Here is a 57,976-nt window from a genome sequence, read left to right as displayed (position 1 = left end):
GCAATTTTGATCTAACAGCTGATCAATTGAATGAAGTAAAATCTCTGGAGAAGTGGATTCATTCATTTGAGTTCATCGTAATGACAACCTTTTGGTATAAAACTCTTCAATCAATCAACTACGTGAGCCTTGCACTCCAATCAGAAAATATCTCCTTGGACGACGAGATGAAACTCATTAAGACTCTTATTGAAGATCTAAATCGACTGAGATCATCTTGGACCAGCATCCTTAATGAGGCACGTTTGATAGCATCTGGTCTTGCTTCTTTTGGTTTTCAATCAGAATTTGTGAAGAAGAGGACGAAAAAAAGGAAGACCTTTCACGAAGAGGTGAGGAACACCGCTCATTTCCATGAAGACGAAGCAAAAGAGTTTGAGGTGAGCGTATTCAATACCGCTCTTGATACTCTTATTCAGCAGGTCAGCGATAGATTCCAAGCTGCTGAGAAGACGACGAATATGTTTTCGTTCTTGTGGTCATTGAAATCTCTTGTTATGTCAAATGAAGAAGAATCAGAAGAAAGTGTTGAAGCACCTATCCAATTGGAGGAGAAATGCAAGGTCTTGGCACAAATCTAGGCGACCGATGTTGAGGAAGAGAAACTTATTGAAGAGGTCCGCCACCTCGATGCTCTGAAGCGATCCAATCTTTTTGGTCCAAAAGAATCTCTCACTTCCATGACGTTATTGAATGGAATATACCAGAAAGGTCTTCAGCCGCTCTTCGAATCAGTCTGAATTTTGCTGCGCATCTTCAACACCACCCCTGTTTCTGTTGCGGAAGGCGTGAGATCTTTTAGTAAGCTTGCTCTAGTTAAGACAGCTTTAAGGTCTACAATGAGCCAAGAACGACTCACGAATCTTCTGGTTATTTCCATTGAGCATGATCTTGCCAAAAAGTTGTGCTACAGTGAAGTGATTTCCGAATTCGCCATGAATAAAGCTCGAAAGATCAATTTCCTCTGAAGTTGAAACAATAATAGCTGTTGTATTCTAGACAAATTTTTGCTCTTAACACCCAATGGTGTTTAATGATTGTCTTTGGTCTGTTTCTACCATGTTCTAGTGTCGACTTTATCATTTTATGTATGAGTGTATAACCAAGTCAAAAGACCATTGCAATTATCTAGAAATAAACTGTTCAAATGTTCATTAATTAAAATTAAAAAATTCTATATTCTTTTATCCTCTTTGATTTGTTATCAAATGGCTTATTATATGTATTGAATTATGGATCATTAGATCAGCTTTCACTTTCAGTAGGGCGCTTGGGAAATTTTGACCCTGGGCGCCGCAAAGGCTCACGGCGGGCCTGTGTTCTTTATATGGTTCACTGGAAACTACCTCAGAGTAAGATGAAGAATCTCCATCTCCTAAATACTCATTATAAATTAGACCATTCTTTTTATTGATCTTGAAAAGATTTCTACAGCCCCAGCAGCATCCATAGCACTTGATGATTTTAAGTGATTAATTTCGCATTAATTGCTTTTAAAATGTTCAGCTTTCCATTGATCATAATCGTAGTCAGGATTATTTTTCCTTTTTTCCTAAACAGAACACTTTTTGCAACTTTTTGACATAACATGAACGTCAATGCATCTACCACAGTTTATTGCTGTTACAACTCCATTCAATGATGAAAACTCTTATTTTTGCCAGGTGCCATCAACAGAAACTCGACAATTAGTTGGTTTAGTTTTATCATTAGAGGTGGCTTTTATATCAGATACTGCTTTCTGCATACTAGTACTAGCAGCTTCATAATAGGCTTTACACAATGAGTTATTGAGAGCATGATAAGTTGTTTCTGTGATCAAAAACATATTCAGACATCTACTAACTTTTGTCATTGATTCTTGGCCTTTTCCAACTTCACAAAATGCAACTACTGCTAAAACATAGATTTCGAATTTATGGCGACCCTGTATATTTTCAGATTGTGCACATTCTGGTGAAGTAAAAGACCAAATGCAATAAGGGCAGTCGTGACGATTTAAATTCAGTTTGTGTGCATAGCCCATATGAAAAGAAAGTTCATCTATAAGTTCAACGTTTTTTGAATTACATTCAGGACAACATAAAAAGGAGTTCAAAGAATCTTTTAGTAAAGTAAAATTTATAATCAAGTTATAATTATCTGAATCTAAATTCCTTTCTTTATCTAGAGATTCATCTACTAACTTTCTTTTTTTGATTTTTCAACTATAGTTATCAGCAACATCTTCTAACTGTTTATTGTTAACAAAAAAAATTTTTAAATTTGTATTTAATTCTAGTATCCATATTTTTAGGTTTGGTTGCTTTAATTCTATTTTTTTGATTGCCCATTATATCGATGCCCTTAAAATACACTCAGTTAAAGTTATTATTGAAATTGTTATTATTTAGAAACAATATCTGTTGAAAACAAAAATACATTGATAAAGCATAACAAACAGGCAAAATATATCTCTGCAAACCGCACTAACTTCATTTTCATTAACTTTCTCCTGTTTCATTAATTAATACCGTGCACATTTGAGTAATTTACAGAACATATAGTGGTTTAGAATCATAGCAAAAAAAAACAAAAGAGAGACCACTTATTTTGGTCAATTTGTCAAATATATATAAAGACAAAATGTGTTGCTAAGGTGTTGTTAGGGACATTTTTGAAGTACCCATATTCTAAAACCCAAATTTTTCATATATATACTTCAAATGACCCATCAAACAATATATCATTGGAAAGAGTATAGAATGGCATTTAAAAAGTATATATATATATATACAAATTTGATTTTTTTTTTTAAATCGTGTTTTTTTTTCTAGGGGAACCACCTTAACAAACTATTTTATTCAATGTAATTTTTTATATAGACTTGAAAATTCTCAAATACACTTTTTTTTCTCAATACAATGCCAATTTTTCAAAACCATTGGAGGCAATGGAACATAAGATGATTTAGAGAACAATGAAATATACCTAAATTCATCAACTACAATTTTCTCTGTAACTTTTAAAATACCTAGTTGATTATTTTTAATTTAAAAAAATATGAATTTTTCATTACATATTTTGAGCAGATAACTCTCAAGGTTAACATTATTAACTATTTAAACAGTGAACTTTATCTTTTTCTATATATATACTGGATTCATCCTGATTATTTGATTGATGACGGATAGACATTGGCTTTCTACTTTTCGATGTAGTTATGTATACTGGTGATGGTATTTTTTCAGTTAAGCAGTAAATAGTTGGATTTAAATCCCAAATTAGTGTTACTCTTTTGCCAATTTTTAAATACTTTTTTTTCAAAATGCTTTACAATTTTAAAAGATTTTTAAGAAAGTCCAAAAGGCTCTAATTTTCTAGCTCTTCTAATTTTTGTTCCGAAAAACAAGATATCAGGCAGCGTAAACATGATAGGCCATGTTTCAACAATTATCAAAGATCTTCAAGCTGACGATCTTTTAGTCAAATATTTGCGTGGTACTAAACGAAATGCCAATGAAGTATTAGACTCATTAAATGGTCTTATGTGCCTTAGCACATTTGTTAATAAGTTTACAATTGAAATGGGAACAATTTAGCTGTGCTAAATTACAATTATTATGCAAATTAAAAGTTTTGAAGAATTTTGGTTTAAATGGAAATGTTACATTAGCTAAAGTAAAATTGACAAAACCAGAATTTGAAATATGAAAAGTCAAATGTTAGAGCTAGAATGCAGAAAAAACAATAACAAAAACAAAAACAAACAATAGAATTTCGAAATATTCGTGGACGGTAATGAGTGCATCGCCCATGGCTAATATACTCTTGCATATTGTCATGTCTATGTTGAAACCAACTATAAAGCTAGGGAACTAACGTACTGTTTAATAATTAACAAGCAGTCAAGTAAACAAAAATAGTATATTGGTATAACTTTAATAAATAACAAGTAGTCAAGTAAAAAAAAATTTACGGGTATAATTTGTTATAAATCTTGCTAATATGTTAATAAAGTTTTATTTAAAAAAATATCGACAAATACAGGTATTGATTTCAAATTTAAAAAAAATAATTATAAAAATGACAAAAAGGAGTAAAAACTTGATCAGATGTAAGTTTTTGACATTAAACACAGGATTTAAATGAAAAAAAATGTTTTATTCAGAAAATTACAAAAATAAAATAAAAATACGTTCTTTAAAAATTTAATTACAATCCTAATTTGAAGGCTGATCCAATCTTTGCACTACTGCTGCAACCAGAGCGGCTCCTTTACCACTCCCATCTTCAGCCAATACCAGTTTTACGGTTACAGTAGGTAGCAACATGCGCAACGCGTCATACATAAACATCTTATATGTAGGATGATTTTTAAACAGACTCCCGTCAATTGCCACGGATACTCTTTTTTTCCCCATTCGCTAAGGAATAATTAGTGAAAAAAAGAAAATAATATAAAGGTGATAAGATCAAAAAAATTATAAATCTACATAAAAAGAAAATAATTGATTTGCCTGAATATTATTTTTAATATATATATATATATATATATATATATATATATATATATATATATATATATATATATATATATATATATATATATATAAAAATTCAAAAAGGCGGAGAGAAAAATTATAATAACCAGGGCTCGTGATCAAAAACAAATTAGTTTTTCACCTTTAAAACCTTAAAAATATTTAAAACTAATAAAATAAAAACAATACCCGAATAAGAGCCGCAAGACCTGCCGATGTTAACGTTGCCGATCTTCTTGATATCGCAAAGCATAAATCTTGAATAATTAAGATTTCTTCTACTAAAGCATCTTTATAACCAAGATTGCAAAGAATAGCAATTGCTTCACTTGCGACACCTCTTAAAATTTAAACTAACATGTAAATTATACGGCACTTGATGGTAAGTACTGAAGTATCCGTGTTTTCTTTGAAGGGAGAGATCTCTCTCTTTAAAAAAGCATAGATAAATCGCGTACATGTGAAAGAGGTTGAAGATATATGAAAAGAATGAGAATGTATAAAATTTCGGAAAAAGGAAGTCTGTAAAAATATTTAAAATAAAAAAATAAAAATAACTATAAAGTAGTTTTTATTAAATTAATTGATTATTTTCTTTGAATAACAAATAAATGAGGATTAACAAATAAAAAGAGAAAATAAATTATACTTAAGACTTCATCTCAACAAAAAAAAAAAAAAACTCTTAAAAGTAAAGTATACTTAAGACTCCATAATTGCTACAACACAGTCGGTAAAATAACTATAAACCAGTAAAATGCAAACATTTTTGCAAACCATTTATATATTTTTGGCAAACCACAAATATGTTAATACTTTAAAAATATATAGGTTTATTTAATAATACTATTAGACATAAATTATTATAAATTATTAATATTTTTAGACATAAATTAGGATATAAATACTATAGAGGTGAAGTAAATTAAAAATACATACAGCAACTGAGGGATTCGGCCATTACTTATTTATGTACATTACTTATTTATGTTCATTACTCAGTTATATATCTTAATAAATAAATATTTATTTTTGCACTATAATTTGCAATTATGAATCCAAAATGATAATATTTAAAATTGCGTAGACTATTTTTTCATATTAAAAAGAATAATTTTTCATATTAAAAGCAAAAATATTACTGTTATTATAACATCGTATCATCGTAACATCGTATAAAGCAAGAAGGATCTTCTAGCTTTATACATGACACAGTGACTTTTTCTATAAGGATCATCTTTATAGAAGACGTCTCTGTAGCAGCTACCAAATAGTTACCAAGTTTGATTTTGAAAATATTTACTGATTTAGAATTGACAGTTTTATATGGTAAAGTTTTCGATCATTGACTATTCTGTTATTGAAAAATTTGGTTCTTTTTCTGTTTTGTATTGAGTATATTTTGCATAAAACATTAGTTTTTTAACCAATGATTCATCTGATGTATAGTTTGTGCTAGAATAATTTTTATACATTAAAAGTTGTCTGAATGATGCACCATGCCTTGCATGGTGCATCATTCAGACACTTGCATGGTGCATCATTCAGACACTTGCATGGTGCATCATTCAGACGTGTTTGCACAAATGACTTTTAAAACAAGAAATTGTATGTAAATATTTGACTTGTAAACTTTAAATAATTGACTATGTAAACTTCACATTATGTAATATTAAAAATTATATAAAGTTTTACAGTTTTACTTTTACTTAAAAAATACATTGCGGCAATATCTCCTTAATTTTGATTTATAGCATTTATTTGTTATTTTATAAAGATTTATAAAGTCTTTCGTTTATTAAATAGTGTTAAAATTTATAACTATGCCTTAGTGGCCAAAGTGGTTAGCTCTCTTCGCTTCTGTAGTGAATCGCGGGGGTTCAAATTTTTTCGTTTGCACATTTAATTCAAAAAAAAAAAAAATTTCAATTTTGTAAAATACAAAATGATACATTTTAAAGTTTTTATAGATAATATATATATATAACATATATAAAGATGTTATATACTATAACAAACAAAAGGGAGATAATTTTAAAAAAAGCTTAAAATTTCAAAAAACTTAAAAAATCAAAGCACTTGAAAGAAATTTGTTGCGCATATGTCATAGAGATACTAATATTATTAAGGTGCATAGGTAAAAAGTTGTCTGCGCATTTAACACACATAAAAAGATAAAACTTTCTTATTGGAAAAAAGAATTTAGATTCAAACATTAATTTTTTTCAAAAATAATTAACGGGGTGATGGTAATTATTAATATTTTGACTCCGTGATTTTAATTAGATTTTTAATTAGATTTTTTAATTAGATTTTAAATATTTTTAATTAGATTTTAAATACAAAAACTTTTTGTATAAAATGGTGCACTTTTGACTTAATTTCATTAGTTTACCAGTGGAATTCAACTTGACACATATTGTTCATATTGAAAAGAAATATTCTTGCCTCATTTCAACGATCAAAAATGTCACCAAGAAAAAACAAAATCTAGAGATATTTTCAAAAAACAAGTGACGGTGCTGAATGCAAGGCGTGCAAAAAGACTTTGAAAACAAAAGATGGAAACACAAGCGGACTTCATCGTCACCTCGAAAAAAAACACAGCCAAGATAATTTTGAGTATTCTGAAAAAACTGACGACTCTCTTCTTCCTCCTCCTAAGAAGAAACAACGAACCATGGTCGAAATGCTTGAAAAAAAATCCAAACATGACAAAGACAATTCCATTCAAAAACAATTTGACTCTGCAATGCTGGATTACTTTTGCACTGATCTGGCATCCTTTTTAGCAGTCGAAGGAAGAGGTTACAAGAAATTGTTTGACATTGCAAACCCTAAACTGAGCCTTCATCACAGAACAACATATTCAAGAAAGCTTTCAATTTGGTCAAGAGAAGTTCAAGATGGAATGAAGAGCATAATAACGGAGATTTCGCCAAATCTAAAAAGTGCTGCATTTACTTCGTCAGACTTGAAACACAAGAGCCAACATCTGAACTGAATCCTATTTTGAGCGAAATGTGCCAGGATGAATATTTCCCTGATGCCAAAAAAGACTTTCCGATTCTTGACTGGTGGAAATTGCATTCAAATACATTGCCAGAACTCTCTTCATTAGCTAGACAAATTTTTGCTATTCCAGCAAGTTCAACTAAATCAGAGAGAGTTTTTAGCTCAGGTGGAAATGTCGTCCGATCATCCAGACACAACTTACACCCAGAAAAAGTAGAACAAATCATCTTAATCAGAGAAAGCATAGTCTTGTTGGAAAAGTTTGGCAAAAAAATTCTGAAATAATATTTGAAAAAGTTGTTTACATTTGACAAATGTCATTTGTGTCTATTTGTCAAAACCATGTTTACATTTTTTTTTTACTTGGATTTTAATAAATTTGTTATCAAAAATTGTTAAATTTCTTGTCTCGTTCTCGGTCTCACGAGAAGTACTAACTTCTCGTCTCGGTTTGAAAAAACCTAGTCTCGCTCATGGTTATTATTTAGATAGGTAATAATATCTGAACCGCTGATAAATTGCAGTTCGAACAACGGCTACCGAAGCGTTTAAAAACTTTTAAAGTTAATAATAAAAATTTTTTTAAATACCTTTAAAAGGTAGACAATAGTTTATATATATATATATATATATATATATATATATATATATATATATATATATATATATATATATATATATATATATATATAAATGTATATTAGGGATATGACTTTTTGGTACCTCCAGTTTCCAATATAAAAAACAGATGAACTTTGATTTGAAAGTAACTGAAAAGAAATTGGTTTGATTTAATTTTTGAAAAAGGTCACCCACCATGACCCTTGATTACACACTGGCTCCCATATATCAGTGAATTTTTTTTTCTTTAAAGTATATCAACCTGGGTCTCAAAAGAACCAGAATTTCATAGAGATTTCAGAAATAATAATGGTTTCAAATAAAAATTAATTGCTTTAATTTTTTATATAAAAAGCAACAATTTTTAATTAAAAATAGAAAAGGTTGCTTTTTATGACATTTTGTTTGCAATACTTTTTTTTTTTTAAATGTTTCAGTAAAAAAGATTATGAATTTTGGAATCACTATAAAATTCTGGTTCCTTTGAGACCCAGGTTGACATACTTTTGAAAAAAAATTCACTGATATATGGGAGCCAGTGTGTAATCGGGTCATGGTGGGTGACCTTTTTCAAAAATTAAATAAAACCAATAACTTTTTAGTTACTTTCAAACCAAAGTTCATTTGCTTTTTATATTGGAAACTGGATATACCAAAAATTTGCCAAAAAGCGACATCCCTAGTATATATATATATATATATATATATATATATATATATATATATATATATATATATATATATATATATATATATATATATATATATATATATATAACTCTTACATGTTGTCCGAAAGTTTTTCCCATATTTTGTTGACAAAAAGTAAAAATTAAAATGCAAGACCGGAATTTTTTTTTTTTCTTAATGGATAGACTGCCTGCCCCAACCAAACCCTCAGTCGATGTAGTAGCATTCCCTTGCGAGTCAGGCTATTTGTCAGTCGAAGTAGCAGCACTCCCTTGCGAGTCAGGCTATAAGATAGTCGATGTAGCAACACTCCACGCATGATTTACAGTACAAATGTTGGACAAAAGTCAAAAGTAATTAAAAGTGATGTATGTGTTGGCGTAAGAATTTTCCTTCCGTGCTTCCCAAATGCAACAAACTATAGAACTATATATATATATATATATATATATATATATATATATATATACAATTTTTATTTTATCAAAAATATCACGAAAGAAAAAAATGATAAAGCATTATCAACATGTAATATTGAAACTTTATAAGATAGTTTCTTGTTTAATTTGAAGCGTAAAAAACTCGCTGTGATTACATTCATAAAAAAATTACCCAAAGTTCATTTCTGCATTTTTGGCTTCCTAATGTGGAGTACTTAACAAGTTCATTTCTGCAATTTTGCCCTCTTAATGTGGAGTACTTGAATTACTTAATGTGGAGTAGACAGTTTTGCTATTAAATTAATCTATAATATTCAGCTCCACAGAAGAAATGCTGAAACGCATGTGAACTTATTTCAATCACAAAGATAAATATTGACTATAGTGAGTCTATGTAGAATACTTCACATTAGCTTCCTTCCTGGTATTCTACATTAGAGCACTGGCTAGTTATAATCACATGCCTTTAAGTTAATAAAACACAATTTTTAACAGATAAACTAAGAATACAGCATAATAAGGTAACATTTCTGCTTACCTACCTCAAATAATAAACTTCACAAATGCACTAAGAAAAATCACAATAAAGTTGGTTTGCATAAATGTAAAAAAATTTGTAAACACCAAGTAATACATTATGCAATACTTTAAGGTTATGTTTACACATGAGATTAGGGCAAAGTGATTGAATAACTTAAAATGCCACCACACATGATACTCAGCTATTAGAATGTAGATGTCTCTAACAATTTCTAAAATGCACCAGTATTCCACATTAAAATACTATTCCACTATCAACACTTCAACTCTATAAATATTTTTCTGCCGCTTACTAAAAAATATTGAAGTAAGGAATAAGTATAGAAATGGTAGGTGTGGAATAGACTTACCAAGACCCATATTTTCCGGGTCCGGAAATACCCAGGCCATACATTAAAAATTAGCAGTTAGTATTTAGCCAAGTTCTTTCTTAAGACAACCATATACATCATACATATTATGTTATTTTGTCTATGAGTTGGCAACAATTTATTGTATGACTTCTTTTAAATTTTAGCTATTTTTGGCACAAGAGAATGTTCTCATATAATAAGGGTGTAATACTATGACACTACGCAAATGAGTCCTGCTTATTTAAAAAATTATTTGGATGTAGTACATACAGGTACATGTTGAGGGTTATTGCATATCATTTATAGATTCTTCTTAGCTTATTTACTAAGCAATGAATAATGACCTAATTTACAAATAAGTCATTATTGTTAGATTGCTTAGTTAATCAGCTTTGTAACTATCTTAACTGCTAATACTTTCTTAATAAATAAATTAATAATTATTTAATAAATATTTACCCACAAAAAACAGAAACATCCTCTGAAGATATTGCATCCATATTCTGAATCTCTTTTGATATAACTCCATGAAACAAAATGCATTTTTGAATTAGCTCTACAATGCATAACCTCACAAGTTCTCCAAGATACATGCCAGATATCATCTTTTCAAAACTAAAAGCAAAAAAAATTGAAATGCTCGCTTGCAGTTATTGCAGTGAACTTATGAAATTATTTCAACAATTTTTTGAATTGTTGTCATGATTTCTTGCAGAAAAAAGGTAAAACACAAATAAACAAACAATTATTTTAAGAAAAATAATAATAAATTTAAAATAGAAAAAAACCAAGAATAAAAAAGTATAACTAATGACAAAAAAAAATAAAAAAATAATAACATCTGTTGTCCAGGATGAATAGATTTCTCATCCACCATTAAATCAAACTTAGTTGCAACAAATGCTAGTTGATCTCTTTCACCAAATGCCCCCCATTCCATATTAACAATAAACTAAAAAGAAAGTCAAAATAAATAAAACAAAATAAATATTAGTTTTAATTGCAAATTGTAACAAATTGTAACCCTATTATTGTTACATTAATTTATATGGCGTTTTCAGGAAAAAAAGAAAAAAACGAAGAATAATAAAAAAAAAGATTGCTGTCACTCCCTTGCAGCAGCAGGCTATATAGATAGTCAATGCATGTACTGACAGAGTGTTTATCTAAACACACATTCATATATATATATATATATATATATATATATATATATATATATATATATATATATATATATATATATATATATATAAAGATATATATAAACACACTAAACACACATTCATATATATACATATATCTGTATATATATATATACACACACACACACACACACACACACACACACACACACACACACACACACACACACACACACACACACATATTAACAAAAAACAAAACAACTTTTTCTATGGTACTTTAAGTTTCATGCCTATACAGCAATCATCAGCCATTGAATGCAAAATCAAAAACAAAAAAACCTGCTAAAAATTACAAAATACTTGATGGCAACCAAAGAAAAAACAAAATATTAGCTAATCACTGGTGTCAAAAAAAGAGAAGAGGAATTTATTCTTGTGCCTGCATTTTGAAATCAACTCATTTCGTTTATTTAACAAGTTTTATATTATAAAATAAGGAGTTTTTCGTATATGCAAAGATTACAAATTTTTGACGAGAAGTTATAAGGATTGCAATGTTTCACAATTTTCCACTTAATTAAGGGTGTAAACATTTTGTCTTTTATGTCCCAATTTCTTTAGACAATTCTGTATCATTTTTATATTTATTAATGTTAAAATTTTTTAGGTGATTAGCATACCGAAATACACTTTTTCTTTGTAGTCAGGTTTATTAGACAACACGGTGGTTTGATAAACGATGTTCTTCGTCAAGCACTGATTGTTCATGGGGCAGATAGATTTGTTGACACAGTTGCATGTTTTCTCCTCATCTTTACCTTGGCTATATAATATCCTGTGATTGTAAGAATTAATGATGGACTTGATGTTTGGCATACATGAGTAGCTTATTTTAATGGTATTTCGATTAAATATCTTACGAAGTTTGTGACCAACCGGAAAGTGCAGGTCTACCATGCTCAAAAAATGACTGCCTATTTTTGTTGCAACATTGGTACTGAAAGGTGGGTTGTACCAGATTATGTTTCGCTTGTAATTTTTGAATGGGATCGGTTTTTTATTTGAATGGTAAGCAATTTGCAGATAAAAACTGATTTACATAATGCATCTTGATAAGAAGGAATGGATTGTTTAAAAATATTTTTGTTAGAAGAATTGATTGACAATCTTAGTTCGATAGTTTGAGGAAGGCTTTTTAGTATACTAGGAGGGTGGTTAGAGTCAGGATTTATATAACTGATGGAATTACCAGGTTTGCAATAAGGTTGGAAAGAATTGTCATTAAGATTAAACGTTAAGTCCAGATAATTAACAATTTTAAAATTACAGCTGATGGATATAAGAAAATCATCATTTTAAAAAATTTTCACAAAGTGCTTTTTAATTTTTTCTATTTGTTTGCCACTCTGGTTCTTAAACACTGCTAGACCATCATCTTTATACAATCCGAATTCATCTTTATTTTAAGACTGCGATAACTGAAATAAAATAAATATTCCAACTAATTTACAAACTTCTGTGCCATCAAAGGCTCCCATGGTGACATCAAATAAACCTCCACTTTTTTTAATCCAGACTTCACCATTGTTAAATAATAATGATTTCCTGGCAAGATGTATTAACTTTTTTTAATCTTGTTTTATAATTAAGTACTTTTCAGCAAAGGTTATAGTGTTGTTCAATAAATTTTCATTAATTGAAGGATAAAAATCAGTTATATCAAAAATCAAGAATTTGTATAGAAGTTTTTCTTTAATACTTTGAAACCAATCTATAACGTTCTGTGAGTTTAGCCATTGATGCAAACTTTTTTTCTAAGATCACTATTTATTTTTGATAGCAGAACTTTAGAAATTCTTCCTACTTCACTTTTTGCAGGATTTAATAGCCGAACCGTAAGGTTGTTTAAAAAATTATCCATGTGGTCTTTATATATATATATATATATATATATATATATATATATATATATATATATATATATATATATATATATATATATATATATATATATATATATTAGTGATGTACCGATTAATCGGCATCGGCTTAATCGGCCACTTTTTGTACAATCGGAATCGGTATCGGCCTTTTTTTATTAATTTACCGATATGCATTACCGATGGCATTTTAATACTTTTATCCTGCATTTTGATAATTATTAAATAATAAATAATCTAAACTTTATGCATCGCTTAGAATTTTTAGAAAAATTGTTTATTTTGACTTTGTTTACAGGCAAGTTTATTTATTTGGGTGCAAGTATTTGTTTACCAGTATGGATTACATGAAAAAATTTACCCAATTTAAAGCTCTATGGCTTTATATCTTCAAAACTTTAATAATTAGTTAATTCATCGGTATCGGCATCGGTATCGGCCTTTTCCTATCCATCAGCATCGGTATCGGCATCGGCCAAAAAAGTGTTATCAGTACATCACTAATATATATATATGTATATATATATATATATATATATATATATATATATATATATATATATATATATATATATAAATACTAGGGCGATTCATATTTGGCGAATTTTTGAAAATCAAGTTGGTCCTACCTGGAATGGTTGACCACCAATATAAAAATAATTTTAAGCCCAAAAATTTTAATGTCACATGACTTTAGAGGTCCTCGCCAGTCAAATTTGTGTATAAAAACATAGCAAACTTCAGGGGTCTGGCGGGGACCTTTAAAATCAAAAACACGGAAAGCCAACTTTTCTTCTATATGGTATATTTTGGACTACTTATTTATAATAGGGTAGGACCAAAAAGAAATACGGTGATATTATTAAAAAAAACAGTTTTTTTACATAAAATGACGCATTACTATGTATAACTGACGCTGGTTTATTCTTCATATTTAGGCCAAATTTTGAAAATTAATATTAGAACTAACCATTAATAATGTTTATATAGAAGGGGCATGTCAATAGCTACCCACCCCCTCACCCTATTATTGGAGATTTATACCCCCTCTATCTCTTATTTGTTGGAGAGGGGGGGGGGGGAAGATTTTATAATACAATTTTTAAAATAATATGATTTTATATATCATTTTATTTAAAATTTTCTTTAGAAAAAAAGACAATATAAACATTAAATTATGATAACATTTTTATTCCTGAATATTTTGGAGCATTTATTAGTTTCCGCGGTTTTATAAACTAACATATTGTCGTATTTGTGGAAGACATATTGTTGTAATTTTACATTATGTGTGTGTATGTGGTGTATCCATAACAACCTATAAAAGGTATACTAACTGCAGTTATATACAAATTAATTATTGTAAAATACATGTGACTTAAACAAAGAATGAATATCAATTGTTTTCTTTAATCAAATTACTGTTTAAAAACCAAGATGCCAAGATCGACAAGACTTAAACAAGGGCATATCTTTTTGAAGAAGAGGATCTTAAAGAAAATCTTTCAGAAATAATGTTTTCAACAAATACAGACATTATTCTCTACTTTCAGTTTAGACAATCTGGAGACAAAATAACTCCAACAAAAAAGGTGATTGCTTGTACCATTGGTCGTCAAACAGCAAAGTGTTCTGGTCTTGGTAGCTGTCCTGAAAACTGCATTATGTTCGCAGTTAAGAAACCATGGATAGACGGATGATACAAGGATGGGATACTACCGACCCATTTATGAGGTAGGCCAAACAAAATTTAATTCATATTAAAGGGACAGGTTACCATAAACACACCACAAAATTTGGATAATATAATATTTTCTAAACCTGTTATATATATTGTTAAAGGAAGCATATCACTGATCTGATCAACAGCTGGGAGAATTTAAAGAAAAGTAAGGGTAAGAACTCAAAAGAAGCAGGAAAAGCTAGACAAGATTTCAAAAAAAAAGGAAAGAAGGTTTTCTGGATTGCTAAACCAAATATCCAAGATATTCTAAAAAAGACTTGTTTTAATAAGGAATCATATTGTACCGATATGAAATTTTTGAGAGATCAAAAGACCAGTCGTAAAATGACTCTGGGTAAAAAAGACAAACTTTTTAACCGGAGAATTAAGAAGAGAGAACAGAGAAAATTGAAACATCCACAGTTAGTACACAGTGTTGAACAGTTTTCTCAGAGAGATGATTTTACTACAGAGCTTCAGTTTTCCTCAGAAACCAGTGATATAAATACCAGCATAGACTCAGAGTGTTCGTTTGATTTCGATCAGCCAGGTCCAAGTAAAGGCACTCTACAGTTAGCGAAGGATTTTGTAAAAGATATTGCCATGATTTCAGTTTCCAAAAATATTTCCTCCAGAGATTTGCTGCATGTGTGTACAGATTTGGTTGTTAGTTCAGGTGGAAATGTTGAAGACTTTTTACTGTCTCAATCTACTATTTGGCGGGCACAAAAGAAAACCATCCAGCAAAATGCCGCAAAGCTCAAAACAAGGGTTAAAAAAGCTGCTGAGGAAGCACTTTTCCCCATAATAGCTCACTTTGATGGAAAAATTATGGAAGATATTACTAATGGGAAAAAAGAAAAAAGAGACAGGTTTGCTGTTTCAGCTAATATTGATGGAGAAATCAAGCTTCTTGGAATTCCAGCAATGGAGCATGGGACTGGAGCTGCTCAGTATGAAGCTTTGTATAATGTACTGGAAGATTATGGAATGCGTGACGATGTGAAGGAACTATGTTTTGACACAACTGCCTCAAATACTCAAAGACATTCAGGAACCAATATTAGGTTCAGTCAAAGACAGGAATCTATTTTATTAGAGCTTGTCTGCAGGAGGCATATATATGAACTTCATCTCAAACATTTCTGGGAGCAAATTACCTCAGGCAAAAGAGCAACTCCAGAAAATTTAATGTTCAAACGGTTTCAGACAAACTGAAATGACATCAAGGAAACTGTTGGTTCTTCCAATTTAATAAGGTTTGATACCAATTCCATCAGCAATACTTTCTTGGCAACCCAGATTGAGGAAACTATCCAGTTATGCAAAGATGTATTAAACACTGACATATTTCCAAGAGGGGATTATAGGGAGTTATTGGAAGTTACCCTGATGTATCTGTATCATAAAATATTTTTTTAAAGTTCGAGTTCCAGGCTGTGTTTCTCATGCTAGGTTCATGTCAAAAGCCATTTACTAGTTGAAGATTCAGATATTGAGTACACATCTGCCCTATGATTTGACTGCTACCCAAAATAAAGAGTTGAAGACAATGGCAGAATTTATCTCGATTTTATATTTTACTTGGTTTCTGAGAACCTCATTGCCCTCAGCGGCACCATTTCAGGATGCAAAAGCCTATTGGCAAATGGTGCAGTACAAAGAATATGTAGTGAAACGCTGATTCCAAGAGAGTTCTAAACAGAATTGAAAGTACAATGATGTCAATGAAGAGACACACCTTGTACTTAGATGAAACTTTAATTCCACTTGCTCTCCTAGACCCTACCCTTCCTGATGTGGAGAAAGAAAACATCACAAAAACATTACTCTCGAAACCAGTTCCTGATCATTTTCAGCATTCAGAGAAGTCAAACTTGATAAACGTGTTAAAATTTAAACAAGAAGTGTCACCAGGACTTGCTCCATTAATTGGAGAGAACTCTTGGCTCATCTTCAGTTTATTAAACCGACAAGAATGGAGGACAAACTTTGGTTAAACTGTCCTGCTCCTATGTGGTGCTATGTTGACCAGTTCAAAACATTTTCCAATTTTGTAAGTAAACTTGAAGTAGTGAACGATTGTTCTGAAAGGGCTGTAAAACTTGTATTAGAGTTTGTGAACAATGTTCACAATGAGGATGATCGTCAAGAACTTATACTAGCTGTGCAGCAAAGACGAGATCACCTCCGTGGGTCAGATACCAAGGAACAGTTGCAGCTAGCGTATGAAGCAACAGGAAAGCAGAGAAAAAAATAACATGATTTATATACTATATTAATGCATTGCAATATATTATATTATATTTACATATCATAACTTTAATATTTATATTGCCAAATGATGTTTTTTTTTGCTAAAGAAAATAAAGTAATTTTAAATAATATGATTTATAATAAAATTTAAATAACTTCGCCCCCTTTCCAACAAAAAAGCGATAGAGGGGGGTATATATTTCCAATAATAGGGTGAGAGGGCCGGGTAGCTATTGACATGCCCCTTCTATATAAACATTATTAATGTTTAGTTCTAATATTAATTTTCAAAATTTGGCCTAAATATGAAGAATAAACCAGCGTCAGTTATACATAGTAATGCGCCATTTTATGTAAAAAAAACTGTTTTTTTTGCCACTTTCTCCACATCATGTGGAATAAATACCACCGTATTTCTTTTTGGTCCTACCCTATTATAAATAAGTAGTCCAAAATATACCATATAGAAGAAAAGTTGGTTTTCTGTGTTGATTTTAAAGGTCCCTGTTAGACCCCTGAAGTTTGCTATGTTTTTATACACAAATTTGACTGGCGCACAGTGGCTCAAAATCCTTAAAAAGTGGCAAAAAAGGTAAAAAAATAAAGTCTTTAGTTTCTGAATACAAATAACTTTTAATGATGGTAAGGCCAGATGCATAACAATTTAAAACTTTGCAAGAGATAAGACTCGACAGAAAAAAAGTTACTTTGAAGACCACAAATATTAGTGAGTGATAGGTAATAGTGAGTGATAGGTTTAGAGAACTTGGTGATTTATAGTTATTGGTATTTTAGTCATTTTTAAACTTGTTAAAGAACTTGAAACGCCAAAAGTACAAACAGGGTCACCATCTATGGGCAACATGGTACTGTTAGTACTCTGATATTTTACAGCTGTTGATGAAATCAGCCTCTCTAAGAGATACCACAGAGTTTGGGAAAGCTGACAACCAACCTGCCTCAGAACCATAAAACTGAGTTTTAGAGCTGTGCCCTAATTAGGAGATAATAGAATAAGTTGCCTAGTCATAAAAACAGAGACACAAGCAAAACCCACGCATTGAGTCAAGAAGATCCAGCATTCAACATCATAAACTGGAAACAATATATTATAAATACATCTGCACCAGCCTAATAGATGAAGAAGGGATGCAGAGCTGGTCAACAAATAGAACCTGTTTACTCCTTTTTTCCGTTTAAGTCTTTGGTTAGGAGGTCTTCTACAAGGCAGTAGCTGGTTGCGCTTAATATCTGCCAAAGAAGTGTATTTTTATCGAGACACCATCGACGCCTTTACTCAACGAAGAGCTCCAAGGCAGGGGGTGTTTTAAGTTGAGTTGGCTTCTCCTAGACTTTGCCTAAAATAGCGTATCCTACAAGGCAGCAGGACATGAAGCAGGTTGTACTGGGTTACATGTTACCAGTAGCAGGACTTAAAATGATAAAACTGCCATTATTGCCCAAATAAACAATTTATGAGTTTCTTATGCTAAAAATTTTTTTTCTTTCTTCAAGCAAAATTTTAGACTTTTTGTTTTGTAAAAGAGATCCCAAAGTGCCGAGACAAGTTGTGTTCATATTAAAAAGAATGATTTAAAAAAATGTTTGGGTAGAATTTTTTCAAGTAAAACAAAATAATAAAGGTATGCGAAGAAAAACAAACTTTGTTGTTTTACTCAAAGCTCACTATCTCCATGTTAGCCAGTTCCTCAAAGTCTTTAAAAAATACGCTGCAATCTACAGACTTTATAATTTATTCAAGCGCATTTAATTCAAAGAATTTTAGTAAATCTATATTTAATGTCATTGTAGAATTTCGATAAGAAATCTAAAAATTCTTATATTTTTTTTTTATCAAATTATAGAACTTTTTTTTTATTATAGATTACTAAAGAATTTGTTTAGTTACTTATTATTATATAACAATTTTTTTTTTCATCATAAATTACTGTAGAGTTTCTTTTTTAATTTTGTAGAGTTATTTTATTTTCTAAATTTCGTGAAGTTCGCATTAAAAATATGAATTAAATATTTCAGATATTTTAAGCTGGTCTATTACTATGAATTATCTTTGTGTTATATTTATTGTTATTAAATAACTATTGTCCTTATTAAGATTCTGTTAAAAAAATTATTTTGTATTATTTAACAATTTTGACAGCAAGACGCTGGTAGCAGCTTTCGAGTAGGCTTCACAATTTATCTTGTTTTGTACATAAATTTTCACTCTAGACATATAATTTGTTTGCTCTTTATGTTTAATTAATTCTCTACATAATCAAGAACAAATAAGAGCCATATTGTGTTATTATAAAAATTTATCACTTGACAAAGTTAAAAAATCTTAAGTAATCCTTGATAAAAAAAATCTTTTAAATTTAATTCTAAAATAAAGCAGCGTTAACACTGTAAAATTTAACTTGTAGAAGTGTATAAGTATTTAGCTAAGTAATTACAAATGTCTTTTGAAAGAAAAACATTTTTTTTAATACATTAAATGAGTTTTGTTTTGGTTTTTTAGTTTTTTTAAGTTACTATTTATAAAAAAAAATGGTTTTAAGCACTTTATTTATTGTTCAATGTGTGTTTAAAACTTATTCAACTAAAAAGTTCATTTGTTTAAGGATCGTCCATAAATTACGCAATGCAAAATATATTTAAAAAAACATAAGTAGGAGATAATAAGCTCTTTGCCCCTAATATTTTCCCAATGCGCAATCAATAACAGGCCTTCCCAGGAGAGGCGTGCGGTCGCACGCCTTGAGTGAACACGGATATTTTTTTTTTTTTGGATAACTCGGCCACGCTTATTTAGCATATATTAAAAATAACGCATTTTTAAAAAGGCGCTGAAAAAATCAAATTAAATTCGTTGTATTATTTTGTAATTTTCTTAATAATTTATTATTTTCATTAATAAGGAAACAATAACATAAAAATAATATATATATATATATTTTTTTTCTTTGAATTTTTTTTTCTTATAACTTTATAAATTTTTTTTTATTTTACATATTTTTTTTTCTAATTTTAAATTTTTTCACATAAGTATGTCTTTCTACGAAAAATAACTTCTAAGTTCTAGAAGAATTATTATCTACAAGGTTCTAGATAGAGGTATGAACGTTTAGCTCATTCGGTTGAGACATTACATAGCGCCGCGGAGACCCAGGTTCGCATCCCGCATCGGCAGAGCATATTTTTCAAAATAGATTAAAAAAGTTTTCGGTCACATTTTCTGTTTATTTTTTTGACTTGTCTTAAATATCGTTGCTGAAAAAATCAACACCTAAAAATATATTATAAATAATTATAATATAAATAAATAAAATATAAATATAAATAAATAAATTTTTTTTTTATGTTTACTAGACTTGAAAAAAAAAAATTGTAATAAGAAAAATTTTTTTTTATTAAATAAGTATAAATATATATATACATTTCATTTTTATGTTCATATTTTTATATTAATAATAAGAATAAATTATGAATAAAAATAATAAAATAATACGACAATTTAGTTAGGTTTTCTCAGCGCCTTTTTAAAAATGCGTCATTAATATATGCTAAAAAACCGTGGCCAGACTCTCAAAAAATATATATATGCGTGGTCACTCAAAGCGACCGACCGCACGCCTCTCCTGGGAAGGCCTGAATAAGGCGTTTTTTAACACTCATAATGCCAAATTTCAGCTTATTTAACAAATTTATATTGTTTTTGTCCACATTGACCTAGTAATCTTTTTGATTTTTTGATTTAAAAAAATTTATTAAATTTTTGTATCTTTATTTAAAGAAAATAAACGATCTATTGCAAATTGTTTTTACCTTTTCATTCATTATATTTACCTATTATGGTTATACTTTATCTTTGAGGTGTGCTTAATTCATTGATTTCTGCTTTAAACAGTGTAATAACGTAAATAGAATAAATGCAGCACTTAAATAAAGATGCTTTACACAGAAGGATAATCGAGAGGCACTTCCAGAACAAATGTACACTATTTTGGATTTGCATCCAAATGAGAACAAAAACACTTATTGTTAAACAGGTAAAATGCCTAGAAAAGCTGATCCATAAAAAAGGATGATGTTTCACAGTATAGTTTAGCCAAGACACTTTATGCTTTCCCGCAGTATATTTCTAAAATTATCAACAAAAAGACTGGCATTTGTGTTCATAAAAAAGCTAAAGCGCCAAAAAGAGCATTGGCTCAAAAAGCCGCTGTGCACCCTAAGTGCCAAAAACTGGCTCCATTTTTTTTTAAATTGTCATCCTTGATGATGAGTCATACTTTCATTTAAGCAACACTGGGTTTTCTAGGTGTTATACTTCTGATTCAGATGCATTGCCTAATGACATAAAACTCAAAAGAAAAAGCAAATACATGCCAAATGTATAAGTTTAGATAGCTTGTCCAAGAAAGGAGTCTTAAAGTATTACATTGCTCTTACAGGCCAATAAGTTGACAAGGATGTGTTCATTCCCAAATTTCTGGTTAAATTAAAGAAGTTTATTAATGAGGTTCACAAAAACGACGAAATTTCGTTCTGGCCTAATCTTGCTTCCGTTCACTATTCAAGCAAAGTTCAAGATTACCTAAAACGCAAAAATATCAAATATGTGCTGAGAGACAAAAACCCTGCTAATGACCCAAATTGGGCGGAGGATTTTTGGACTGAAATTAAAAGATTGATGTATGCAGATAATTGGCAAGCTGAGCAAGCTTTGACCATACTACTTATTATGTTGAAAATTTTTTTTTCATAAACAAAAACTGATTTAATTGTTTAGCTCAAAACCTGAGGTAAGCTATTTATTATGCTAGCATGAAACTGTTAAGTTATAATTACAACCATTATATTTTGCTAAAAACTTTCATTAATGCATTCAAGTTTTTTTATGTTTATTATCAAAATTTATAATAATATTTAATATTTATAATCAATATTTATAAAAAAATAAAACTTATTTAATACAAAACAAATTGTTACAAGAATTTATGAGACAAAAAAAATACTTATAAACTTTCACTTAAAAACAATGCTACAAAAAATTTTAATGATTGAGTTAACATTTATTAATTTAATTAGCCACATGTTCTGTTCTAACACTTTTAATTAGTAATTTAAACATAGAATCGGAATTTGCACTCTCTTCTCTATAGAAAGTTTTTCAAAATCTCTTTTTATTACAAGAAATTAATGCAAAAAGATGTCTGATGCTCCATTGTTCCCAGATTTCTAAATCTCATATTTTATCTCAGAAGTTAAGTTTTAAAAAATTTTCGAAAATCTTTAACGATGTTATTAACAATGGTGTGTCTAAATTGCATCTCTCATACATGGGTTTGATCTTATACCTCTCCAAAGAAGACAGCACTATCTGCATAAAATCTTTCCTCTAATGCATTTCTGGAACCTATTGACCACACTTTTTTTGTCTTTTCAAAGAAACAGGTTATCCACTGTTAAACATCAAAATCACTTCATCTTCTGGTGCTAAAGTAATATAAACTGCTCTAAAGCTTGTAATCAACCTTTTAATTCCAAAACACTTTACAAACTAATTGATTGTGGTATTACTGGAGATGTAATAAGATGCAAATTTGGAACCTCTCACTTATAAAGGGAGCAATATACTACTACATCACTTTTTGAATTGATATATATTGATAAATGGCAACACTTTTACTAAATCTTATGTTTCTTGGATTAAATTAAATTTGAATTACTAGCTTCTCATGGAAGTCATACATACAACCTATTACAAAGTTTGCAACAGCTTTGCCTCTCTTTATTGTGCTCCCCATAATCTTACTTGATTCTCTACCGCTATGGAATACTATTGTCATATATGGGCTGGTTCTTCTAATGAGGCACACATTGCATTTAAATGTTATATATAACACTATATAGGCTCTACCTTTCCAGATACTTGTCCACTACTCTCTACTACTAAATGTTATTAGACCTAGCTCTAGCTGAAGTCTATATTCGATTGCCACTAGGTTGTATTTTTCAGGTTGCATTTTTTCTCTATTTTAAAAAACAATCATGGTTGCTGCTCAAGCAAGTTTGTTGAAAGTGAATTAATTTATAAAAAAATATTTGTGCCAAAATAATGTGCATTGATTAGCACTAGTCAGAAAACAATGAAAGAAATGCTGGAAAATCTTCATCTGATGAACTAAAAATAAAAACAATTTTGTTTGATCTCTGACAAAGAATAGTCATTGTTATGATTGTTGTTTGACAAAATAATACATTTTATAAAATATGTATAAACATGTTAAGTTTAATTATTTATTTTTATTTTTGAAAAATTTTCCAACCCTTTTAAATATTCTTCACATGTATAAAATCTGAATTTTTAATCACTTTATTAATTCAATTGTATAAAAAGATATGCAAAAATCATATATATATATATATATATATATATATATATATATATATATATATATATATATATATATATATATATATAAAGACCTCAGCAGGAAGTGAGAGCTAATCCTCTCACTCTTGCCCACACTCCCTAAAACAATTTATGGGAGGAACTCATGGCTCTCGTAAAAGTATAACTTTTTCTCTCAAAAGTTTAATTATCATTGTAACTAAAATGAAAAACACATTACTTTTATATATATAAAAAATTAATTTCATAATAAACTGCAATGCTTTTTAAAAGGCATGGTTGTTGAATGAATTTTTTCATGGCGCAATAAATAACACTTATTACATATATATTCTTGTAACATTAGGGTTACAAACATATGCTTGTAACAAGTATAAAACCAAATTTTGTATTTAATAAGCAATTTTTTAATGAATAAACAAATAGCCAGTGCAAAAATCAAAAGCTCTCGTAAGAAGCTGTTTAGAGGAGCAGCTCACATGGCTCGCCATCTTCATTTTAAGAGAGCTTTCTCCGCTCTCGCACTCATTTACTTCCACCGAGGCCTCTCTCTCTGTCTCTGTCTCTGTCTCTGTCTCTGTCTCTCTCTCTCTCTCTCTCTCTCTCTCTCTCTCTCTCTCTCTCTCTCTCTCTCTCTCTCTCTCTATATATATATCATTTCACCATTGCTGGATCATCAGGAAGAGTACTCTTCCTGATGATCCAGCAATGGTGAAACTTCAAGTCGAAGATAAAAGTTAGATAAGTGGTTTTTACTAATTAATTATTGCTCTGTTCTTTTAGAACATTGAGCACTCTATTTGTAAAATACACTAACATAATTTACATATATATATATATATATATATATATATATATATATATATATATATATATATATATATATATATATATATATATATATATATATATATATTTATATATTTATATATATACATAATGTGTTCATAAAAAAACCCTTAAAAAGCAATATAGTAGTGTATTATTAAAAAAATATGCTGGTGATATTGTTCTTTGTCATTTATCATGCATATTAATTTATATTGTTGTTACTTTTAAAGCATTATAATAATAAAAAAAATTCAAAATTCAAATGGTGTTGTAATTAAGAATAAAACTAGTTAAATTTTTTTATTTTACTAATTTACTTAATTTTTATTTTAATTTATACATTTAAATTAAATTCAATTTTAAATTATTTTAAAATTGATTAAATTACTTATGATTTCTATTAGTAAACTAAGTAGTAATTTAGTGGACTAAAAAGTCGTCCAACTTTATTGAAATAAAATGTTTGTTTATTTTTAGTTTGTTTGCTCATTTTAGATATAAAACTAAAATTGACTTCCATTAATATATCAATTATACCTGCTGAGGTCCTGACAACACCTCCTCAAATTTTTCTATATTTTCAAGCTTCTCCATGTAGCAGGCATTAGATCCAGTTCCCAAGATGAGCCCAATTTCTACTTCAGGATCATCATATGCACCACACATCATGACACCAGTTGTATCATTTAATAGGATTATTTTACCAACAGAAATTTCCTGAAAGTTATCAAAGTATTTTATATGCTACATTTTCATTAAACATTTCTTAGAATAATATTTGTAATAATAATAATAACAATAATAATATCAATAATAATAATAACAATAATAATAATAATAAGTAATAACTGTTGAATTAAAATTAACTTTTAAAAGAAATTTTGAGGTGACTTCACAGGTAAGGCCTATTTATTTTGGTCAGGCGCCTTGTCGCCTGACCAAAATAAATAGGCCTTACCTGTGAACTTCACTTTATTTAATAAGAAATATAAGCTTTGTTTCTAATTTTTAAAAGTTATTTAAACATAATAAAAATTATTAGCACAACTATAAAGATATTAAAAAAAAAGACCTTTTATGAAAACATTTTTTTTTTAAATTCTGATTCACTTCCAACAAGGCTGAAAGCAAGTACTAATAAGTTGGGAGTTACTAGAAAAAAAGAATAGAGTTATTGAGCAAAGAAACGTTTGACTGTAGACTTAAAAAGTTGAAGGTTGTATGAATCAGTAAAACATGAAGATGGGAGAGAGTTCCATAGGGTTGAAGTGGGGGAAAAAAGACTAGACAGTAAATAAAGGTGTTTAGAAAATTCAGGGACAGATACAATAAAAGAATTAGACTTTGCTGAAGCACAATTGAGTTTTAGTTGATGGAACTAGAGATGATAGCTCCTTTGAGCAGCGACCATGATATTATTTGTAGAAAAGAAAAAGAGATGCATTTTTACGATGATGGGAAAGAGGCTCAAGCTTAACAAATAGAGCGGTTCCAACTATGTTTACAATGCATTTTCGGACCTTGTCTAGAAGTGAAAGAGCATCATTAGAAGAACCAGTTCAAATATGACAACAGTATTCCATACAAGGAGATTTGAAATAAGAATAAGAAATTTGAAAGGTAGAATAATAAGAGAGGTAGAAAATAGAATCAGGAGAGAGAAAATGGCGAGCACGATAAAGAGAAGCAACCTCAGCAGATGTTAATTTAGCAATCAATTGCATATATGGTTTCCATGAAAGGTCAGTAGTAAACGATAATCCAAGAAGACGTAAAGAAGAGGACTCAGTGAGAGGGTTACCATTCATTATTATAAGAATGTCGACAGTACCAGATAGTTGTTTGCAGTAAATAACTGAGTTTTGTTGGAGTTAAAATTTACAAGCCACTGTGAGTCCCAATCTGTTACAGAAGATTGGCTGCCTGTTCTAAGCGATCAAAAAAAAGAAGAATTTTTGTCAATACAGGAGTATAAAGTAGAGTCATCAGCAAAAAGAGCGATTTTAGGTGGTGGTCAGGAAGATCATTAATGTAGATAAGAAACAAAACAGGACCAAGGATAGAACCTTTAGGTACCCCAGAAGTTACTGGAAATAAAGAAGAGTGTTAGCCTTAGAGGATGACTTTAATAAAGTGGTTAGAAAGAAACGATTTGATAATTTCAAAAACTTTCTCAGATAGACTATATGAATCAAGCCTATGGAGAAGACCAGCATGCCCAACTTTGTCAAAAGTCTTAAAAATGTCAAGAGCAATAGCTCTAGCCTCCATCTAATGCACAATAAAATCTTTCAGTCACAGCAGTTAGTAAGTTAGTCAAGAGAATTGAAAACTGTATTAATTATCTGACATTAAGTTATTTGACTCAAAATGGGATCTGAGAAATTTGTTTGTCAAAGACTCAAAGACCTTGCTAAAAAAAGAAAGAAAACTGATCGGATGATAATTGGAGGGGTCAGAATGTTCACCAGAGTTTTTTAAAATTGGAAAAGCAGATGCCATTTTCCACCAAGCAGGAAAACAAGACTCATTCAAGCACTTATTAAACAGTTTAGAGAGAATCAAAGAGAGTTATGGAAAACAATTTTGTAAGACAATGACAGGAATGTTATCTGGACCACAAACCGTAGAAGAGTTTAATTGAGATATGACTTTTGCAATGGAAGCTGGAGTGATTTGAATGTCTAACAATGGGTTAACTGAATTGAATTAAAAGAAAAATTCTTTGCAATAAGAATAGTTCTGTCTTATCCTTGGGAGAGGTAATAAGATTAGTCCCATGGGAGATGGTCAAACATCTCATTCTCCCATTCATGGGAGAATGAGATGTTAGAACATCATTTGTTAAAGATTTTCCAAAAGTCTCTAGAGCCTAACTTCTGAGATAAGATACAAGATTTAGTAAACTGAGAATAATAGAGCTTAGCATTTAACAGTGCCTTTATACATCGATTTCTTTCAATAATAAATAGCTGTTTGTTCTCAAAAGAGTTGTTCTTTTGAAAAAGATAAAAAAAATGATTACTATTAGATACAGCAGCTGCATAAGAGGTGAAAACCATGGAGTAGAATGAGGCTTGACTTGGAACCCACAAGATGGAATAAAAGCTTTTATTCCTTACTGAATCTAGGTTGCATAGGAGGCGCATTTTTCAGATGAAAGGGAAAAGAGATCAACCCAAGGCCAGTTATGAAGAAAATCACAAAAAGAATCCCAGTTAGGTAATATATATAATAATACAATAGTAGTAATATAATAGTAGTAAATAGTGCAATGATAGTCCAAAAAGGATGATGAGTTTAAAAAGGAAGTATGAGATGAAAGATTTAAAGAGATCATTGCATGGTCAGAACCACCTAAAGGAGAAACTAAACACAAGCTAGGATCAGAGACCAGACATAAATCAAGGAGTGTAGGTAATGATTAGGATTGTCAGGAAAACATGTCACAAAGTTAATTATCTGAGTAAGATATTGAGAAATGCAGAATTTATAGGCTTTAGTGCCAGCAAGGTCAGTGGCATTAGCGCCAAGCTATTCAGTGTGATGAGCATTAAAGTCACCAATAACAACATTATTGGCAGAGGGGTTAAGAGAGAGGACATGGTCAATTTGATCAAAAATTACATCTGAAAAGAAAGCAGTCTTGGAAAGAAGGAGAATGAAAAAGAACAAAGAGAAAGGTGATAGAGTGAAAAGGTGATAAGCGAAGGATTCGAACCTGATTTCACATTAAATAGGTGACTATTGAAGTCTTTGCGAATCAAAGGATAGTACCTATCAACACTAAGATCAGAATAAGGAATAGCAGAATTTAAATTAGTCACACTAAGAGCAAGTAAGTCTAATGAATTTTGCAAGAGTTAAGATTCAACTGATGGAAGGTGGCTTTGTAATATTAGTGAAAGATATGTTAAAAATGTTAGGTGATGGGGATGGTTTTTATGTTTAACATTTTGGGTTAATTTTGGCAATTGGCAATTTTCTCAGTCTTGTTAATTAACTATAAGTCATAACATAGAGCTCCATATGTGGCCTTGACAATGCGCACCAAAAACATTAACAGGGACACATCCATGCACAACATGGCACTGTTAATACTCTGATATTTTGCAGCTGTTGATGGAATCAACCTCTCTGAGAGCTACCACAAAGTTCAGGAAACCCAGACCTCAGAACCATTAGCTGTACCTTAATTAGGAGATAACAGGAAGAGTTGCATAACCACTATCAAGGAGGCACAAGCAAAGAACTTATGAGAAGAGTTAAGAAGATCCAGCATTCATCATCTTATGCAAAAACAGTGTAACACAAGTTTATATTTAGGCTAGCCTAATAGATGAAAAAGGGGTTCGAGGCTGGTTAGCAGAATTATTCTGCTTACCCCTAAATTTGTCTAGTTTAGGTTAAATGTATTACTTTAGTTTATGTACGCTTTTAAATGTGTAACATAGTTAAATGTGTTGGTATGTATTATACTATTACATACCAATTGGATCTTAGTTATATATTCCAAAATTTAAAAGAAATAATGTGAAAAAAAACATGTTGGTTGAAAAAGACTATTTCAAAATAAAAATAAATATTTAAAATTTTTTTCATCATTCATATATGACATTATTACACTATCACACTGAGATTTGCATTCAAGGTTAATAAGCTCCTCCAACTTTACTCTTGCTTTTTGAGTTAGTGTGTGTGTGTGTGTGTGTGTGTGTGTGTGTGTGTGTGTGTGTGTGTGTGTATATATATATATATATATATATATACAACCCTTGGAATAAGGGTCGGCATTCGGCAACGCCGACCTAACAACCAACCTAAAAGTGTTTGAAGTTAGCAAAAAATTGCTGATCTTGTTTCTACGTTTTATAGTAAGACCTTAGTATCAAATTTTTTTTGCCGACCTGATGCTGACCTCAAAAAGATTGAGATCGGCAAATTATTGCCGACCTCATTCCAATGGTTGTATATATATATATATATATATATATATATATATATATATATATATATATATATATATATATATATTATATATATATATATATATATATTATATATATATATATATATATATATATATTATATATATATATATATATATATATATATATATATATATATATATATATATATATATATATATATATATATATATATATATATATATATATATATATATATATATATTATATATATATATATATATATATATATATATATTATATATATATATATATATATATATTATATATATATATATATATATTATATATATATATATATATATATTATATATATATATATATATATATATATATAATATATATATATATATATATATATATATATGAGGGGGGGTCCAAAATTAACTTTTTTATCCTGATTTTGAATTACTTATTTTATTTTTTTTCATTATAAATATTTGGTCTTCTACTTCAATATCAATAAAAGTGATTATTTTGACAAAACAATCGATTGTTAAATTAAATGAAATCATTATTATTATCGAAGTAGAATCTGTGGTAAATGTTTTTTTTTTTTGATTCATAAATAAAATATATTATTATTATGTGTAATTATAAATACAATAAAAATTAGACATTATACATGAAATTAGTCCATATAAGAAACACTTTGTAACAATTACTAGTGAAAATGCAGAATAACTTTATTGCAACTGTGGTTGTGATTAGAGTTCTTTCCCATAACCAAGAATTCTGAGGTTCAATGTTGGCTCTGACCAGATAGGCAACATGGGTAAGGAAGTAGGTGTAAACTTCCTAGTGAAATTGCTCTTCCACGGTGCGTTGTGATAAGACACTTAGTGCTTCTTGGAGCATCTTAACAACTAAATAAAAAGTCATTGTATGTGATTGTGAGGACTTTCTAAGTCAAGTAGAAACTTTAAATTATTAGCTTATTCTTCTGTAGACATAAGAAAGCGTTTTTTTGTATTTTTATCAATAATTATGATTTTAAATAAAGCAGATCTTTGCTGCAATGATCTACTAATTTTTGATTAATACTATAATAAATATCACATTCATCAATCATTTTTGACATTTAACAGATCTTTCTCTTTTTCAATATATTTATTGACATCTGTAAGTAAATGGGCTGCCTTGTAACTTTAAACAAACTAATATATAATATCTCTTGAACGCCTAATGTAAAGCTTACAGTTCTTGTTTTGCTAACCCGCTCTGTCTCCGTGGTTTCTTCACTGGTTGCAGTTGTATTTCATATTTCTAAATTTTTTAAAAATGAGACACATTTCCCGAAATATTTCTAATTACCTAAATCTTGATTTTACAAAGGTTTGGATATTTAACTATATTACCACATGGTAATATACAAAAATTCCTCATACAAAGAATTTTTGTAATCGATCGAATTTCCGATGCCGATAGCAATAAGTCCCACACTGACACTTAATGAGTGCCATCTGACACTTAATGAGTGCCTCGCTGACACTTAAATTCAATATTAATTGTAATTGTTTTATAAATTGCAAAAACTTGATTAAAAATGTAATACATCAGTTATTCCATGATTGTATCTTTTTCTAAACCCATAATACTTTCTTATTTTCTGTTGAAGTAATATAGCTAAATTTTGCTAAACTATTTGCAAGGATAATACAATTCAAGAATTTGCTGCTTATATACAAACTGTTTCTATGACTACTGAGAAGTCAATCTTATTTAATGAAAATTTCCAAAAGATTATTTATTGTTGACTTTATGAAAAACAAATACAAAAACAACCCTGAGTAAAGGCAACTTTGTAAGATAAAATCTGTTAATTACTAGGAGATTTCAAAAGAAATTTATTAATTTTGATTTATTTGTTTACTAGTTTATAATTGATTTATTTATTAGTTTGTTACTTCTTGTTGTAATATTTTTTATTTTAATTGGTATCTAAATTCAGTTTACAAAATTAATGGTTAAGTATTTTCTAGCAAAGTAAATCAAAACAAATTTTTACACTAGATAAGAGTTACTTTAGTTTAAACACAACTTTCATTCATTATAATATAAAGTTATCCAATCAAAATTTAAATTGCATAAGTTTTAAAATAAAGTTGCGTAACTTCACACACAAAGAATACATTGTGAAGATTTCTAGTTTTTTATTATTTTTATAATGTTAAAAATTAAAGTAGAAGGTCAACCACAAAAATAATAGCAAAAACCGAATTGTTTATTGAACTTTTCTAAAAAAATTAATTAAGAATAATTGGTTAAACAAAAAAATATAAAATTTTGGACACCCCCCCCCCCCCCCCCATATTTATATTTTTGAGCACAACATGTCTCGGAGGTTTAGGATCCCTTTAAACAATCTTTTAAAATATATTATGCGGAAAACTTTAAGCAGTAATTAATCGTAGAATTATAAATAAATTTATATTTAAAATAACTTTTAATTTAAATTTATTTTATTATATTTAAATTAAATTTATTATTAAATATTATTAAATTTAAATTTATTATTAAATATTATTAAACTTAAATTTATTTTATTAAATTTAATTCAAATTTTTTTAAAATTTAAAACAATCTTTTACTTTTTTTTTTTTAACTTATAAAATTTCCAAACATGTCAAAGAAAATTCTTTTTTTTTTAATAATTTATTTATATATTTTTTATTAATTAATTAATTCATTATTATTTATAGTTTCAAATCAATAAATTTTTTTTATCCTATTACCAAAGTGCTAATATACAAAAGTGCTTAATGTTAATAACTGTATAAAAATCCATTGCTGGATAAACCACAATCAAGCCTGTAGGCAAAACTAATTTAAAGAACTTTTTTGGTAAACTTTGTGTTTTTTTAAATAGATAATTTTTTTAGTCTTGAAATTGCTTTTTAAAAAAAGTTTTTATATTATCATTAAGCTTTTAGATTGATTTTAGAATTAATGCTGATTAGAAATGATTAGTTAGTTTAGGAGTAGTTTATAAGCAAAATTTACAAATTTTACTATTTTAATCCAGAACAGATATATTTACTTGTTACTTTTAACTCATTTTTTTCAACATTTTAATAGTTTTAATTTATAAAACTTTAATGTGGTTTAGAAAATCTTTTTTATGTTCAATTTTTATACACACAAAAACATTTCTGCTTATTATCTACAAATGCAAATATTTCTTTTATCACAAGTAACTGAGTAGCAAAAGTTATTATTATAATTGCCTTCTTAAAAGCAAAATAAAATTTATACACTTGAAAATATAAATTTATTAATTTATAAATTAATAACCAATATTTACATTTGTGCATAAATATATATATATATATATATATATATATATATATATATATATATATATATATATATATATATATATATATATATATATATATATATATACATATATATATATACACATATATATATATACATATATATTTACATATATATATACATATACATATATACATATATACATATATATATATATATATATATATATATATATATATATATATATATATATATATATATAATATATATATATATAATATATATATTTATACATATATATATATATATATATATATATATATATATATATATATATATATATATATATATATATATATATATATATATATATATATATATATATATATATATGTGTGTGTATAGGCCTCGACGGGAGTAAATGAGTGCAAGAGCAGAGAAAAGCTCTTCTAAAACAAACACGGCAAGCCATGCAAGCTGCTTCTCTAAACAGCTTCTTACGAGAGCTTTTGGTTTTTGCACGGGCTATTTGTTTATTCATTAAAAAAATTGCTTATTAAACAAAAAATTTGGTTTTATACTTGTTACAAGCATGTTTGTAATGTTAATGTTACAAGAATATTTACATAACAATCGTCATTTATTGTACCATAAAAAAACTCTTTAGGCAAGTATTGTCTTCAGGCTTTCCCACTAGCTACCCATTTATTTATGAACATTACTTATCTGACAAAGAGCTATAAAAGTTTTTACTGCTCATAAAAAATGTTTTACATTTTCTTTGTAATAGAATGCAGGCATTTTAAGAATTATTACAGCAATTAAAAATTCAACAATAAAAGTGACTAATATAATAAAGTAATTAAAATGTAAAATATATAACTTGTTACATAAAATAAAAAATATTATGCAATAATTTAGAATGTAATAATTTTATTTTTTATCAGATAAACTATTTAATATTTTATCAATATTATTTAGATTTTTTAATTTTATTTTAAATTTAAGTTTTATTTTTATCAATTAGTCCAATTTAATCAAACACATTTGCATTTAAATCGGCGCTCTATTTTATTATTATTTTTTGCAACATGTGCCTTTTAAAAAGCGTTGCAGCTTATTACGCAACTAACTTTTTTATATAAATTTTTTTATAAAAATATAAAAATGACTTTTATTTTAGTTACAATGATAATTACACTTTTGAGAGAAAAAATATACTTTTGCAAAAGCCGTAAATTGCTCCTTTAAACAGCTTTATGGGAGGGAGGGCAAGCTAAAGCTCTCGCTAACCGTCGAGGCCTGTATATATAAATATATATCAATAGATAAAAATAAACAATATTCAAGTTTTTATACCTGCTGCTTTTCAATTGCTTCTGACAATAGCTGAATAATGTCATGATCAACAACACCACTTATGTTATAACCTTTGGTCCATTTTATAAGAGTTCCTTTAGTTAAACTTGTTTGCTTGACAGGGAAAGAGAATGTAAATCCTATAACTTCAATACGCTTATGATTTTCACCTAGTGTTTCTTTAACAAATGATGCTAAACATTCTGCAATGTACCCAAACAACGCATCCCGCGAACTATTCATAATATCTTTAGACACTGGATATGTTCTTTGAAGTTTTTTTATTATACCATCATTAATTTGAACAAGTAATACTCTGAAATTTGATCCACCCAAGTCAAGAGCAAAAAAGTTACCATTTTCTGTCCCATTTGGTTTTTCTTGAACATAAGTCAATAACATTTTGCACCTTGCTACATCATGACTGGTCTTTGATAAACCATCAGCTATATCTTTCTGAAAAACTGTTATCAATTTTTCTAGTTCAGGTCGTTGTAATTCAAAAAGATTAAACAGCTTTTCCAACTCTTCCTATGTTAAAATTTTTTTATCATATAAAGTATAATATCAAAATGTATTAGTGCTGCAAAATATATATTTTAATAAACACAATTTGAAAGCGTAAGACAATAGTCACATGTTAACAAAGTAAAGAAAATGGGTGTCAGTAGCGGATGCAGGTTTTTAGTTTATAACGTCAAAGTGTCATACACTATGTTGTAAGTGATGTAACTATGCTCGTTGTGCAAATAAAAAAATTGCAATTGCAGTGAGAAACTTTTATCTTAATTTTATTTGTCTAAATGCAAACACAATGCAAAAGTTAATTTCCATCAGGTTGTTTTTAGCACTTTTGCTAATATGATCCTTAAATATCGTAAAAATCAAGAAACAAATAAGAACATAGCCTGTCTTTATTATTTTTGCCTGTTTTCAGTGAACACAAAAAATATTTAAAAAAGAAAAAGAAAATTAAATTACAAAGTTTGAGAAACTTTTGGATTGAACTGGTAAAACAATGCAGTTATGTTTTGAACAAAACAACTTCAGAACTTTTCAGAACATTTTCAATCATGTTATAAGCCATGCTTTGATATTTAAATTCAAAAGCACTTTAAACAAAAGTATACTTTTTGAGAATACTTATGCTAAATCTTGATACAATGGAGTATATTTGCTTCAAAGTATAGTTTACACAGCAGAATTTATTTTTTAATGAACCAGATTGCTATTTTTAATAGCAAGAAACTAATTACTAAAACTAACTTATCCAATTTTTAATATCCTGCAAAGTATAATTTATATTAGCAAGTTTTGTAAAATAAATTTGGCAACCTCTGAAAAGCATAGTTTTTGCTGTAAACTTTTTTTAAAAAATATTTTCTAACAAAAATATAAAAATCAACAGTTCAATATTAGGCAGGTGGCAGACGTCATAATATAAATATCTATATTAATTTTTTACAGTCACTGTCATAAAACAAATAAACTTTTATAAACTTGTTGTGCTTACAACAATTTGGTATCACTTGTTATCAAAGCTTTACATTTATAGCCAATTGCTTCAGCAAATAGATATGGCATTAATTTTGCAATTAAATTTACAACATAGGGCTATGTCATTACCGCCTGATGATTTTATGAATTGATTATAAAAGAAGCACGAGAATCATTGGCAGAAATAAATATTATAGCACAGCTCACTGAATAGTCTTCTTGTGATACTCAAATGTTAACAAGTAGAAACAAAGATTGTCTTGATAAATCACCAGAACCTAGTTTATCCTTACCAAAACAGAGAGTATATAATCTCAAGAGATTGGCAAACTTTTAATATACAAAGCAAATAAGAAATATGATAATATTGATGATATACCAAATGCAGGAATTAAACCAACAGACAAAGAAACTAAACCAATTGAATGCTGTGATGATATTGATATACATAAGGGCGTTTCGGAAATTGATGATGAGTGTAGTCATTCAAACGGCTGAAGATAAGTTTAAACAATCTTATTTTAATAAACTAATTGATATAATAAAAGATTTATTGCAAGAGCAATATGAGTCATATAATTCTTTAAATCAGGTTTTCAGTTTTCTTTTTGGTAAAAAAAGCTAAAAACTATAAATGCGAATGAGTTCAATATTAGTTGTACAAACCTGGTCAAACACTTAGAAGATGTTGGTGAGGTGAAATTTAAAAATGAACTTTCTATTCTAAGATATATTTTACTACTTAATTTACGAAGATAATTATACTAATATATAGAATTTAGAGTTTATTTTAGAAAAAAATTTGGAAGAATTATATCTGAACGTATGCATCATTATTGAAGAAGTGTAACAATACACATTACCATTTGCTTATTGTGAGCAATCATTTCAAAACAAAAATTAATTGAAAATTATCTACGCAATTATACTGTCAATACAAAATGCGACTGCCAGGACAATTAATTACTATAATATAATTGATGAATTTGCAAGCAAAAGGTCTAGCAAATGGGCTAGCAAAATTGATTTATAGTACCTATGTATAATTTTTTTCAAATTAAAACCCAATAAAAATGAATTTATTAAAGTTAAAAAAAGCATGGCTCTGCCATTAATAATTGAAAAATAGGGTTAAATTAAAAATGTTTTTATTTGGTATTTTTGGTGTGAACATAACAAGTTTATAAATTGTATTTTTAGATATAATATTTTATAAGGCTCTAAAGTAGTTTATTTTGAACATTTGTAAATCGAGGGGGGCCACTGTGTTGTGTTTATTAGGCCATAATTTCTAAATCATTGTACTTGAAGTCTGAAGAAATTTAAAATTTAACTTATTTACTTACTATTTAAATATAATTTAACTTATATGTAAAAATTGGGAAAATCAAAGATGGTTTTCCACAGGCCATTGGTTGAAATATATGAACTGACCTATCAACAATTGCTAACTTTTTCAGATAGTTTAGATAATAATGGTTTTAAATAATTGCCAATTACTTATTACTTATATTAAAAAATACAGCACTTTTAAACTTGACTTGAAATCATCATATTTAATGACATTTTGTAGCAATAATTTTTTCACAATGTTTTTATAAAAAAAAGGTTATAAATTTTAAAATCTTAACTTTGAATTTTTCACTAAACAATCTTATGTTTAGTGAAAAAGAATTTGAAAAAAGAAAAACTAAAAGAAAGAAAAGATGTCGTCAACATTTTTATAACATTGTATGCTAAGAAAAGGTTTATAGTATTGAGTAAATTAAAACAAGATATTTATCGTATGAAACACTATAAAAATCTTGTTTTATAAAAATAACAAGTAAATAGAAAAAAATATTTAAAAAAGGTGCTGACCTTCTCCCATCTTCCAGGCAAATCTGCACGCCGTAACTGTGACAAATACATGTCAGTATTTAATGATTATAATAAAGATTACCACAACTACAAATAAATTGAATACAAATATAACAATTATCAACAACTTAAATTAAACTATATTAAAACACTGATTTATTATATATAATAATCAAAGCATTAAAAAAAAAACTATTACAACAATTATTTAACAAAGATATAAAACCAATACTAAAACTTAAAAAGCTAAAACTATAAGTAAATCCTGCATAATCCATTAATTAAAAATTCTAGATAATGAATAAATTAATATAATATTTTATATTTCTATAAACTAATATAGTAGTTATGAACATAAATTATATTAACTGGTACATAATTAACATTTAACCAAGATTGGGACCTAAAAACTTAATGCTAACTCTGACCCTTCCAAAAATAATTATCAAACAGTACATTTCTAAAGCAGTAGCAATTTTTACAACAAATAATAATATTAACCTTATCTAATACATATCCAATAAACTCCATTTGTTTTTATAGATAAAAGAAAAAACTGCAACTCACAGTAATACCGCAGTGTAAGAGTCTATAATTTATTAATCGCAAAACTCAAAGACTAAGCAAAAAACTTGGTTTTAGTGTTTTTGAAGAAACCCTGCATACATTTATTTATTTTTTAAAGTTTTTAAAATCTAATTTTTTAAAGACAAGGTTTTTTTTAAATGTGTTTATAAATATATTTATAAAAATATGCAAATTGAACCCAAACATTATTTTTCTTTGATAACAAAAAATAAAATTCGGTTAAAAAACAAACCATATGATACTCCTGATATTTTTATTGTGGTAATTATTGGTTTTCATAGTCTACATATACAGTATGAATCTGAAAAAGGATGGCTGAAGAATGTGCTGGAGAACTGAAGAATGTGCTGGAGAACTGTAGAATGTGCTGAACAATTTTAAGAGGACTACATATTAATTAATCTGATTTAAAATTATGCAAAAATTAAAGTTGTATTTATTATGTTTTAGTAATGTAACATATTGGCAATATGTTATGTTACCAAAACAAATTATTGTTTTTATTTTTTATTTATTATAAAACTAGTTTTGATAAAATATCAATTTAAATTAGTACTAACATTAAACAGACTTGTCAAGTCTCCCTCATTTTGTGGTAGTCTCCCAAATTTTGAAGAGCAATTTATCTCCCTCCTGCATAAACAAAACAAAACAAAAAAAATTTGAAAACTCCCTCTTTTTTATTACCAAGTTTTAACCCAACTAAATTTCAATTTCATGGAACATTAGCAAGTATCATTTTATTTTAAATATACAGACCAGAAAGTCTTTAATTATAACTTTTTATAAAGCTACTATATTAAAGTACTCTATTATATTATAAAGTTATGTATATAATAGATAATGTATTTTATAGATAATACTTTTATTGATAATAGTTTTATAAATAATAGAAAATTTTATATATAGTAGAATAAGTAGTAACAGATGTTTAATAGTAACTATATTAATTTAGTATTAGAATGATATATTATAATACTAAGTTAATGAGCTTAGTATTAAACTCTATTATCATAATAGTTTTAAAAGATAAGATAACAGTTACTAATTACTAAAACTCTATTTAAAAATTAAAAAACGGCATTTTATAAATTAGCAAAATTGACAATTTAAACATGAAAATTCCTAAATTGAATTTTTCTGAGTATCAATCTTTTAAATGATAATAAAATAAATAGAAATTTCACGCTTAAGTGAAATGTCAACTCTAATAAGTTTAATAGTGAACGTATCTGTAGTTCGGTGATAAACAAAAAAAACTTAACCGCACGTTTGAAAGCACAGAAATCACTTTGTAAATCACGGAATTTTCAATCTTGGCTATTGATAGAAGTGAGCGCTAAGTTCTCAAAGTCAATAAATTAAAATTCTAAACCATATTTGTAATTACTTAAATAATTTACTCAGTTAAATCATAGACTCATTGATTTGAACAATCTTTAAAGTCAACTTTTGCACGTTTAATATCAAATTTTGCACGTTTTATCATTTATCTATCGTTATATTATGGACGTTTATCGTTTATATCTTATCGTTTATATCCTATATATATCTATCTATCTATTGTAGGTTATATTGTTAGAAATACTCTTTTTATAACAAGCTGTTTAGACATACGGAGACTATATGTTTTTTTTAGCAAACATGAATTTATCTATTAAAAATAAAAAAATTTGTTTAAATTTTCACATATAGAAATTATTACTTATAAAAAGTTGTAGCTTTTTCGAATAAATTACGAGTTTCACCAATCTTGTATTGAACTGATTAATTAGAACGGGCGGAAGACAGCGACTGCAAGGTACCTAAGTTTGTAAATTCAAATTTCTCAATTATATATGTATTTACCTAACTTACTAAGTATAATTAAAGACTAATATTTAAAAAACTAAATAAAAGAAACTGTTACTAAAGCAATATTGGTCAAAAGAATACTATAGCGAATTTGCAACGAAACTATAATACATTGTAATACATTTGGTTACAAATTTTCTCTACATTTTAATACAAAAAAACGTAGGTATGTATTTGAAACAATTATTTTCTTAAAAAGTCGTTTTTGTGAGAAAAGCGGTTTTTAAATTTGTTGTGCGAGCTACGGGCTTCTGATGAAGGTAAAGAGATTTAAGCTTTATCCTATGAATGCTTCCTCATATAGTATTTGCGCATATATGACAATAAATGAATAAATATTTACATATTATATTTCTTGCTTTATAGAGAACTCCGATGCATTCAGCAACTTTCGTGGAGATATCATTAATATGATTTCTCCAAAATAAATTTGTGTCAATGTCTAATGAGAAACTTCGTTATCTTTTATCTTTTGATAATTATATTATGGATTAAAAAATCCCTTCGAACTGCTCCTTATTTTTAGAGGTTTACAGTTTTTTTTAAGCCACTCTCTCCAGTAGGTTGACATGAGATAGAAATCGTTAAATTCTTTTTTTATATTTAAACTTTTTCTAAAAATGTAAAGTGTTCAAAACATGAGAAGAATTTAAACTTCAGATGGCCGAATATTTTGAGCGCCAAAATATATTTTGTTGTAGTTAGAAATCTAACTACAAATTATGAGCGCATTTAAGCCTTAAATTTTAAGGTAAAGATTTTATTTTTCAAAAATTTAATTTTCCGTAACCAGAGGGGAGGGAGGGGGGGGGGAGGGGGGGAGGGGTTGTAAAGATAATTATCAAACGATTGTTTGATAATTTGTTTAAATTAAACAATTTATTAAACTATTAATTTATAACGTTAAAATTACCTAATATAGAAAATACTAAGCAAAAACGTTTTGTTTCAATATGAGTCTGCAAAGAGCAAGACTTCGTTTAGAATATGAGATGAATCTGCTTCTTTTGTGTCAATTGAGAAAAAAATTTCTATCTTTGGAGAAAAAGAATTTATTGACTCAGCTAATTGAAGACTTTTTAAGCCTGGATTCAGTTTAAATATAAGTTCTTATCAAACTTGAGTTTTTGGCAGTCGCAAATCAAACCTAAACTTAAAACAGAAAGGTAAGGCTATCAGTAAAGCTGTAGTTAATTTCTTCATTAAATGATCCTCATCAAGTCAAAAAGTTGGGAAAAACAAAGCAAGAAGACAGGGCCAACAACACGGGTTTTGAAGTGGGGGAGGGGGGCACAATTGTCAGATATAGAGAAATTTTCTAAAAAAATTTCTCTATATCTGGAATTTCCTAAAAAAAAAAGGAACCCTTTAGAAAAAAAGTGGGGGGGGGGGGAGGCACGTACTCCCTGACCCCCGATGTTGTCGGCCCTGGAAGATGACAACTGATTTTATGCCCTTTGGATGCATAGAGCAGTGTACCTGAAGTAGTTGTAAGCTTAATTATTTTTCTTAATGATTTGTCTTAAACCTTCCTGAAATCCTTATTTCAAGAAACTCAGGAAGGTTTGAAACAAATCATTATCAAATTTGAAAGATAATGCGACAAATCATTGTCTTTCAAATTGTGGGTTGTTGTGAGTGGTATAATGAAAAATATATAAAAAAAAAGTTGGAAGATCCGGAATACAGAAGAACACCTATGCTAATATTACATACAGGTTACACAACTTGGATACGATTTTAAAAAGTCATTTAAGAGTGGTAAAAACTTTTTTGAAAAAGATACATTTTAAGGTACTGATTTATTTATGCTTGTAACTAAAGCCTGTTCTTTCAGGAAATTTGAATTCTGTTATAGGTGTGGTATTGATGGACAGAAATCTCTAAAGATTTTATAAAAGTCTTTGACTTATTAGCATCACATTATTAAGCAATAAACCAGAATACCATTACAATACAAGTTCACAATTGGCTCTTACAAAATACAAGTTTACCTTGGCCTCTCTACTCAAAATGATCAATATCATCCTTGGAAAATAGTCATGTTATTATTTTCATGGACCAATGAATGAGAAAGAAGTTCAAAGGTCTTTTAATTAACTAGTAGTATAAGTTCAGAAAGTACCATAACAAACCTCATACACAAATACAATATTACAAAAATGTTATTATTTGATCCCTGATAATACGATATTGAATGAGGAAATTATCAAAACAATTCCACGACCTAAATAACATATAAATACCATGTAAGAAAAATTGTTGATCTTCTCTTCACTGATAAAAATCTGAAGAGCTTTCATGAAAACAAAACTGTTATTAGGCACGGTTATAATGGTGGTTGGTTTGATGGACCTATCCCAGTAAACACAGATTTAGTCGATGTTTAGTCGAAATTAGTAAAAAATGAATAAAACGTTTAGCGAACCTATTATTGAAAAAAAATAGACAGTTGATTTTGATCTTCATTGGCATCTTCATTTATACTTTTTAATTTTGTTTTTTTTTACTCATTTAGATGATTTATTTATTTTATCGTAAAGCTTTATTTAGGCATTCTTTTATCTGTTTCAAAAACGAAAAGCTTAAAATATTGAATATAGTTTTTGCCAAATTAGTAATTAAAATATCAGGTAAAAATATAAATTTTCCGATAAATATTTTATTTACTGTTATTATTTATTTATTATTTATTGTACCGCAACAAGCTATAGCTTGTGTAATCAATTCTGGTTTTGGCGGTTTACATAAAAATTTACAAATTGTTTTTTATATAAATTAATTAAATGGGAATAAAGCCAATTTCATCGTTAATCAGCTTCAAGGTTTTCAGATTCAAAAAACTTATCCAATCTTGCTTCGAAACTATTTACAGTTGTGGCACTGACTATGTTTTTAAGCAATTTATTCCAAGTGTTCACCACACGATTTGTAAAAAACTGATGACGCTGTTCATTGTTTTTTATTAACTCTCTAACTAGTTTAAAGTTATGACGTCACGTTATGACGTAAAGTTATGATCTCTAAGATAAGAGAACAAATTTACGTTGCACCAATTTACAATATCGAAGCCATTTATTATTTTAAAATACTGTATTAGGTCACCTCGAACTCTACGGTCTATAAGAGATTGAATAGCCAAAGTTTTTAATCTTTTTTTGTTATCCAATTTTCTGAGTGATGGAATCAAACGAGTTGCTCGATGCTGTACTTTTTTGATTAAAGTTATGTCATTTTTTTGGTGAGGGTTCCACGCCGATATTGCAAATTCCAAATGAGGTCTCACAAACGCTGTAAACAATGCTTTGAGAAGTTTTCTATCCATATAGGTGAAAGTCCTGCTTGCAATTCCAAGTATTTTATTTGCTTTATTTGATGCATACATAACTTGACTATGGTATTTTGTCTTACTAGATAAAATAACACCTAAATCCTTGTCATTGTTTGTATATCATATACTTATTATTTCATTTGCTATTGATGGAATTGTATAATTGTGATGTTTGTTTGATTTGCAAAGATACATTACTTTGCATTTTGACTCACTTTAGCATATCATTAATATATATTATAAATAAAATAGGACTTAGCACGGATCCTTGCGGTACACCACTCCGAACATCTTTCCATTATGATGAAAATTCTGTCATTATACACTTTTTGTCAACGGTTCTTTAAAAAAGATTCAAGCCACTTTAAAGTGTGACCGATAATTCCATAAGCTGACAATTTGTGAATTAAATACCTATGCAGAACAACATCAAAGGCTTTAGCAAAATCCATGAACACTATATCAACCGCATTTCCTTTAGATAATGGCTAGGTAATAAAGTTCATTGTTTCAATCGCACAGGATAAATGGTAAGTATTCCGTTGTTATATACGATAAGCTTATTGTTAGAGAATTTATAAAAAAAAAAAATAATGATAAATGATTTTCTTACGTTTTTATATTACTTTTTGAATTTTAATATTGCTTTAAGTTATTTCTGATTTAAAATGGCTGATGAAACTGTTTTAACAAACATAAATTTTAATTCATTTGTATCAAAAAAGTCAATACTATTAAACAACTATTCGGATCCTGATATTAATTTTTATAATAATGATGAAATAATTAAAAATATTACCCCTTTATATTATGACCCAAATTCTAAAAAAATTGCTAATGGAATGGAGGATAACTATTTTTCAATGCTTCATATTAATATTAGAAGTATTCAAAAAAATTTTGAGTCATTAAAAACACTTTTATATAAAATTGGCATTAAATTTCAAATAATTTGTCTAAGTGAGACATGGTGTAAAGATAAAAACATTGAAAACAATTCTAATTTTCAATTACCTAATTATAAAGTAATTCATCAAGTTAGAGCATCTAATAAGGAAGGTGGGGGTTTGTGTATATACATAAAAAACTCAATATTATTCAAAGTTAAACCAAATTTAAGTTCAACTACTAACGATTACGAATCGTTATGTATTGAAATTATTAACAAAACCTCAAAAAATATCGTCATTCATGGTTTATACAGACCGCCTTCAGGAAGCATTAAGGTATTTGAAAACCACATTAAAAAAATAATTAAAAATAAATCGTCTATGAATAAAGCTGTATATTTTATTGGTGATATCAATCTCAATATATTAGATTATTAAAATAATATATATATTAAAAACTTTTTTAACACCATTTTTCAAAATAGCTATATTCCACTAATCAATAAACCAACGCGAATAACTAAGGAAAGTTCAACATTCCTAGATCAAATTATAACAAATGAATTTATAAATGAAAATATAAGAACAGGAATATTTACAACTGACGTGTCTGATCACTTTCCGATTTTTATCCTATCGCATAAATGCATATATAATGCCCAAAATGAACGGGAAAAAATAATTAAAACACGTTTAATAACCGACACTTCTATTAGTCATTTTTATAAGCTTCTATCCTGTGTTAACTGGGACACCCTAAAACTTAATCTAAACGCCAATAAAGCGTATGATATTTTTCTAACAGAGTTTCTTAATCTTTATAACAAGGCATTCCCAGAAGTTACTAAAGTAATCAAAACAAAAACACTTTTAAACCCTTGGATCACGAAGGGCATTCTTAAATCTTCAAAAAAAAAACAACGCTTATATAACAAGTTTCTTAAAAAAAGAACTCTTAAAAATGAAACTACATATAAAAACTATAAACGGCTATTTGAGTCAATTTTAAAACGCTCAAAGAAACGTTACTATTCTGAACAATTAATAAAGCACAAAAATGATTCTAAAAAAACTTGGCATATTATTAAGGAGGTAATTGGAAAAAAAAGCTTATACAGAAATTTACTTCCTCTAAATCTTAAATTTAATAACAAACAAATTGTAAATAAATCCTTAGTCGCTGAAACACTTAACCAGTTTTTTGTAAATATAGGTCCTACTTTATCATCTAATATAGCAACTACTCAATCACACTTTAGTTCGTACTTAACCTCAACCAACCTTAATGTTATGTCTAATTATAAACTTACAGAAAAAGAATTACTAGACGCAGTCTCTTTATTAAAACCCAATAAAAGTTTAGGATTTGATGATATAAGTAGTAATGTCATTATCAAATCAATAAAACAAATTACAATTCCATTACTACATATTTTTAATTTATCTCTAAAACAAGGCGTTTTTCCAGATAACCTAAAAATTGCAAAAGTCATTCCAGTGTTAAAATCAGGTGATCCTTCCGATGTTACGAATTATAGACCAATCTCAATTCTTTCTTGTTTTTCTAAAATATTAGAGCGGGTTATGTATAATAGACTATATTCCTTTTTAAATGTTAATAATATTCTTTTTCATAAACAGTTTGGATTTAAATCTGGTCATTCAACTGATCATGCAATCACTCACCTTGTTCATGATATATTTAAAGGGTTTGATGAAGACAAGTATACCCTAGGTGTATTTATCGATTTAAGTAAAGCTTTTGACACTGTCAATCATCAAATCCTTCTATCCAAACTGAAAAGTTATGGTATAATAAATACTAATTTGTCCTGGTTTGATAGTTACTTGTCTAATAGAAAGCAGTTTATTTCATATGATAGCGGAAAAACGGAATATAAGTCAATCACCTGTGGTGTTCCTCAAGGATCAATTTTAGGACCACTTTTATTTCTCGTTTATATTAACGACTTATATAAATTTTCTAACATTTTAAACTTAATTTTGTTTGCAGATGATACAAACTTGTTTTATTCTAGTAAAGATATCAGTAAATTATTTCAAACAGTAAACAAAGAACTTGAAAAATTAACCCAATGGTTCAAGTCAAACAAACTATCTTTGAACATCAATAAATCCAAATACACTTTGTTCCATCGTCTTCATAAAAAACAAGATATTCCATTAAAACTTCCTGATCTTTTTATTGATAACGCATTAAATTTTTAGGTGTGGTTCTGGATGAAAATTTAACCTGGAGGGACCACATAGGTCTAATTGAAAATAAAATATCAAAAAATATAGGTGTTTTGTATAAAGCCAAGCAGTTTTTAAATCTATCTTGTTTAAAAAACTTATATTTTTCTTTAATTCATTGCTACTTAAATTATGCAAACGTTGCTTGGTGCAGCACAAACGCAACAAAAGTAAAAAAACTGTTTAGTAAACAAAAACAGGCTATAAGGATAATTACAAACGTAGGCCGTTTCTCTCACACTCAAACATTATTTAATAAACTTAATATTCTAAATGTATATAAACTAAACCTTTACCATATTCTTATCTTCATGTTTAAACTTGATAAAAAAATATCACCAATGTTATTTAATTCACTTTTTGAAAAAATAAACCACATATACCCTACCAGATTTTCAAAAAACAATTACATTCAATCCAAAACACATTATTCAGCAACCAAATTCTCAATTGCTAACCGAGGTCCTAAGCTGTGGAATACAATATTAAATAATGAGCTGAAATCTAATTATTCTTTAAACCAGTTTAAAACAAAACTTAAGCAATTACTGATGATACATGAAAATGAATTAAAGTTCTTCTAAAAAGCTTTTTAAACTAGCAAACAAAAACAAAAATTAACCTACTAATTACTCTTTAATATTATATTTAATATTCTAAACAATAGTCTGCTATTGTAAATGTATTTCTTATCTTATAAGTTTTGAATTTACAAACGATTTTTTTAAGTTTTATTATTTGAAATACTAATTACTAAAAATATTGTAAAATTTTATAATTTCAACTTTTATTAAAAAAAGTTATTGTAAATTCTTTTTGTAATATTAATACTTATATATCATCTTATTTTACTAATCAGTTCTTAAATATAAATACTCTTTGAATTACTAAATATTTTAAACGTTATATATTTTATTTTTTGCATTTTGTTAAAACATTTTATTTGATGAATATGCATTTTTTTTTTTGGGGGGGGGGGGGGGCTTAATGATAAGATGAATTTTGTCTTCTTCAAGCCCCAGTCATGTAAATATTTGTTTTTTTATAAACTACGAGTGTAAATTATTTTCAATCGGCAAATACAATGCTTACAAAATCAAGTTTCAATTAGTTGTGCATAATTTGTTGTGCACAAGACCATGCTGATTACTTGAAATTAGGTGGTTTTGTACTAAATGTTGAACCATACTGTCTTTGACAATTTTTTCCATAACTTTACTAAGAACTGACGTCAAAGAAATTGGACGATAATTGCTTGTAATTAGTTTGCTAACTTTTTTATATAAAGGTGTTATGTGTGCAGGTTTCCAATCATCTGGGCAAATACCTGATTGCATCGAAAGTGTGAATATATAACTTAAAGGTATTGCTAGCGCAACAGCACAGTTTTTAATACAAATGGACTTACTCCGTCTGGACCAACAGATTTATTTGGATCTAACTTTACTAACATATTGTAAACCAAATTGAAATCAAATAACGGTGTGCCGCATATATTGTTTGTACGCTTATCGAATTTTGGTATTTTGGTAACATTGTTTTTTGTGAATACATCTTGAAAATGGTCATTTAGAGTATTTGCAATGTCTTTTGGATCTGTGATCATGCAATCGCTTTGATTTCTTAAAGAATTTATACTCGACTTGATTTTTTTCTTCTGCTTTCTTCATACAAAATTTTTGGGTTAAGTTTAGCATCATTGGCTAACTTTGATTCATACTATTTTACTGTTTTTTTGAGTAACCTTTTGTATGTTAAATTACTCTGTTTGTATTCTTGTACCAGTTTTGCATTGGAAAAGCCACAGGCCAAACATTTGAACTAAAGTTTGTTTTTTGACTTAATTTTTATTTTCAGTGGCGGAGATATCCAGTTACATAACTTATAATTCGTTTTTACATATTTGATTTTGACGTATTTATCATACGCAATATTGTAATTATTTAAAAAGGCATCATAGCATTCGTTTTCGTTTCGATTTTTAAAAATAGTTTTCCGATTACACATAGTCAAAAAAGCGGACATTAATTCATAATAATATGAAACAATTTTTTCAAATCAACTTTGTTTGTGGCATTGATTTTGTTCGGAAATGAAAAGTCAAGAAATGATGTCCTTTTTTTAAGTTTGCTAGAGGCGGTAAATGAATAATTTCTTCAATTCTTTCATTGCATTCGGCTATTATAAGGTTTAATGTACTAGTTGACGTAATTTCATGAGCTTGAAAAGTAGGATCTGTTACTAATTGAGTTAAATATGCATCAAATAAAGAGTCAATAAGTTGATTTGTGTCATGAACTGACTTAACGCCATTGTTATTACATTTTATAGAGGGTAAATTGAAATCACCGCTCACTAATAATCCGTCTTACTTTGATGTTATTAAATGCTTTGCATATATGATAGATTGAGTAATTGTATTTATGGCATCAAGCAGGTGAGACCTATAAATGCAGCCTAGTAAACATCATTCATTGTCTAAAATAATTTCACACTATACTTATTCATTATTGTTAGATAACTTTTCATCCAAGATTTCGAAGGATTTAATCGAGTTTTGTACATATATGGCTACACCACCGCCTCTGCATGTGATACGATCTTTATGGTAAAGCGTATAGTTTTCAATATTTGGTATAGAGGTGTCTACCCACCAAGTTTCTGTTATAAAAGTTAAATAGTGTTTACATACAGTAATATTGGCAATAAATTCTTGCGTTCTGTTGTTTAGCAATGTAGCATTTGTGTAGTAACAGAATAAGTTGTTGAATGAAACATTTTTTACAGTACAATTTTCACACTGTCACCTCTGATTCTAAAATAATCTTTGTTGTTAGCATTCAAACGCTTACGTTCTTCTAATAAATGTTTTCGCACAAGCCTTTCCGATTCAGTCAAGTCTTTATTAATTGAAATTTCTTCATATTCTTTAAGTCCCTTTAACCTTTTTGCCGCTTTAAGTACTTCATTACGCTGTTCGACACTCTCTAATTCTACAATTACTGACGGTATTTTACTAGTGTCTCTCGTTTTTAGACGATGTAGCTTCAATATATTCACATTTGTGTTATTTTTATTCCGCATAATTTCTACAAACATTTTATCATCTTCTTTTGTATCGAGTGCTTCTATAGCATTTGATTTATGTATGCCAAAAAATACTAAATTTTTTTCTTTTTTACCTCTATCGGTTAGTTCTCGGTTCTTTTGCTGCAACATTTATTAGAGCTTTTTGCTCAACAATTTTTTTTGATTTTTCGCTTACCACGTCGGACCATTCGGTACTATTTGGTGTACTGTTATTTTTTATTACTATTATATGTTTTAACCTATTATTAAGGTCTTCTATTTCTTTATCCTTTATTTCAATAACCGTTTTCCATTTTAAATTGTTTTCTTCTAACTTTTCTTCATTAGATTTGAGCTTTACTTCGTTTTCTTTAAGTCTTAATTCAAGAGATGCAACCCTATTAATAAGGTGTTTGAAATCTGCTTGAGTAACCATTATATTATACTTGATGATTGATCAAGTACTTCCGACAGTTGATGCAGAACACAATATGGATTGATAGGAGGGCTACCACCCTGAATAACAGTGGATTACCTCTTGTTTGTGAAATATATTGTTATTATTATTATTTGCTTATTACACAGGGACTAAAAAGTATGTTTTAGCATGTGTTTTTTTCCGTTATATTTTTTTTTTCCGTTATATATTGTTTTTGAAAATATCATATCTCAAAAGTTCCGCAGAGCTCGACCCTGAAATGACTTTTTTATCCTGAAGGATGTTATCATGGATGACTAAAATAAAATCAGCTGCCCCAAATTGCCCGAAATGGATTTATGGAAATAAGTATAGAAAATATAAATTAGTGTAAAATATTTATCCCCAAAAATGAGGGGGTCGTAAATTTTACGTAGTTATTACTTCCGAACGCCAAAAGATTTTTTTCTGAAATTTGAATTCTATCGATAAAGTTGAATATTATTTTAGGTTTTGAAAATAATTATGTTTAAAATATTGTCCCTCTTCTGAAAAAGTTGGGGGAAGGGGGAAGCCGTTATTTGGTCACACCATGCCTGGAAAAGCATTTCTTGGATCTTAAATACTGATGTTGTTAACTTGATGTGATTATATTATGTTAAATGTTACATGACGTCTAGTAGTAATGAATAAAAGTGGATGATTCTTATTAATGTGTTTGTACGGTTTTTTGTGAAATTGCTAATGTGTTTATAAGGTTAATGTGAAATTTTAAGCATGTTTATGTGGGTTTTAATAGTAATTTTTGAGGTATGTGATTTAATATAAATTATGATTAGAATTTGTAAGAGACAAGTGCTCATTGAGTTAAAAAAAAAAACTTTAATCTAATGTTGTGTTTATGTGAAAAACTACACATGAGGATGATTGATGTTTTGGATAAAATCAAGGAAGTTGGTATTAATAATCTTTACTTGTGCTCTGTGGTCAAGGAAGAAGTAAAGATTAAAACGAATGTTCACAATTTTAAAGACTTAGATAAGAAAATTAAAACATTTCTTGCCAAGCTCAATATCAAATATGAAAAGCACGGAAGAATCTTCTCTCAACTTGAGGAACGCGAGAAAGAGTTCTTAGAAACTCTTCACAGAAACAGAATGCAGAAATATACCCTACAATTAAAGTAATATTCGATGTAAAATTCATATGTTATACGGAAAATTTAGAAATTTTAGAAACTTCTGTCAAGTATTATGTCAATAGATCAGTCAATGGTGAACCACACTTTATCAAAAATTATAAACATATCTAATACAGAATGTCTAGATGGATCGGAAACAACTGGAAAATTCTATTCTAGGTTTGATGACACAGATCATGCAACTGGAGTTGAAAACAAAAAATCCTTGTTCCAAACTGCAATTGCTCTGTTGAAACTGAAAATAGGGGACATCACTGTATGGTCAAACCCAATGCCTTCAAGCCCTTACTTTTGCATGTCTCTTCACCAGCAATACCAAAAAGAAACAAAGGAGTCAACAAGAGTTGAAGAACTAGATGTTAGGAAGAAAATAAAAAAAGTCTTCAAAATTTGAACTTGAAATCCCCTTCTCTAACCAGAAAGCAAAAATAGAAATAAAAATTGGGATGACCATGTTGGACGGCAAGGCAGTGAACGCTATAACAGATACAAACTCAACTCAATCTTGCAATGTTTGTTCTGCAAAGCCTAGTAAAATGAACAAGCTGAATATAACTAGAGAAAAAATTTGCAATAAGCATGCTAAAGCTTTAGGACTATCCACACAGATTTGTTGGATACAAATTTTTGAATTCATTCTACACTTGGGATATAAATGGATACTAAAAGATACCAGTCCCGATCTCCAGAAGATAAATTATCTGTAAAATCTCGAAAAAAAGAAATCAAAAGAAAGTTTAGAGAGGAGTTAAGCTTAGTGGTTGACTCCTCCTCAGATACTCCTCAGATACTCCTAAGCAGGGATTTGAAGATACTAATACAAGAAACACTGCAAGGAGGGCATTTCTTGCAGCAGAATCTTTCTCTGAAATAACAGGAGTTAGTTTGGACATCGTTGTATAGACGTCGTACGAATGTCTGCACCCGCTGGGTTGAAGCAAAATGATTAATTGATAACTCATAGTCAATGCTTTCAGCAAGCGCACATTCGAATAAAATGTCAATCCAAAAAGACATTGCTTTGTCATTCTTGATCACAGATAATTTTTGATAGTCTTTAGTCTACTGAAACTACTTTCATCATAACCGGATGTAAAAGGAAGAGTCAAGTCGATTTTGTAGAGTATAAACAAGTTAAAAAAACATGATATCATTTATTTTTCTATTAAGAATGAATGTACGTCTTTCATTTATAGTTCATTCGTCATTGCTGGAGATATTATTGCATTCATATCTTTGAAAGTAGGACCGGCGCGAGTAGGTTTCAAATGGGGAGAAAGTACCATACGAACTTTTGCCGAAAACATTTTTAACACATAAAAACAAATCTAAAATCCTCCACACAATTGAAGTTAGTTAATTTATAGTTTTTTATTTTCTCCTTTACAAAAAAAAGTCGTTTACCGTTTACCAAGTTATTTTAGTTTTATGAATATCTGTCGCTGTACAGTGGTTTTAATACATCAAACTACGTTAAAAATACATTGACGTTAAAAATACATTGACGTTAAAAATTTATCTGTATTATGATTATAAGAGTTTCTTTCTTTAAACAAAATGTCTCCGTTTTGTTTTCTGCCATAAATGCGTGCAAATTTGTAAAGCAGGTATGTAAACGATGGTTTACTGATACCTAGTTTTTGTTTCCGTTTAAAATATACACAGAATTTTGTAATGAGAAACTTATGTATTAGGGGGCGCCAGTTGACCAATAGAATTACTTTATCAACAAAAAAATATTAAAAAAAATTTCTTATTTCACCTATTTCGTTTTACATTCAGATTTTTTCAATAAATATTTTACTGTAAAAGTTTTATTTTTAAAGTGACACTTTATTATGTTACAACCCATTTCCATCACGAGAATCTCATACAATATTACCAAACTCTCTATTGCCCGCGTTCGCACCGTATCCAAACACAAAAAAAAATTCAAGCTTTAAAATTAGGATAGTTCACGAAAAAAAATGACTATAAATATAGTAAAAAAAGTATTAAAGGCTTGCATTTATACATCATTTGAGATAAGGTATCGCAATTACTTTTAAATTGCCGACACATTTTATCACATCTTAATCATATATCGTACATCATTTCATTTGTGGAAACTGTAAGATTTTTTTCTATTTATACTTATCTTTTCGTTTTGTTATATAAAAGGAAGCTGTTTTAAAGTCAAGTTATTGTCCGTCTTTGAAGATTGTATTTCGCTTTACAATCAGCCGAGCACTCACTATTTTGTTCAGCTCAAAATCTGTTAAACATATTAATTTAGGATTTAGAAATCCTGTCTGAAGAGGAAAGCAAAACACTAAATTCTGTAACAAATGAAACTTATTTCATTTTAAATAGTAAAAGTTTATTTTCTGAATAGTTGGTATTTCAATGCAGGTTAGTTTGTATCCACAACAGGCACCACTGAGGAAAATTTTTGCCAACACCTTATTCAACATAAAAAGGTAAACAGATCTTCCAACAACCATTTTAGATTGTATGACGACCAAGATTCGAAAGAGCTTGAGGCGCAAAGGTATTAAGCCTAATGCATTAAAGATCAATAAAGACAAGTCCTTATTTCTTGATAAGTATCATCACAATTAAATTATTGAATTTCAGAGCAGTTATAAGGTAGCTATTACGTACATGAACAAAGATTTAAGTATTCTAAACATGCTCTCTCATGACATATTTAAAAAAAAAAGATCAAACAAATTTTAAGCTATAAATTCTTTAGGTTGCTAAAAAGAAGACTTTTGAACTATAATAAAAAAAACTTTTGAAATAAAGATGTCGTATATGTTTCTGAACCATGGAAATTAGTAGAAGAAATATGAAATCAAAGGGACCAGAATCCATTCCGTAACACAATGATGTCTAAGGCTTAACTTTTTCTAAGTATAACATCCCTAAAAAAGTTATGTTTTGCCTTTATTCGTAGTTATTTGCCTTACTGTAACATTGTGTGGGCTAGTACTGGCTATACATAACTTAAGATAATCTACAACAAACAAAAACATGCGTGCAGAATAGTGTTTGAAGTTTATAGAAATGCTCTTTTGCGAACCACTTTTACGTGCGCTCGGTGCTTTAAATGTGTATAAACTCAATTAACACCAAGTTTTATTGTTTATGTTTAAAACAAAAATGGGATTGTCCCCAAAAATCTTTCAAACTTATTTTGATAAAATTAATCATAAGTATTCAACAAAGTTTTCAGATAACAATTTTGTTCTTCACAAATATAATTTAAGATTAACTTCTTATTCAGTTAAATACTGCGGACCTTATCTGTGGAAAAAATTCCCAGATATTGTCAACAAAAACAAGAACACATTAGAGCGATTCAAGAATGAATCAAAACGATTATTACTTTTCAGGGATCTTAATATATCACACTTTAAATGTTTCTTTTAAAGTGATTCCAATCAAAGAAAAGCAGATTTATTTATATCAAAAAAATTTAATGATGGTGTTAAAAATTTATCTAGTGATTAAGAAAATTTATTTTATTATTACTGTTATTTTTTTTAATTCAAGAACTTTTGTTTATATATTTCTTAAGTATTTTAGCAATTGCAAGCATTTTAACACTTTTCAATTTGTTGTTATTTTGAATTTCTTCTCTTGGTTATTTACTATTTCATTTCTAATTTATATCTTAATATATATTCTAATTTATATCTTAATATATATTCTAATTTATATCTTAATATATATTTGTATGTTTGGGTTGGTGTCGAATTTTTTTATATGTGGCTTGGCAATAAATAAAATGTACACTTCTCTTTGCTCCAGCCATTACTTTTGATATATGTATATGCAATGCAAACATTCTTTAACAGCGAAATAAACTAAACAAAAAAATGAAAGAAAAAAAAAAAAATAATAATTAATTTTTGTGGAAGCTGATATGGCAAGGAGACAAAATGAAATCATTCACGCTCCCATCAAAAATATTTATCCGTGTTATTAGCTTTTTAAAAAAAAAAACAAAAAAACAATGCTATACACGACAAAAGTCAATGATTGTTTCAGAAACATATTGTAAAATTAAATTACAATAGCACAAATATTTTAGATCACACATCAAGATGCTTGTTTGTTTAGATGAAGTTTTGGAAACCTTAAATGAAATAGAAAGAAGCAATTTAGAGATATTATTAAAATGAGGTTGTGATGGCTCACAACAACAATATTTAAACAAATATTCTAAAATAGTGCAGATAATTAAGAAAACGTCCTTCAAAGTTCACAAAACTAAAGATATAATAAATAAAGAAATCCGCTATGTTGAAGATCAAATAAAAAAACATAAGAAAAACTGAAATACCGAAATTTTTTTTGTCATAATGAAAATTAAGCACATCTTGACATTTCTAACAATCAATGCAAAAGCATGCAGTGCTGCAACCAACACAATATCAACTATAAGGTGCTTTGTATTTGAACAAACGTCAAAAGACTTTAATAACTTAAGTATAAAAACATAGAAAATCCAAATGCCCTTTAATTTGGGTTATCGGTATTCAATTTTTTTTAATCTTTACTACATTTGTAATATGCATTATCATAAAAAAATGAACACAAAAAGATAAAAAAAATCGTGGCGGAAAAAATACACATACAAAACACATTTAAAGAGAAAATGGAGCTGCTAGTGGATATTATGCAAAATAACAATTGGCAAACAACTTAAAAGATTGCAAATTATATGAATCAGGAAAGCAAGACGAAGGAAACGAATTCCAAAGAACTGATGCTCGGGGAAAAAAGCTAAACGAATAAGAGTTTTTGGAGTACTTAGGAATAGTCACGGAAAAGGATAAGACTTAATTGAATGACGAGCAACACGATAATGAATTTTAGTAAATGGCACAAGAGACGCTAACTCTTTAGAGTAGTGCCCGTTATAGCATTTGTAGAAAAGAGAAAGAGAAGCAACATTACGACAATGTGACAATGGTCGGAGGTTGGCTGCAAGAGCAGCTCCAACTATGTTTACAATGCTTTTTTGCACCTTGTCTAAAAAAGAAAGGGCATCATTGGAAGATCTACCCCAGATATGGAAACAGTATTCCATACAAGAACGGGTTTGAGATTTATTGAGATAAAGAACAGAATCCGGAGTAAGTATCGAGCACGATATAGAGATGCAACCTTAGCAGATGGTAATTTTGCAAAAAAATTTATATATGGTTTCAAAGAAAGATCGGAAATAAGGTTTAATCCAAAAAGATGGAGGGTAGATGCCGTAGCAGGTGAAATCCTTTTCAAGTTCAAATGCCCCCCTCAAAGCAATCAGAGAGTGTAACCATCTTATCAAGACAAAAATAGATTAAAAAAAAAATTTAAATTAAAAAAATTGTAGGCCAAGGGTAGAAACTTAAAGAACCCCTGAAGTTACAGGATATGAAGAAGTGTGAGGAAGAAGAGTGCTCTCCGCCGAGAATAACTTTTACACTACGAAAGGAAGAATTCAATAATCTTAAAGATGTTACCTGATATAACATAAAAAGAAAGCTTATGAAGAAGATCAGCATGCCAAACTTTATAGAAAGCTTTAGAAATATCAAGAGCAATAGCCTTAGCCTCTCCGCCTCTATCTAATGCACGATAAAACCTATTGGTTATTACTGTTAGCAAATCAGCTGGAGAACAAGAAAATTGAAATCCGTATTGATGATCAGAAAGTAAGTTATTAGATTCAAGATAAGGAATTAAGAATTTGTTAATTAAAGACTCAAAAACCTTACTTATGTTAGGAAGAAAACTAATGGGAAGGTAGTCAGAATCAGATCACTCTCCATAATTTTTGAAAATAGGGATAACAGATGACGTTTTCCAGCATGGAGGACAACAAGACTCCAATAAGCACTAGTTAAATAGTTTTAAAAGTATAGACAACAGCTCCAGAGAACACTTCTGAAAGACTAGGTATGTCGTCCGGACCACATCCTGTAGAAGATTCTAAGCAAAAAATCACTTTAGATACAGAAGCTGGAGTGATACGAATGTCATGAATTGATACTATTAAAGATTCTCCAGAAGTCACGAGAGCCTAACTTTTGAGACGAAATACGAGATTTCATGATCTGAGAATAGCCGGCTTTGGTGTGAGAAAAAACCTTTTTAAAATGGTTTCTAGCAATAGTAAACAGACGTCTGTTTTCTGGAGAAATTTTTTGCTGATAGATATGGAAGTAATGGTTTCGATTGGAAATTGCCACGGCAAAATGTGAAGAAAACCATGGAGAAGAGTGAGGCTTAACCTAGAATTGTCAAGAGGGAATAAAAGATTTCATGCTAGCCTGAATCAAAAAAGTTATGCAAGAAGCACATTTGTCAGCAGGAAGACGAAAGTTTTTTACCCAAGGGTCATCACGAAGAAAATCACGGAAAGTGTTTCAGTCAGCTTTAAGGTAGTTGTAAGAGGTACAATGATTGGGGGATTCTGATGATGAAGAAGAATGAGATAACAGTTTTAGAGAGATCGAACCGTGATCAGAAGCACCGAAGGGTCTATGTGGGAAAACTGAGTACTGGCTAGGATCAGAAACAAGACATAAGTTGAGTAGAAAAGGTAAATGATTCAGGTAGTCTGGAAAGCGAGTTGGAAAGTTGGCTATTTGAGTTAGAGATTGAGAAAGGCAAAAGTTATGAGCCTTAACGCCTGGAGAGTCACTGACAATAGAACCAAACCATTCAGTTTGATGAGCATTAATGTCACCAACAACGACAATATTGGCTGATGGGTTAAGAGAGAGAGGGCTTGGTTAATTTGATCAGAAATAACATTAAAAAGAGTGCAGTCTTGAGATGAAGGAGAGCGATATAGAAAAAAGAGAAAGACAATAGAGTGAAGTGGTGCTAAACGAAAGCACATAA

General features: G+C 28.6%; 1 protein-coding gene across 3 annotated transcripts; it reads right to left on the bottom strand.

Moving 5' to 3' along the window:
* Positions 1–3,892: 3,892 nt before the first annotated feature.
* LOC100212254 (hexokinase-2) lies at positions 3,893–50,071 on the bottom strand. Of its 3 annotated transcripts, none has more exons than XM_065792652.1 (8): positions 50,048–50,071; positions 37,485–37,573; positions 34,128–34,658; positions 25,039–25,218; positions 11,022–11,134; positions 10,642–10,797; positions 4,713–4,863; positions 3,893–4,406 (listed from the first exon to the last, which is right to left on the bottom strand). In XM_065792652.1, the coding sequence occupies exons 2-8, from the start codon at positions 37,533–37,535 to the stop codon at positions 4,203–4,205; spliced, it is 1,386 nt and encodes a 461-aa protein (XP_065648724.1). In that variant the 5' UTR covers positions 37,536–37,573; positions 50,048–50,071; the 3' UTR covers positions 3,893–4,202. The 3 variants fall into 3 exon arrangements, with proteins under 3 accessions (XP_065648724.1, XP_065648725.1, XP_065648726.1); XM_065792653.1 differs by lacking the exon at positions 50,048–50,071 and adding an exon at positions 38,633–38,773 and having other exon boundaries at positions 37,485–37,571; XM_065792654.1 differs by lacking the exon at positions 50,048–50,071 and adding an exon at positions 38,305–38,325 and having other exon boundaries at positions 37,485–37,571.
* Between the last annotated feature and the right edge of the window lie 7,905 nt (positions 50,072–57,976).

This window comes from Hydra vulgaris, chromosome 03, assembly GCF_038396675.1.
Source record: "Hydra vulgaris chromosome 03, alternate assembly HydraT2T_AEP".
Classification (NCBI taxonomy): Eukaryota; Metazoa; Cnidaria; class Hydrozoa; order Anthoathecata; family Hydridae; genus Hydra; species Hydra vulgaris.
Note: the sequence above shows the minus strand (reverse complement) of the source record. Positions and strands in the feature narration are given on the sequence as shown.

What these genes read in the sequence shown, in the direction of transcription:
- LOC100212254 (XM_065792652.1), bottom strand. Translation starts at nt 37,535, where the DNA reads ATGTATTTGTCACAGTTACGGCGTGCAGATTTGCCTGGAAGATGGGAG. An exon ending in TGTTGTCAGGACCTCAGCAG is followed by an intron (nt 11,135 to 25,038) that starts GTATAATTGATA and finishes CTTTCTTTTTAG; the next exon opens with TTTATTGTTAATATGGAATG. An exon ending in GATGTTTCTGTTTTTTGTGG is followed by an intron (nt 4,864 to 10,641) that starts GTAAATATTTAT and finishes TTAAATTTTAAG; the next exon opens with AGGTGTCGCAAGTGAAGCAA.